Source organism: Aptenodytes patagonicus, chromosome 4, assembly GCF_965638725.1.
Source record: "Aptenodytes patagonicus chromosome 4, bAptPat1.pri.cur, whole genome shotgun sequence".
NCBI lineage: Eukaryota > Metazoa > Chordata > Aves > Sphenisciformes > Spheniscidae > Aptenodytes > Aptenodytes patagonicus.
The window spans coordinates 11079749-11151837 of record NC_134952.1 but is presented as its reverse complement, the minus strand read 5'-3'; the positions used below and the strand labels follow the sequence as shown (position 1 = coordinate 11151837).

Sequence of the window (72089 nt, the reverse complement as noted above, 5' to 3'; positions counted from 1 at the left end):
CATTCAGCATTGTCTGAGTTGGCGAAGCCTTTTCAAAATCCTCAGTGTCGAGCTACTTTCCAAGACAATATGGTTTTAATTTCTTACACATATTTTGGGCTTAGTGGAGCTGTTAGAATTTGTCTTTGTCTACCTGGTGAAGACAACCTGTAATTTCTTTACTCCAAATTAGATCTTGACTTCTCGTGGCATTTTGCACATGGGAACATCTCCCTACTATTACTGTCTGATATTTAAATAGTATGCATTTTCTCACAGGAAGGGCTCATTGGGAACATTGAAACTTTCCGAACATGCACGACTTTCTCTCCTCAAAGTTGAAGTCCACCCACTCATAGAGTGGGAGCCTCATAACACAGGTAATTGGAGCATCAAGTGCCACAGAACCGGGAGGAGGAATGCTTGGATGACGGTACTGGGTCATGCCAATGCCATGGCACCCTCATGAAGAGCAGTGGGCTCACGTCTTATTCACAGTGCTGTGAATATTCACTGTATGGTCAAACTTCTCGCATATTAGTTATGTGGATTTGGACTGTATCTGAACTGGACGTTCACGTTTTTGTATTATCTTTTCTTAATGGGGGAAGGGAAGAAGTGGCTAACTGACTAGTGAGCTGACAGGTCCCACTTTTGTGTAGTAAGTCCACATAAATCATGTTTCAAGCAGATCCCATTTGCTTGCTATAAGTTGACTGAGTTTCTGTGGAAGTGTGCTCTTTTTTTTTTTTTTTTACTTTAGTGAGAGAAGAACAGTTCTCGCAATCTCTGTTTCTCATCTCTTACGCAGTGTGTTAACATTCATAAACAACAAACTGCAACAGGCTCTTCACCAGACTTCTCTTTTTTATATTTAATTTATTACTCCTACAGCAAAGAAGCTGTAGGACTTCATCATGATGCAAATGTCAGTTAGATGCTTTTATTTTTCATTCAAAATACTCCAAGGACGTTCATGAATAGTTGAAATACTAGACAGAGAAGCAGATCTTTTGGAGCTTGTATTTATATCAACTCCAGATCTTGCTATGAGAGCAATGCATAAATACATCTAAATATGTTGCAAAATAATGTAATCCTTAAAGCATTCTCTTGGAAGGAATAAAAAGAACAAGAACAGGCAGCATTTTTACTTTTTATTGCATCGCTGCCCATTAGAGGTTAAGAGAAAAGCAGGATAATGTGCAGCTTTTCAATATTTCATATGCAATTTTCACATTTAGGCAATTTTAAGGTGCTGGCTAACTGTGATGGAGGAAAGGTGTCACTGAGCTTTTTTTTAAATGTACTTGATTTGATCTGGAGTAAACTATGGCTTTATTTTATGATGGTTTTTGCTTTTTACTACAGAGGCAGTGATTACTGAGCATACAGAATATTCAGAACTTCTTTGTATTATGTGCGGTGACTCAGCTTGTGGTTTTCAATATGCCAATATCCAGAACATAGATTGGCTTTGAGGATTGCCATATAATAATCCGGAAGGGATACCGCTATACCCATGTACACTTTTATTAAAGATGCTCCAAGTCTATATTGGGTTAGCCAGAACTTTTCTATACAGTATTCTTTCAGCCTTCTCTTTGCAAAATACTCATACCTCCGATGTTAATAATGTCTTTAATATTTTCTAAAATATGCTCAGGTTACAGGTGTTCAGCTTTTGCTACAATATCGAATGTTATTTGAAGCATGTACTTCAGTGGTTCACACCCCTCTGAACCCCTTTGTGGACAACAAATACCCCTAAAAGTCTCCAGGCCCAACAACTTATTGCACTTTCTTTCATAGCCCAAAATTTCAGGCAGACCTGAAAAGGGGCAATGAGTAAGGTCTCTCTTTACCCTGGGGCCAGTTCTGTCCTCCCTTTGACAGCCTTCTAGTTAATGTAGTCGTTTCTCTGGCTGAAATGACAGCTGTCTCTGCTGACATTTTTCTGAGTTAAAAAAAAAAAAAGACTGAAAAAGCAATTTTCTTATGTCTTCTTTAAAAGAAAGCCTAGGAAATTATAATAAAACAGCAAGCATAGAAGTTGCTCATGCCACTTGAATTTTTCCTGAACTATGGATACACTGTGGTATTTGATGGGGTTGCATGATCATGTATTTTCTCCATGCAGCCCTGATCCCATCTGGTACGTGACGTGACGTAGGCACAGAACAGAAAAGAATTAATGCAACAGGGATCACTGCAACTTCCTTGTTTTCAAATATTTAGCCTGCAACCTGCGCAAGGCTACTTTGACAGAGGAGTTTACTTGTTATATATGATTTAATATTTTTGAAAGCTGTCCCTTACCTTTACTTAAGTGAGGGAAAGGCCTTACATAGCACAGCTAACAGTCAGGATGACTGATACTACTCATTGCAACAAAGTCAGACTGACTTTAACAGAGTGACTATCAACTAGATATCATCTGTAGAGATATGGTCAAGCTGGACTTGAGGAATGAACCCTGAATAGATCTGAATAGTGATTTTTTTTTATAGTTCCCTGTGCTGGTAGAGATGCTGAGGGATAAAAGAAGGTTGTTTTTCAAGTCTGCTGTATTTGCTGAATACAGAAAGACAGATATGGTATTAATTTTAATCTTAGCTGTTGGTTTACTGATTTCTGGTGGTTGTAATTCTCTGCCTTATTTTATCTGTTGAAAGTGAGATTAAAGAAGCATTCAATTGAGAGGGGTCTGTAAATTCTGGTGGTACCAGCTGTACCATTAGACTGTTGGGAAGTACTATTCTTTACCTGAGAAACCTAATCAATTTTAGAGTATAAGTAGTTTTCCAGCTAAATTATTGTGGGTGGAGATATTCTGCGTGTACTGCTGTGTAACAGCATGCCCACCTATTAACTACTACAACCTGAATCTCCCAAACAGTGCTTGTAACAACAGTGTTTTTGTGAAAGCCATTTTTCATTACTATAAGCTATTTATACTACCCCATATACCAGCTAGAAGTAATTACACAGGCTTAGCACGGTATAATTAGAAACTTTATTATGCCAGATGGAGGAATATTTTATATTAACATCAACAATTTTTCTGAGAGTAGTGCTATGAAAAACAAAATGAGAACATGAATGTATACTAAATCTATCAGCTAAACATTTTTCAATATAAAGTCACCTTTCTAACATCTTATTTATATTAATACATCAGATCTGGCTCCAGAAACTTCCTAGCAGTACTGCTTGCCTCAACAATGAAACACTGCTATGAAAACAGCTTAATACAGTAATTTGGGGATTTAATGGCTTACAATAATCTATGAAGATGCAACTAAATGTTTATTTAATATGCTAACTTTAAGACTGTCCAATTTGTCAAAGTACTGAGTGAATTTAATTATGTATTTGTTATGTTTATATTTCTTAAAAATAAAGAAATAGTGTCATATCCAGCATTGCTTAGTGCCCAGGTAGAATTAACCAATTTATTATTCACCCAGAGATGGCCTCTTAATGTTTAACGTGGATATATCACTGGTTAGAATTTTTTTTTTTTTTTAATAGACCTCTATGCTGCAGCCAGCCATCATACTATTTGAGTGATATATTATCGCCAGAGGCAACATCAGCATGGAAAGAAAGGTGTTCTGCCTGCATGACACTCATCTAGAGTGGCATTACTCAACACCTTGCATGCGGTGTGGGATGCCGGAGAGCTTGAAAAGATGTTCTCACAGTACCTCGTGGTAATGGAGCAGAAAGGAGTGAAATTATTTTGTTGAATCCTATATTTGCAAATGTGGGTGGAATTCTCTGAATAATTTTGGCTGAAATGAAGCCTTTGCTCAGTTTCCTCCCCTGCCTGGGGGAAGCAAACCCACACCCCCATTGGGAATACTTCAGTCAGAAGGCTACCACTTCTTCTGGGGTAGCGTTCCCTCATGCCCCGGTTTGCATGAAATAATGACATTATTTCAATGATCAGCAATTAAGTTGGCTGGGGAGAATCAGAATGGGAGTGGATCCACAGCCCAGAGATTAGGGCACTCATCTGGGAAACATTTAGCCAACTTTTCTCTAAAACAGGCAGAGAATGGAGTTGAACTGAGGGCTGCCTTTTATTCACCTGACCTCAGAACTGAAGCACATCGGGTGACATCCACTCTGGTACCTGGAAGTTACCATGGAAGAATAACAGTGCATGACAGATAGCACAAAATCAGATTGGCATTGCTTCTAAAATTATTTCACCAATTCTTTCACAGAAGGGTCTGATTTTCAGTTTGATAGGAGATAGTATTATCTGAAAAAACCCAAACCCCTTGCTATACCAAATTTTGCTTCAAATATGTTATTATTGATCATTTTAGCATAGATTTCCAAAAAAGTTCATGATGTTGAACCCTGTCTCAGACATAAGTGCAACAGTGCGTGTTACAGGATTCATGCAACCAATCTGAGAGCCATCATTTCTGTAGCGAATAATATGGAAAAGAAAAAAATGCCTTGTTAAAAATATGTGGGCCAACATACTATGGCTATAAAGCATCCTGAAAATTTTTTGCTTTATCACACAGAACATCATAAAAATAGATTGTCTGTCCAGATGCTCAGATCAGGCCTATTTGAAAAGAAATAATATTATCTAGATTTCCGTACTGCATAGACTGAAACCAAACTTGAATTTTATGGATTATGATACAATGTTAGATAAATATCTGGGATGAATGATTTTTTTTTCCTTAAAAATTTAATTGAATAACGTTAATGCTGCTTGCAAAATCTTACTTCAAAAAGTATTTTTATGTACAACTTACCAGCCAAATGCTGTAGCTATCTCTTGAGTTTTATACAGTGGCTTTCATAGTGTTGCAGACTCTACAAGCTCAAAAATACTGAGTCATATCATATTTTCCGTTACAAAGAATAACAATCATGCCATTGTCTTAAAAATCATGGCATGTAATTATTTATTTGGATGGGTGGAAATTACCTCCTGATTTTTGAAGCTTTCTAGGGAGGTGGCTGGACTCTAAAATATGGGCAAAAGAACTGAAGGATCAAAATCCATATACAAACAGGCATGCATGAACTGCCCTCTTTTTTGGCTCATTAGGGGAGTTATTCTGTGCGTGGCATAGAAGATTGGGGACCAGCCCTTCAACCTCTGTCTGTCACCTCCATCAATGTTGGCTGTGCTCATGTTGGCTTGTATTCCTCTTCAGGTGTATGCTCTTTTAGATCCTTTATCTGTTAATCTCCTCAGGCCTTATATATCAGAAGGGTCCCCCTATATCAAAGGGCCTTTATATCAGGCTCTTTGACATCTTCCTCCCCAAGCAAGGGGCAGAGTCCCTCTCCTCCCTACCCACCACACACCCTCCAGTCTCTTCACTAGAGGTTTGAAGCTCTGTGCCTTAACCACAACTTGGCTACCCCACAGAGTGACAGTAATTTCCCTTCTGCTGATGTCTGGCTATAGTCCTGGGATCCACAATTCACATTTTTAGCATCTCTTCTCAAGACATCTTGCTACAGCATGTGAAACAATATTTCATTTGCTACCATTTGTGAAGCATTAGTAGATGGTCTGTCTGTGAAACATCCTGGAACCTCTCACAGAAATCAGAGATATTTGTTTCTCCGGCCCTGGTACTGCTAAATTACAAGCTCTTAAAAATTGAACACATTTATTGCAAGACTGATTGCTTGAATAAACTAGCTCTTACTGCTTTGAAGCAATCAATTGGCTTTCTAGGATTCTGCTCTAACTTTAGATTAAACATAGCCTGAACCAGTAAAGTTCCCTCATACTGTGGTTATTTTTTCTAGTGCTAAATGGGTAAAGAATAATCTCTTGTTACATTAAGGTTTAGTAAACAGATGCAGTCCATTGATTTTAATGGCATTTTGTCTACTCAGTGGCTCAGAGCTTGCCCTGACATATAATCTAGTTTGCCATAGCAGTGAGGGCTCTGCTGGAGTACACAAGGCTAGTATTATCTGGATGAAGCAGTTAAACCTGTCAAAGGTGAGCCCTTAGTTCCCATACCTGAAGTAGGAAACAGACCTGTGTGCTCACACTTAACCTTTCTAATGCTTTTGCACCTGATTTGCCTCTGCATGAAGCTGGTACAAAACTGAGGTCAGTGGATTTACCCAACTCCAACCTTGATACCAAAGAAAATGACTGATCCCTTATTTTGTCATTTTACTGGCTTTCCTTCCCCTCAGGTCTTCTTGGTTAGTTTTGAGAGTCTGGTAGAACCAGAGTGGCTTCAGAGACAGGCAGGTGAGTTTTTTGGTGGGAAGGAGAGGAGCTTGTTTTTGGAAAAGGCTGTGATATCCCTGTCTTGCTGTCAGCTTTTCTGACTTTTTTTTGGGGGGGGGGGGTTGAGAAAAATATCTGAAGTTGCATGAACCCAGGGGATTGTTACATGCTGCTGCTGCTGGGAAATAATATTCTGGCACTTTCATCCCTCAAGTTTCCTGTAAATCTCTGTGCATGTGAGCTTAGATATCTCCTGGGTTTCCACTTAACGCAACCTGACATTTTCATCTCAATGGGAGGAAGATAAAAAGCATACAGTCTTCTCCATGACAGTCCTCTCCACAAGGCTTGACTTTATGGTTTTCTAAATGTCTTATATGAAAAATAAAGTGTATTTGGCACTTACCACCTGCTTAATTGTCATCTTTCCAAATCAGGCTGAAAAATCCGTGCTTTAGTTGCGGCACTTTTGTTTCTATACTATTCTAGAAAAGTATAGTATTTCTTTATTCTATGAAGAATATGCAGCTCTGGTGGCAAAGTGATGGACTGAACATCACTAAGGATTCCTCCCTGCCATCCTCAGAAATAATTTGAAGCTATCAACTCAACCTTAGCTTACTAAGCAGCAGACAGACTGCAAAAGACTTCATTTCTCACTTCTGTGATCTCCTTTCACATGTTTGTTTGGTTTTTTTAAGCATAAAGTAATACTTGCAAGATCCAAAATCTTGGTACTGTGAAATGGAATGATAAAGCTCCGATTGATTTTACTGAGCTGAGGCTTTTCAGCCAGACTTTTTAATGTGTTGCACCTAGTCTGTTCACATCATTGATGTGCAGTCTTCTTGGAGGTACTAAATATCCACTAAAATTTGTAACAGTGGCAAAAGCACGTGAATGATAAATTTAAATCTGCAGAAAACAAGTCTGCTTTTCTCAGTTGCTCTTTCAAAATGTTATAGACCATAAATTGAAAACTAGTTGTCAATATTATCTTCCATGCCTGTTGCGTTTTAGGCTGCAACAGTCAAATGATGCAATTCGAAAAAGACAGGCAAAACATAACGGGAAGCTAGCCTCCAATCCTAAGAAAAATAATCCTTAAAACATTTTATACTGTTTGCTCTGCTCTGATTTTGAAGTGGAAGTTTATTTCCTGATGTGGTGAAATGCTAAATGCTCATGTTGAATGAAAATAGAAAAATTAGTAAGAAATATTCAGCTCTAACAGTGGAGAATAAAATTATATAAAGGTGATAGAAGAAATGCAAATCAAGAACCTTCTGTTCACTAATCATTAAAATCTTCATTTTGTCTAATCACAGTGATGCAGTATTATATTAATAAGTAAGTAATAAAACTGAGCCAAAACCCAGGCACTTGGACCATAAATCTTAGCTATAGTCGTAAGAAAATTAATATTTGAGTGATGCTGGTTTGCTTCATGACTTCAGAGCCATTCATTAACAAAGTAGTAGGCTTGTAGTTTTTAGCCATGTGTCAGGATGAGAAGCCAGTGCCAAATTTATAAACAAGGATTTAATATGTTGTTCTGGAGGTATTGTAGTGATGGCTTTGCTGACAGGAGACTACTGAATGAAAATTTAATCTTGATATTAAAACCTCAGGTTTAACAAAACGACCAAGACAATAAAGATGTTCATAGATTTATTTGTAAAGTTGATGCAGATAACTCATTCCTGAAGAAGTCTGAAATAAAAATAAGCATGCAATAGCCTGGAACAAAGCCAGAGATAACTAATAATGGAACGATATCAATGCAGAAGATCTGAAAAGGCAAAAATACAACCTCCATATTTACTAATTCACAGGGAAAACTACATATCTAAAGCAACTGAACCAGCATAAAGGTAGTTAACTCTGCTCTAGCCCCGTGGAAATGCATGATTTTGTGTGTTTCTCTTCTCCCTCCGGTGCACATTTCCTTTATCTTGCTGTGAAATTACTGGGATGTAGACTGGCTTTGGTTGTGTGCACTATCCAGGTGACTTTACAGTGGAGCTCAATTCCTACTTATGACATTTGATGCTTTATAGCACAATTAATAATTTCAGAAGACTAAAAGGAAAAACATTTTGTATGCAAAATGCCCTCAAGCAAGAATCCCCAAACACTTTGCAGTTCTAATTAATTAAGCCTCACAGCCCCTTAAGAAGCAGGCAAACATCACGGCCCCTGTTTTCCAGCTGAATGAACTGAGGAACAGAGTAATTATTACATGTTTCTGCCTTTACAGCTGCAAGTAACCCTGCCACAAGTCACTTATTTCAGTGATTCCTCCAATCCTCCCAGTGTTTGCAGGATATTGGTCAGTCAATGACGATACAGGACAGCTGTGAATCCAGGAGGCCCAGCTCACCAACTTGCATTCAAGTGTCAAGCCTGCTTAGCCCAGATGTTACAATGATTGAGTTGCTTTAAGTTTTAGACACCTCAGTGCTTATATTATTAGCAAAACAACAAAATTTCATGCTGTAAAAGATTCAGACATTGCTTGGCAAACTGCAATTTATTTTATCATAAACTTGAGGCTAGAAGAGCTATGAAAAATAAATATTTTGAAGATTTAAATCGGTTTCACAAGGAATTTTATAATAAAGAGGAAAATGTGTTGCCTTTAGTAGATTTGTTGATAAATTACACCAAGGCAACAGTAGAGAATCTATGTTCTTGTTCCTCTCTGAAGGAAGATTTCCCTATCTTGTGGGAAATGTTCCCATATGATAGTAATGCACAGATATATAGGATATATAAGCACATGAGTTTGGCCTTGCTGCAGTGAAGCTCATGGTAGTTTTCACACAGACTGCAGAAAGAAGAGGCTCGGGCTTCAAAGGCTGGAACCTGACGCAGAGTGGTAGAAGTTTGTCTTGATTTGTGTTATGTGGCAAAGGTCAATGCCATGGATCAATTTGCAAGTGCATGCCCTTGTCAGTAGGTAAAATCTTAATTTTTGAATTCAATGCACTGTTCTATCAGAAGCTAATGCTAAGCTAATGCTATCTGATAGAAGAGGCTAGTACTAAGTTATAAACATTAATTGCATACACAAAGTCTGGGCAGAAAAATCCTACTTGGAAGGACACATAGCAGAGATCAGGTATCAGCAAAAGATTTCACCTGGAGAGGAATAGCTTCAAAATTAGTCATTACTATTTCTGGTTATCCCTGGGATTGATCAGTTAGCTTTTGTGGGTGGTGTATCAATGAACGCAAAAGGTAGTGAGAGCTGCTAAAAAATGAGACCATTTTGATGAACATTTTTCCTAAATTGCTTTCTTGAGTGTCGAAACTTTTTTTTTGGTGGGGGAATGAGTGTTTTGGCCCACATAGTTTTGTTTCAGCAAAGGCGAAATAAGAATTCCAGTTTCTGGATTTGTGGATCCCCTGATGTTTTACTGCTTCTCAGGTTCTGTTTCCCTATAAAAGAGAGATGGTACTTGTTTCCCTGATTTCCCTGGGGCTATTTTGTGTATTACTGATGTTGCATACAGTATAATGATATGCAAATGTAAGGCAAAATCATAGAATCATAGAATAGGTTGGAAAAGACCTTTAAGATCATTGAGTCCCACCGTTAACCTAGCACTGCCAAGTCCACCGCTAAACCATGTCCCTAAACGCCACGTCTACACATCTTTTAAATACCTCCAGGGATGGTGACTCAACCACTTCCCTGGGCAGCCTGTTCCAATGCTTGACAACCCTTTTGGTGAAGAAATATTTCCTAATATCCAATCTAAACCTCCCCTGGCACAACTTGAGGCCATTTCCTCTCGTCGTATTGCTTGTGACTTGGGAGAAGAGACCGACACTCACCTGGCTACAACCTCCCTTCAGGTAGTTGTAGAGAGCGATGAGGTCTCCCCTCAGCCTCCTTTTCTCCAGGCTAAACAACCCCAGTTCCCTCAGCCGCTCCTCATAAGACTTGTTCTCCAGACCCTTTGCCAGCTTTGTTGCCCTTCTCTGGACACGCTCCAGCACCTCAATGTCCTTCTTGTAGTGAGGGGCCCAAAACTGAACACAGTATTCGAGGTGCGGCCTCACCAGTGCCGAGTACAGGGGCACCATCACTTCCCTACTCCTGCTGCCCACACTATTTTCTGATACAGGCCAGGATGCCATTGGCCTTCTTGGCCGCCTGGGCACACTGCCGGCTCATGTTCAGCCAGCTGTTGACCAACAGGTCCTTCTCTGCTGGGCAGCTTTCCAGCCACTCTTCCCCAAGCCTGTAGCGCTGCATGGGGTTGTTGTGACCCAAGTGCAGGACCCGGCACTTGGCCTTGTTGAATCTCATGCAATTGGCCTCAGCCCATTGATCCAGCCTGTCCAGGTCCCTTTGCAGAGCCTTCCTACCCTCAAGCAGATCAACACTCCTGCCCAACTTGGTGTTGTCTGCAAACTTACTGAGGGTGCACTCGATCCCCTCATCCAGATCATTGATAAAGATATTGAACAAGACCGGCCCCAAAACTGAGCCCTGGGGAACACCGCTCATGACCGGCCACCAACTGGATTTAACTCCATTCACAAGTCTTTGGGCCCGGCCATCCAGCTAGTTTTTTACCCAGCGAAGAGTACACCTGTCCAAGCCATGAGCAGCTAGTTTCTCCAGGAGAATGCTGTGGGAAACAGTGTCAAAGGCTTTAGTAAAGTCTAGGTAGACCACATTCACAGCCTTTCCCTCATCCACTAAGCAGGTCACCTTGTCATAGAAGGAGATCAGGTTAGTCAAGCAGGACCTGCCTTTCATAAACCCATGCTGACTCGGCCTGATCACCTGGTTGTCCTGTAAATGTCTTGTAAAGTACATGTTTTACATACACATACGTAGGAAAAGCTTCTATTGGGTGGTATCGGAAGTCTTCAGCTGTGAAAGAAAAAGGACACTGAAAGACCAAATTTTGCCAGCTTCACAGTAAAGAGGCTGTTGGACCAGAAATGTACCTAGCTCCCAGCACTGGTGTTACAGTAAATGCCTTTGTAACACCAGCCATTCAGTTCAGTGTGCCACAGAAATCTCTCCCTCCATTTCTGTCTTCAGCAGACTTAATTCAAATTTTCACCAATCTTAACAGGAAAAGGATCAGGCCCCAGGTCTTGCATAGCCACCAAACAAGCATCCTTGTTTTGGTTGTTCAGTGTACTGAGCTGGTGGGAGTGTTTCCCTTGTTAGTCTCTCCTTTTCCTTGTCTGTCTACCTTCCTCCCCTTCACTCACTCCCTCCAATTGACAAAGCCTGTATGTAAAATAAAACAAACTTTTAAACTCTCAGCTTCCACACAGAATACCAGGGAGCAGCAAGCATAATACAAAATGAATAGCAGGAATCACAAAAACATGTCCCCAAACCAGAAACCCTAAATTAAATTTGTCAATTTACCTAAGGACTAAAAGCTTTCTCCGAATGCTGCACTGCAACTTAAAGATTGAATTAACCACTTCCATCACGATGTTTTTGTACCACTAAAGTCAATCCGACTTCACAAAAAGAAAGTCACAATCAATACAAAAGTGCAATTTCTTAGAGTTTGATTAAGTATGTTACCAAGTTGGTGGAAATAATCACAAATTACAGTCCATAAATTCTTTGAAAGCAAGGCCAGCATCCTTCAGTGAGGACTGAGAGCTTCACTTGATTCCATTAGGACATAAACATAAGTAGTAGTATCCTTCCCAGGGGTGCTTTCAGGGCCTTTTTGTGCTTGACCATACAGTGAAGTGCTGTTTAAACTAAGGTGCCCTTAATATCTTTTATCTCCTGAAGTCAAGTGATCCAATTTTATCATCTCACCCAGCACTTAGGTTTTAAAGGTGACATTAAGAATTACTCAAACTGCAGGAGGCAAATTGCTTGATATCTTCCTGACCCTCCCCAAAAGACCAAATGTTTTGAATTATTTGAAGATTTCAGATGGGATCTGAACCAAATCATCTCAACTGCTACTCATTGCTAGAGCCATGGGATGAAAGGAATGAGATAGTAACGGAAACCCATAAGCTGATAGAAAGGAAAGTTTAATTTCGAATTACACTCTGGCTTTCCTAAGATTTTGGTCTTTCAGAAATGTTAAAAGCATCACACGGACTTTTACCTAGTGCTTTTAAATACTGAGAGGACCTCATTAATCATCCTGGGTAGGTTAGACAATCTCTTGCTGACCAGTCCCATCTCTTTCCCCTTATGATTCACAAAAGCCTATAATCTGCTATCTGATTTCAGGCCCTTTTGTGAAAGAAACTGTCAGGTTTTCAGCCTTGCTGTGTAAAGCCTTCCAGTTTCAATCTCAAATGTGCTTAAGACCATTTGAATAATTTTCCAAGCCTTGGGTATCAGAACAATTTCTCAGAGTGACAGTAGTATGGATGAGATTCTGGTTTAATGGGCTTATGCCTGTTATTAGGGGTCTAAACCTTGGCTATGTAGCAGTGAGAGAAGTCTGACCTTGTAGAAAGAAAATTGCCCCTTTACATAATCAGGGTAAGACGTAAAACAGAAAGCAGATATTTCCTAGTAGATGAGAAAATTACAGAGGAGGTAAAAGGACATTGAGAAAACGTATGAAAGAATACTCACCAGGTACCTTGTCATCAAACCACTGCTCCCTTTCATCCCTGCTGCTCACATCCAGCAGCAGCCCCCTTGTAATGGCTGCTGCAATCTCTTCTTATTTCTTTGTGGTGGTTTCTGAAGTGGAGAAAAGATGCTCTTTATGCACTGTCCCTTTCTCTCTTTTCACAACTTCAGTGCTACAGAAGTTTGGATTTCTCCTCTTCGTACATGCTTGCATTCCTCTGTCCTTAATAGAAAGCATTTAGTGCCATTTTGTCGTACAGAAGCCACTGCATGTTTATCTGACAATACACTTTTTTCCTTTGAGCTGTCATCTTGGTGAATGACTGTGAAGGCTTAAGTGAAACTAGCTCTTAGCAGCCTCCTGCAGTTGTATGTTTGACATAAAAGGTCACAAGAAAGACATGATAGAAAGCGTTTATATCTTTATTTCCAAAAGCAATTGATTTGATTTCTAACCCTTTTTCTAAGCAATGGACACAGATCATCTTTTACATGCACAGTTCAATATGGTCATCTCCTCCTACTCAGAAAGACCAACCATTTCCCTTCTTTGGAAAGCTTTAAAAATACTGGACAAACTCATCCCAAAGCCAGATATATTTCTCAACAGTTATTAAGCAGAGCCCTTTTGCATTGGGGCATCCTCATTCAGCTGCACCTCTAAATCTAGGTTATGCTTTTTTTCAATTTCAGAGCATTTACATCTATGACATGTACAACACAAAGTGAACTCTAAGAATTTTCCTGTCTAATAGAGAGGATAGAGAAATTAGAATCTGAGTTTCATAGATTACATAATTGGATGGCCATGGGTTCAACTTTACAAATCTCCACAGAAGATCAAAAGAAAAATCTTTCATGATATTTCTTCTTTGCCTCCATCTTCTTTATGTGTATGTGCCCTTACCTTGGTTTCATTGCTATTTTATATAGGTTTAGTGTAATTAGTATTGGAAGCATAATTTTGTTTATCAGATACTGATGATTTAGAAAAATAATAGTCCAGTGCAAAGGTCATCTGTCTTAGAAAAAATGAGGTTTGAACATTGCAATAAGCTGGAATCTCCCTCAGTAAAGAATTTGGATCAGTTTTTTAGTAAGGCATGGTTCATGATGATTCTTCCTTTGGGCTGAGGAGTGTAGTAGGTGGGTTCTTTAAGATCCCTTCCTTACCTTAGATGACTTAAAAGATTGCTTCTCAGATGAATTATAGAAAGTTGTAGCTGAACTGGGATCGAGGAACATACTGAAACCTCCCTGAGGACAGCATGTTTAATTTCTGTGCACACAGCACTGCTGCCTAACTAGTTTAAAGAGTTTCGATTTTTATATTTTTAACTTCTCTTATGAAATGTTCCAAGACATTTATGAAAGGAAGTTTTTTTGACTGCTTTGTTTCTTCTTAAACCTATAACGTGAAGAACACCATTCCCATTGCTCCCATGGGAGGTAAGAGAGAACGCAGGGAAAAGTCTCTGACACAAAGGCTCTAAAGCTGCTTATGCCACCCACATGTGCCCTTAGCCATGATGAAATCTTATACGCATAGATTACTACGGACAGTAAAGGCCATTATGATAATCTAGTCTGACTCCACTGCACAACACAGACCAAAGAGCTTCACCAATCATTTCTGCATCAAGGCTGTAACACTAAGCTATAATCTGTCTTTTAAAAAAGCACTCTAACTTGATTAGAAGAGCTATCACATCCCTTAATAGGTTGTTCCAACAGCTAGTTATCCTCACTTAAAATTTGTATATTCAAGTACATTATGCTTCAGCCTCTAAAATTTGAATCTCTCTATTCTGCATTGAAGAGTCATAATTCTTCCACAATTAAATACTACTTGATTGTGATCTTAGTCTTTTAACCTTCTTTTGAATAGGCTAAATAGACTGTTATTCATTATGCTGTCATGTTAAAGCTCGTTTTTCAGAGCTCAGATCATTCTTGTAACACTTTTCTAAGCTCTTTTCTATTTGCCTTTTCTTTGAACTCCTGATCCTAGACAAGAGGACCATTATTGCACACCTATGGTAATGTCCAACAGCCTATAAATAAGCTTACATTAAGCAAATTGGGTATGGTTTAAGGTTAGAAATAACTGATGTGATTAAACCTATGTATTAATCCTGGTAACTTTATCCCTTAGACATCCAGTAGTCCTAGTACCAAGGACAATGAATAATGAGTATGGTGCTTTGTAGTTGTGTATTTGCCATGCTAGAATATGTACCATGTAAATACATGATAGTTTGAACTTTTAGCTAGATTTCATAAAGTAGAGCCTGGATTGTTACACTACCATCAACTGACAAAGTATATAATTAGGTAATCCAAGAAGGACCTTTGTTTTGAGCTGTGATGCTATAGCTTCCTGTGCTTACAGAAGAATGTGTAATGCTAATGATAACTAAGGTTTCCTTAGATGTCCCATCTGTGCTCCACATCCTCGTGTAGGTTACGGTGAAATTAACCACAGAGATCTCACCTGAAGCAAAGTACTGTATTAAATATTTTTCAGCCTTTTATAGCTTAAAATTAGAATTCTTACCAGTCTACAAAACTCCAATATATAATGTTTCTCGTTCATTTGACAACTTAAGACATTTTCTTTGATAAAAGCCCTGGTTTCTTCTTGGGTTTTCCTTAGTTACAGCACCCTAAAGATTATCTAGAGTATAAGATGTCACATTACCAGTGTTACTATTCCTTTTAATAATGTCAGTTTGAAAGGCATCAGATATATCACATTGTGTTGTGGAGCCCTTGCATTCAGATCTGATAGCTGTGGGTGCAGTTTAACAACGTGGTGAGAGATGGAAACATATCCTTACTGTATCAGATTAGTATTACAAGGAAGAGGAGAGATAAACCCATACTAGTGATAACTACCACTTCATGTCAGCTGCATGGATTTCCTGATGCAGCTCAGATAAACTCCAGTACACCTCATTTCATATTACTCTCTTCTCCTATCCAGACTCTCCAAGTCTTGATCAATTTTCTAGATTTTATGACATCAAAAGTTATAAATTTAAGGCACAGCCTTAGTGGAATAAACATTCCATAAATACACAGGTAGCATTTCAGCCCTGATACATATATAATTGGTAGGTCAGATAAAAGATGGGGAAAAGGAAATAGCTGGTTTAAAATAAATGCAGGGAATGGAGGTACAGTTATCATTTAAAAAGATAATGGTTCTGATGGAGTGCCAAGAAATGAACAGAGAGCTCCTGGTTTCCATTCAATGATAAGAAAATATTACTTCCCCTAGAAATTAGAGATGAGGTTGGGGAATGAGTGCGTCAACAAGGAAGAGTGGATTCAGAAAGGCTGGGGGTAGTGCCAAAGCAGGACTGGCAGGACCACCTGTCTTTGATCCTTACTAAACCATTTTCAGGACTCTTGCTTCTGAATGATTCCATTTTTGTGGTGGACAAAATAACATTTTTCCATTACTTCATTTTCAGAAATGACTAAAATACATTGGTTTGTATTTTCTAAAAATATTTCAGTATACATGCACTATAGAAATTGTGTATCCCAAAAGCTGAAGGTTAGCAATGTCATAAGCAACTGAAAACAGGAATTTATAATCCAAGATGTTGGGAAACCTCAAAAAAGTGGTGTTACCAAGCCTACCTGTAATATGATCTAAGGGAAAAAATCTACTAGAGATGAGAAGAGGAGTGTCTGCCCTTCAAAGATAAAATGCCTTGAAATTCAGAAGCTGGTTGTAGAAGTGATGGCAAGTAAAAAATTTTAAAATGCAATAGCATGCAGAAATGCTGGTGAAGCAATCTTGAGAATCAAAAAGGCATAGTGACTCCTGTAGTTCATCCCAGCTTCAAAATACTTAAAAATAATCTTTTACAAGCACTGAGTGCAATGATTCTATGGTGGGTTTGCCTTGGTCAGCTGTCAGACACCCACCCAGCCACTCTTTCACTCTCCCTCCTCAACAGGGAAGAGGGGGAACATAAGACAAGAAAGCTCATGGGTCAAGATAAAAAGAGAGAGATCACTCACCAATTACCATCATGGACAAAACAGACTTGACTTGTGGAAAATTAATTTAGAATCATAGAATCATAGAATCGCTTAGGTTGGAAAAGACCTTTAAGATCATCAAGTCCAACCATTAACCTAGCACTGCCAAGTCCACCACTAAACCATGTCCCTGAGCACCACATCTACACGTCTTTTAAATACCTCCAGGGATGGTGACTCAACCACTTCCCTGGGCAGCCTGTTCTTGACAAGGGCTTGACAACCCTTTTGGTGAAGAAATTTTTCCTAATATCCAATCTAAACCTCCCCTGGCGCAACTTGAGGCCGTTTCCTCTTGTTCTATCGCTTGTTACTTGGGAGAAGAGACCGACACCCACCTGGCTACATTTGATTTAAATAGATTTGGATAGTGAGAAACAAAGAAAAAATTAAAACAACTTTCCCCGCATCCCTTCTTTTTCCCAGGGTCAGCTTCACTCCTTCATTCCCGACTCCTCTAATTCCTCTTCTGCAATCAGCAGAGGGGGATGGGGAATGGGGACTTATGGTCAGTCCATAACAGTTCCTCTCTGCCGCTCCTTCCTACTCACACTTTTCCCCTGCTCCAAGTGTAGGTTCTCCACGGGCAGCAGCTTCCTTTAGGGCATATACCCCTGATCCGGTGTGGGGTCCTCTACGGACTGCAGTGTGGATATCTGCTCTGACATGCTCCTCCACGGGCTGCAGGGGAGTCTCTGCTCTGGCACCTGGAGCACCTCCTCTCCCTCCTTCTCCACTGATCTTGGTGCCTGCAGGACTGTTTCTCACATTTTTTTCCTCGTTCCTCTCTCCACCGCGTGGCAACTTGCCCTTTCTTAAATACGTTTTCCCAGAGGCACCACCAGCTTGGCTGATGGGCTCAACTGTGTCCTGCAGTGGGTCCATCGGAGCTGGCTGGAGCTGACTGTGTCCAGCACAGGGCAGCCCCTGGCCTCTTCTCACAGAGGCCATCCCTGCAGCATCCCGCTGCCAACACCTTGCCACAGACACCCAATACAGATTCACTCCAGGTTTGTAGCTGCTTTACAAAAAACTGAATGAGTCCTGATCGAGAAATGAAGGATTATTGCTATGTATACGGTGGTTGAGTCAAAAAATGGAAAGAATGAGTTACTGCCTCATCTGAAGCCATCGTGCCTCCTGGAGCATCTTAAAGAGGATGCATGTGCTCTCCTTTGGCACAGGCGTTCTCTACCTGGCTGTCTTCCATCACCTACAGAGCTGGATGCAGAAGCAGCAATCCGCACACCGCATGGCATCCATAGTCTTGGAAGAAAAAGCAGACATGCTAGTGGAGTGATTTTCATGAAAACCCGGAGATTCCTTAGTCCTGTGTACATCAGGCCCTTTACGCTCTGATGTATAAGGTTGAACACAGGGAAGGATCTGATAATTTCAGAACCTAGCCACTAAAAAAGAAGTACTAAATTGTTTGAAAGGGAAGGTTACATTATGAGAATTACAATGCAATGCAAAGCAGAATCTCTTTGTGGTTGTTGGAATTTTGTAATCAAATTCCATTTCAGTGTGAATCACTTTCACTCACAGATCATCTGCCTCAGTGCACATATTCAAAGGCTCAACAAAAGGCATAAGAAACTCGACCAGATGCGTCCAAACATCTGTTCGATCCTCCCTGTGAGGTGGCTTGAACAAACCATGGCATGCCAGCTCACCCACTTCTGCTCTTTTTCTTTCACATGGTGGCATTGACCTTCACCCCCAAGGTGACCTGATGAGCAGGGGTTAAAGAGATGCAGGAGATGCTGTAGGGAGATGCAAGGTTGCATTTTACAGGCTTTGCACAGCAAATGTGCAATGTGGGGCATATTCTGGGGTGGAATAGCTGCAGCACAGTGTGATTTTATTTCATTATTTATGTCATTGCAGGCTGTGTTTCAAGGAAGCAGCAGGGCAGGTGCCTGACGTGGGATATCCAGGTTGCGTTTTGGTTTGTTTGTTTGTTTTGGTGTTGTTTTTTTCAAACTTTGAAATCTTATTTACAAATTAGACTAGATTGTAACTCTTGCAAGGTCTCAAAATCATCAGCCAGCAACAGGCCAGCTTCCCATTGAAAAGAGAAACAATGAATCAGAGAGATTTCTTAGATGACCATGTGTGTTTATGTGAAATGTTTACCAGTCCTGGCTGTTTGAACAGAAAGAGAATAGAGATCAATTGTTTTACATGACCGCCGGGAGGAACAAAGAGAAATTGGTTTAATTTGGAAGAGAGAAGATTCTGCCTGGATGTTAGGAAAAACTTTGTAACTGACAGGGAGGCAAGAGCCCAACTCAGGACAATGTGTCATTGAGGGCTTTCAAGAAGAGGTTGGGCAAGCATCTGCGAGGGCTGATGCAGGAGCAGCTATTCTGCACCAGTCCAGGGATGTGGCCTAAACGATCTTTTGAAGTTTTTGTCTTTGGTTTTATAGTTTACTCTGTGCAAACTATAAATAGCTAGTGTTTAATCTTATTGTACTGTTTTTTCCTGGTGTGAATTCAATTAAATATTTCAAAGAAAAAACAACAAAATTAACCTTCCAAACCAAAGCCCGTTCAACAAGAGGACAGCACTGACTTTGACAAGCAATTCAGTTTCGGGCACTCTTATGTCCTGGATTGGCTACAGGACTTTTGAGCTGAGAAAAGTTATTCTTTACATCGATCTAAAGCAGGAAATGCTCTACAGCCTGTCAGGTTTTAAGGGCTGCTTCTTAGACAGAAGTACTTGTGATGATACCTGGTGCTGTGATACCAAGTTGCAGGTGGAGCTGTGAGTTTCTCTTTTTCCCTTTTCCTCAGCAATCTCCCCATTTTTTCAGTCCCGCTTGCAGCACTTTTGTGCCTACCTCCAGGATTTGAATTTCAGTGCTACAATTCCCCAAAAGCATTACAACACACAGAATTTCTGTCTTGGTAGATCTATTGTGGCAATGCCAGCGACATGCCCAAGCCCCCTAGATTTCTCTGTAGTAGGATTTTCTTTCAGATGACTGCAGAATATCATCTTTCTTAACCAATTGATAAAACAAGTAAGACAATTCATTGGCAAAGCCAACTGGTGTGTATAATCAAGGAAACCCGAGAACTTTTTCTTCCAAGTAGATCTGGCAATTTTCAAACCAATTTTGTTAATCAAACAAAACCAGGTGCAGGAGCTAAAAATAGAGCTCTAACCTTAAATATATTTTGTTCTGATAAAAATTTTGTCTCACTTTTCTTTCTTGCAGCAGAATTTTAAGAACACCATAAGTTGAATTAGAGAATTGCAAGATTCTGCACAAATGTGAACTAGAAACTTTCTGTGTAACAAGAATGAGTTTTGTAGCTAGTAGCAAAAAAATGTACACTTGGAAAAGCATTAAAATCTGCATTATGACAGCCAAAAAGATGTTTGTTCAAGTACCTTATGTTTAGACCTGGGTGAACTAGTCATAGGAAAGACTATTTTTATTGCTATTTATGTTTAATGTGATAGAAACAAGAGGCTTCTGTATAATTGGGACCTCATTGTTAGGCATGATACAAATAGAAAATTTTGCTAACAAAAAGAGGCTAGAAAGAGAGTTAAAAGTATGTATTCACACACATAAGGATAGAATAAGGTGATTAGAGTAACTGCCTGAAAGATTTCAGCACAAAGAGGCTTTTGTAATACATTATTAAAAAAGACCTATCAGGCGTCTGAGTGTGTCCCTCCATGTGGGACTGTCTATAAAAGTACAGCCTCTAAATACCAGAATTATAGAATGACATGAGGATTACTTTCCTCTCTGCTAGCAAATAACTGGAGAGCATTGCTGAGGCCTGACTCACACCCTTGTTAATGAGGGGCAACTCTGTAGGCTTCTGTAGAATAATGCTTTGTGAAAGGTGAATAAGAGGTCCTTGACTTGTAACACCTAAGTTCATCAGGTGTTTAACTCCACTGGCCCTCAAGTACAGCCAATAAACCAGACGCTCACTCTGAGAAGTCTAATTTTTCTAGCAGAATGCAGCTGCTGTGATATATCAGAGGAAGCTGAGTATAAGCATCACCAATGACTGAATTTGGGTTTTTTGTTATCGTATTTTACTTCATGAATTTTGGTTTAGAACAACAAAGATTAAGCCCTTTTGCAATATTTGCTTTTGTATGCTACAGTATGAATGCAAGAGATTTTACTTTCTCCTGAATGCTTACACAGATGTACACACAAGGTAAAGTTTTACTTCTCAAGTATAAATGGTTACAAGAGGAGGAGGAGAACATAAGGCTTAGAACAATAAGCGTGATAATGAGCAATCTGGATGCTGACCGTACTCACTGCCAACTGCTTTTATGAGCATTAACAAATCAAAGGGAAAATGTGCTAAGGGGAATAAGGATGAATCAATGCATGGAAAACTGAGGGCAGCGTAACACATACTTTGATCCTATGGCAACGGAATTATTTAGATTTAAGATTGGAAAATGATCTGTCTGCATAATTTCACTAGCAATCTCAAAACCAAAGAACATTTCATTTCCTTACTTCATTACCTCAGTCAATGGATGGAAACAGTAACAATAGGACTATAAAGAATGATTTTTTTTTTTTCTTATTATTAGTTAATAAGGTTTCTCTTAATGTACACAGCTAATCCTGTTCTGGAGGTGGGAGCAAAATATAGGGATGGAACTGGTATTAGAGGTTAATATTCCCTGTGATACAGAGGGATTATTTATTAAAACAGTAGTGGAACAAATCCTTCATAAAGGGCCTCTTGGACGTGCCACCAGACCGCTGGTGAAATCCTGTGTGTGCACAGTCTGTTTGGACAAACAAGCTTTGCATGTGAAGACTCTGCCGTAAGCATTTGCAGATGTCAGGTTTCACCTCCTGTGCCTACAAGACCTGAAAGCAGCGTGAGGCTGAGGCCCCTCAGCAGATGTGCCCTTGCGTGATCTCACCTAATATATGCAGGAATTAATGTATTGCGAGATTTTTTGCTTATCCTCCTTGCAAGGTTTTCACATGGAAGTTCCCCGAGCACCTGTGTTTCTCTTTGTTCTCTGCCACGACCTGGGCTGAGCCGCAGGAGCGCTTTGCTGGGACTCACAAAGTGGCCGTTCCTCATTCTCCCTTTATGGCAAATTCAATCCAGCCAGAACTGGGGCCACAGCTACTACTCACACAAAAGCATACGGGAATATATTAATATCTCCCTTCTCCTACCCGCTTTTCAGGGCTGTGGAAGATTTCTTTTCCAGCCCTCGAGCTGACTTGCTGCCCAGCCTGACAGCCTTGCTACAAGCTCTGTGCCTGTGTGTGCCTGCATGCTTCTCACTCGGTTTTGTCAAAACTGTTCCCTGCTAAATATAATTACATATTTGCTGGATCACAGAAACTGTGATTTTCTTCCTGCTTCAGACTGAGCATTAGAGTTCAGGACTGAAGCTCAGGTCTTCCCTTTCTTTTCATGAATGCTGTAAGACTTAAGCTCCTGGGCTACACTTTACTCTGGGCAAAATGATATTTAAATTATTCTCTGTATGGAGGGTGAATGTGAATGAGAGTGGCTCTCCCCTGCCAGATTACCCTGCAAAGTTGTGGTTAGAGGAAAGCCATAAGAAATAAGGTTCAAATTTCTTCTGCAGAGAGCTTGAGTTACAGGGTAAGAAAGCACAATTTCTACCCCAAATTTACCTCATGGTATTCCTGTAAATACCAAGAAAAGAGAGGTACACTCCTGAAGCCCAATTAGCTGCCTGACACCCTGAGAAAATATCTCTGCACCCCGCCCCACCAAGATTTTTCCAGCAGCAATGTGCTTAGCATGCATTTTTTGCAGACACTGATTCATACTCTCCCGCTCTCATTACATGAGATTTCTGCCCTCATACAATGTAAAGGGGAGAAAATATCTTAATTTGAGAGTTTATGAATCACCAGAGTTCAGCACAGGGCACAAATTTGAGCACTGTGATACCCAAGTCCCTTCAGAGAGCTAGCTGTAAATGAACGATGCCACCTGGCTATATCCGTGAGTGTTACCACTGTATCATATACAAATTTCCTGGTTTAAAGTTTAAATCCATAAGTTTATTTGTCCATAGGATTATTTTGCTTACAGCCTTATATCTAAAGTGTGATTGAAGGATTTACTGAGATGACATATATGTCAGCATAAAAATAAATATTACTAAGGACCGTTTTAAACACACCAGAAGTGTATCCTTAATTGAGCCTTGCTTAGTGGCCTGGGAATACATCTTACGTAGGGTTGATTATGCACTCCTGAGCTAGCAGGAAACATGCATGCAAGAGCATATGACATAAACAAAGCTCTGATGCAAAAAGGTTCAGAATAGAGCTCTTAACAGAGATGTTTCCTACAGGCAGCTCTTGGCATTGGCTTTGTTTAGAAAGGTCTCGTACAGAAAAAGAATTTAGCTCCTAAGCATTTGCTGTGTTTAGAAATGCAAATATCTTTGTCTCCAGCATTTCTGATGGCTTGTCAGATTTAGGTTGCAGTAAGTGTGTGAAAAAATATTCAGAGAAACGACCTCCTTTTCCTTTTGTTAATATGATATCCCCAAATTCTCTCTCCCATTCTAGTTTCCATTTCCTTTTGAGTCAAGACCAATTACCCCTGCAGCTTATCCACGCAACAATATTTCAGGGTACTGCTCACCTATTCACACACTGCAGTGCTCTGAAGAACAAATGCACACACCTCTCATCTGTCAATCAACAGTTCTTTAATAACTACGGTACACAAAGAAATTTTGCAGTCATATTCTACAGGATCTGTCTAAACCTGCACTGAACCCTCTTCATGCCCTCTTGACCCTCAGAAAGCTAAAGCAGATTTTGATCCACTAGTTGGGAAGGGGGTAATTTTGTCTTCAGTATATCCTTGTACTATTTGTCAAATGTTAAAAAATTCTCTCCAGAACGTCTCTGACTAGGAAAGCAGGTAGGATTGCAAACTGTCTCTTCTTTCATTGCCACTAGCTACTCAAACCGTATTTTTTACAGTGACATAGTTGGCACCACACCTGTTCCTACCAGCATAAGTACAATGTGTCCCAATATAAGAAGCAATGTCCCCAAAGTGGTTCAGCCTGTGAATTATGATTAAGGACACGTTTGCCCCATGCTGTGGAACATGGTATGGAGATTCCTGAGGTGCCACTGGCATCCAGTGTCCCAGTTAGCCTTTTTTCTGTGATTTTTGTCCCTTTTCACAGACCAACTTACCTTGTTGAGCAACTGTCTCTTAATACAACCGTTGTGGCCAGTAAACTGAAGGATGCTGCAGGGTCCCTCCTGGTGCCTGTCCTCTTACTGTGGCAAGTGATGACACAAGGAGATGCAAAGCAATATGTCCTTCTTCGGTCAGGCTAGGGAGCCTGTCTCCTTCAAAAGGCTTTGCTTTGCTTTGCGACCCCAGGCCACCATCCCCTTTCCAGTAGCTCTCCTTTGTAGCTTAGGGGAGAAGTGATGGATGCTGTGGCTTGCTAGGTTGGTATTGGGGTTTGGTCAGGGTATCGATGTTGGTTATTTTCATAAAGGTTTTACAGGCTACCACAAAACGATGTAGGGAAATTTAAGATACTGCCGTGAAAGTGCAATTTACTAGGCAAAATTTGTTACTAGTGTAGCTCCATGGAAATATCCCAGCAGGGAATTTGGCTCAGAGCCTTTTTTAAATACAAGAGTTTTCAGAAGCTTCTGGTGACAGGGAAAAGACAGTTAAAGGCAACAATTAAATAATAGCTGTCCTAAAGCCAACTGGAAATTGCCTTTGATATCAGAATCCATCTGTGCCAATAAGTGAAGCCCACTGGGGAGAAGATGAAACAAAAAGAAATAAAAGTGTTATGACTACTGGTGGACAAGTAGATGAAATTCAATTAACTTAGCTTGAAACATGCATTCACCATTGTAAATGAAGTTTAACTTTTCCCCCTTGATACCAGAAAGGAAACTGTTCTACGCATCCTGCCCTGAGAACCAAACTTCTCTGGGTTTTTTTTGGACTTCCCCCCAAAAGCTAATATATTATTATTACAGCTTGCAATCTCATTTCTATATACTGAGAAACAGTTTCCATACCTATCAGGGGAAAATGAAAGTGTTTGCATCATGTGGTATATGTATATACTTACTCTATCTGAGCAATAGTACTCATTATTCACTATACAGAACACAGGAAATCTATAAATGCCAATTCTGTAGAAGTTTCTAAACGAAATTTCTGAATCTGTGCCCTCTTGAATGTTTTCTCCTCATCATCTAGCTCTGAATTTTGTGCCCTGAAACGATTGCTGTAGTATTATGTAACAGGCATTCCCTCTTGAAGCCAATAAAAAAATGCCTCACTAGCTGTTACTGCCACAACTTCTTTTGAAAAATGACGTTCTCTTCTTAATAATGATCTTCTCAGCTGCATTTTAGAAGATAAAAATATAAAGCAATCTCTGCTTAAGTAATAATGATCTACTACTTTTTCATAACTACTTTTTAGTAAAATACTTTCACCCATGCATATGATTAAAAAATCAGCTTGCTGATCAGTTGGCTTTAGAACTGTCACAAAGTTTTCATCAAGAAATGTACAGTAGATGAGCCTGAATAGAATTTACACTGACTGAATGATAGTAAATGCTTTATTGATAGAACATATTATGAAAACAAAAAGTATTGATGGCAGGGACTGGATAATAAAAGGTATTGTTTTATGAGAACAAAAGATTCCCTGAAATGATTTTCAAAAGCTGCTAAATCATAACAATAGCAATTGGTTAGAATCCAAGCAGAGATTAAATGTAGGGCTCTTTGCTTGGGATCAGATGCAAGGAACCAAGATTTTCAAAACCCATTGTCTAAAGGTACTGTCTTTCATCCAGACTGAAGATATCTAAATTCCAAACTTGAGGTTTTGCCATGCTAATGGAGCAGCTCTTTCTGAAAACAACCAATGCCCATTGTCTGAGCCCGTGACTGCTAGTTTGTAGCCATGTGTTTGGGTAGTCTTTCCTTCGGAGCATTGTGGTTTGTTTAGTTAACATTGGTGAAATCCAGCTTGTGACAAAAGCATTACAAAATTTACTCTTAGTAGGGAATAAAACCAAAGGCAGAAATATGCCTATCGTGCACTCACATTATCACCTCTGAGCTCAAATGGAAAACACTAGTTTAGAAACCCTGCTATGTCAAACAAAAATGCCAACAAATGACACTAGTCATCAGAATTTTTCATTCCAGTCTTCCTACTGTGTGTTTAGTTTGGATTTTAAGAACTTTTTCAAGAAAAAAATAGTCTGAAATTCTTAATTTTTTGCAGGTGTGGATTTTTACTTTTCTCCATACTTCCGTAGCAAAATAGGAAAAAAGGTACAAGTAGGAAGACAGGTGTAGAGGAATAAAAATATAGAAAAGGGGGCTTTAGGTCATATGGTTTGGGAGAGTTTTTCGTTGGTGTTTTCCATTTGAAAAAAAATAGGAAATATTAAAACACTGTGAAAAACATTGTCAAAATGGGAAAATAATGTTGAAAGCTAGCTCTAGTTCTCCTGCTGGGTAGCCAGTGGTACAAAAAAGGGTTTCATTTTTGTTAATTAGGGTTTTTTTCGTTAAAATGCCTTTGAAAACTGAATACAACCTGTGGGGTGGCGTAGAGGAAAATCTTCCCCATTTGCTAGCATTACAGATATATGTAAACAAGCCATTACTAGGACAGTAAACACATCATAACTTGGGGAGATACAGCGTAAGAATCCCTATACAAACAGGAGTGAAAGACTCCCATCCTCAGTGACTTTAGTGGTAGCTTGTTTCTTTCCTTTCCATCCACTGATCAGATGGTCCTTCTAGTAACACCTCCACCCACCTCTCAAACCTGCTCACAATATCCAGGTGTTTCAGTAGACGTCTGTTTCCCATCTCAAGGGACTTTCTTGCTTGGTCCTGCCAGGCAGTATCACCAGCTAACCTGGCTCAGAGGTGTAGTTTGATTCAAGTGGGCAGCCCACTCAGTTCAGTTCCTGTCCTTTGCAACGTCTTTTGGTGTCCTTGAAATCTGCTGCTACCTATCACAAAGGTCTGTGCACTCTCTTCCAGCAAAACCCTCTATCAGCTTTGTCATACAGTTCTCCTGCAGAGAAGGCATCAGCTATTAAGGCTGTTGAACACATTAGTAGGTGTGTAAAAATAAACTCTACCTTTATAAGGTAAGAGCTCCTTCCCTTTGCCCCCTCTGAGCCCCAGAATCCGAGTTCAAGTATAATGATGGATCATTTCTAGAGGAATTATGAGTTGGCCCATGCAAAATAAATGCTCTGTGGCAGCGTATTTCCATTTCATGAATGAATGATACTTTCTCCTCTACAGTCTCTTCATAGGATTTACTAATCAATACCATGAGGCTATGCTGCAGAAAAGAAGGCTGGAGCTACAAATTCTTCAGTATTACTCTACCTGATTTTGGAAGAACCAGTAATACAAGAATTGTATTTTGTGGTCACATATGCTGAATCTATTTGTTTCTACTGGACAATATATATTGCAATCATCACTCCAGCAAAGCCATAACCATAGTTATGGTTTTAATAGCCCAGTTGACCCAAGCCCTAGTTTTCTCAATTATTTTAGGGGTTGAAATGTCACATACTGGTTTCCAGCACAGAACTGAAGCTTTTCTAAAGGCTAGCAGAAAACCCAAATAATCTGCACTGGAACATTTCATCACTGATAAAATAATGCCTGTTTCATGGGTTAGTTTCTCCTAGGCCCCATTTGGAAGCTGATATTGATGGACTAGTAGCCATCTGTAGCTGGTGCACACTGCAGAACTGGTATCCTCTGTGTTCTTTTTTATGTATTACTCAAATTTATCTCCAGATACGCTTACCCAAAGAAAGAATTATTTTTCAGTATTATAGGTCTCTTGATCTAAATGATTACAAGAAGGCAGCAGCAACTGAGAGGGGCAGTTGTGAATGGTAGGAGTGAGCCTGCTTGTGTTTCTGAGCTCTAACATCAGTTAATTCAATTGCAGTGCAGGAGTCTTCTATCTGAAATGAATAGGAGTCTGTAAATGCCAGCTTACAGTCATTTTGCTGCTTTGTTTTCTTGCACTAGCTGCACTTTTGCAGGGTGTGAAACAGGGAAGAAACAAGAAACATGAAGGAAGAAAAAGAGAAAGAGACATTAAAGAAAGTAAAAAGGTAATTAATGGGTATTAAAGGGGAGCAGTCAGGGGCCTATGAAACCAATATCCCATTATTAAGGAAGGTAATTCAGTTATAGAGTCAGTGCACAGACAATTACATTCTTGCCAAGGAACCCTGAGGCTATTCATGGAATTATTTACCTGAATGTGCGTGTGTGTGTGTGTGATTGCTCCTTAAAAAAGAATAAAAGTGGAACTTGAAGACAAAACAAACTTTTAAAAGCACATGACAAATTTACATATATGTTAAATCAATCTAAAGGGGGCAATTTACAGCTTTTACAGTACAAAATAAAAATATATAGTTATCCTGATCTGTACTGTGTTTATCCACGATGCAATTATTTATTTTAATTGTTTGAGTTGAATATTCAGCTAGCATATAAAGAAAGTGCTCATCATTTATTTTGAGCGTCAAAGCTTTAAAAATGGCTTCTTTCTGATATTTTAATGTTGGGACATATGTAGTTCTCATTGTAGGATGTGCAATTGCTTGGGAAATAGCTATAAAAATAACTTCAAAGAACAGAAACAGAGCACACTGATTTAGAAGCCTCATGGGTCCAGTTTTTTGGATATATGTAGACAAAACATTGACATTTATCATTCCAGAGTTTTTTCCACATTCAGACAATTTGTCATTATTTGTATCCTGAGCAGGAATCATGCTTCTAGGTATTCAACTTGCACATAAGAAACCCCAAAACAGGAACTGCCTCAGAAACATCAAAGTCTCAATGCAAGGACTGTTCCCAGAATCACATCTCCCACAGAGATTAATGCCTCCTTCCCAATGCTGTACCGCAGACAGTGAGAAGTTTTGCACTGAATATTTGCAAATAATATGAACTTAAGCTAAGCAGGAAAATATAAGGCAAAAGTTTTCCTCTAAAAATCGTTCTGGCCTTTAGCTATAATCATAGAATCATAGAATCATTTAGGTTGGAAAAGACCCTTAAGGTCATCGAGTCCAACTGTAAACCTTAAACTTGGCACCACCTTTAGTGGTGCCAAGTCCACCACTAAACCATGTCCCTAAGCGCCTCATCTACACGTCTTTTAAGTACCTCCAGGGATGGTGACTCAACCACTTCCCTGGGCAGCCTGTTCCAATGCTTGACAACCCTTTCGGTGAAGAAATTTTTCCTAATATCCAATCTAAACCTCCCCTGGTGCAACTTGAGGCCATTTCCTCTCGCCCTGCCACTTGTTACCTGGGAGAAGAGACCGACATCCACTGATAAATCATCAGTTCTGTAATGTCTTCTGTAGATACACCAAATAGCAAACTCAAAGTTTTTACAACTACTTCAGTGTACAGGAGTTTGGGAAAGCTACAAAAGTTAGATATAAAAGTAGACATTGATGATGCATATTGCAACCCTCAAATTTCAAGTCATTTAAAGCAAAACCAGAGGACAGATGAACCCCTTAACAAGTAGTATCTCAAGTTTTTATTGTATGTTTTTCTAACAATAATGATGTAGCACTTTTTGCTCATAACTTTCAAAAATATTTATGAATGAAGTAATATTATGCATATGCTATCATGAAACAAAGAGGCAAGAGATAGAAATGACAGGTTCAAAGCACATAGCGCGCTGGGCTAGAGGCCAGCAATGGAACTAGATACAAATCCTTGTCCAAGCCTCAATAATGTCTCTGTTTGCTGTTAACTTGTTATAAAACAGAACTTTAAAATTTTAAAAGTTTTGGGCCCAAAACTAGCACTTTTACTCCATCTGAATAGTACCAAACACTAAATAAAACTGCTGGCATTTTAAAGAGTTTTTGGAGTCCCCATCATGACAGAAGAGGGCCTGAAAGAGTTTTCTGAAGTTTTTGAAGCTGAGTGGGACTGTGAATGGTACCAAGCACCTCTGGAGCTTCATAAAAGACGGTGGAGGTGGGCAGCAAGAAAGGATTTGGTTTAATAACTAAACAGAACAGCATATTTATCAGTATCCTGTTGATCCCATGAACAAGTTTAGTGAGGAACAAATATAGCCCGTGGCTTCATGATGCTGTTGATTCACCACTCCCTCACCAGGCAGGCTTCAGCTGCCTCAGCAGTGTCCGCAGACCGGAGACTCCAGCAAGCAGCTGCAGACTGGTTCTGCTCACGCCTTGCTGCAGGTTTGGCCCCAGGAATATTGTTTCTTTCTTGAGTGGACACAGAGAAGAAATAGATACTTTATGTTGTACTTGTGCAAGCTACATCAAGGATTATAACCGTGTGTTAAGAGCATTTTCTAGCCCTGTGATATATTTAGTGGCAACCAACTAACAAACCTTATAACTTACATGGAATATACAACTGTACTGCCATGTCCTACAATAGCATCTGCATCGTAACTGCAGAGAAACATTACTGACATTTTGAAAGGAAGAAAAGGATTTGCAATTCCAGATGTGACAACATATTCATGAATTCATCAGCTAGCACCTGATTCTCTGAAAAGCCACTTCTACAGAAGGGTCAGGCACCTTCCATGCAAAAATGAACGAGGAATGAAGCACCATGTGTCATGGTCCGATACTCCCATTGCTTAGGCTTTAACTAAAGTCTTCAGCTGTGTATAGAAACATACTCATTTCCTTGTTATTTTTATCCCACTCATGACAGCTATGGTATAAATCATGACTTGGTGCTTTGTGATCTATATTCTTCACTACTTCAGAATCAGCAGGTCATGAAGACACATTTGACTTGCTGGACATAAACATAGTCTGTTTTATTTGGGAAAAAAAATCAAATCCAATATTTTGGCTGAAGTCCTAAAGAAAATGCCTGTAAAATATTTGTATGTGTATGTGCTTCTACTGTGTTAAGGACTAGGAGGGGGAGGGGGTTGGCAGGAGAAGGGAACATGCTGTAGGGGTCTCTAGTTACTAAACTAATTCTAAACAAAGAAAAGGTTTGTGCCCTGGACCCAGCCAAATGTGTGTTAGACAGAATTTGCATACAGCAGATAGACAGAAAAGTTTTAGAGATCTAGAGATCCAAATGGCCTCAGGAAGAGATGAGTAAAGTTTGCCCACCTATAGCAATATATATGCATCTTTCTATAGACTATTATTTTGATGCTATCCAATTATTAGGACTTTCCTCTTGTTTATTATTAGGAGGAAACAGGTCTTAGAGTCATAGGCTAATTCAGGTTGGAAGGGACCTCAGGATGTCTCTAGTCCAGTCTCCTGCTCAAAGCAGGGTCAGCTATGAGGCCAAACCAGGTTACTCAGGGCATTATCCAGTCGGGTCTCAAAAACCTCTAATGACAGATAGCACAGCCTTTCTGGGCAACCGAGATATTTTATTACATGACATATAAAACCTCAGGGATAAGTAAGTGTATTGAGTTAATTGAGTTGTGCTTGTTTAATCAGAGAATGAAATGGTTAATTTGCATCCAAAAGTCCTAATGACTCTTTTTAATATGTTTATTCCTAACATTTATTTTTGCATTACCAAAATAGAAAAGGAACAGCTATTCTTGTAGTCCTGTAAAATATCTTTTCCATTTGTTTGTTTCTCCTCTGAAAGAAAGGGAAGGGAAAAATGTAATTTCTGTCATTAATTAATAGTGACTGTTACCACAACAAAAATCTAGTTAACACACAAAAAAGTTATGACACTTTTTGAAGAGTAACCTGTAACCTGAGGGCAGCCTCAACCTATATGACTCTCAGTTATCCCAAGTTGAAGATGGCAGAAGTAGGTAAGAATAAACTGCTGCTGAACTCCTTCTCCAGGAACAGACAGGTTCCTTCTCCTTCCATATTTACTATGCATGACTACTTTTTAAAATTACTTCTACCTACTTTTTTCCTTTAATACCATATTTGGGGACAATCCCTTCCCTTAGTTATGACAAGTATGAGTTTGATAGACATTGACTGGCATTTCTGAAGGTGGTAAATACTGTCAGGAAGCCTCCTCTGTATAAAACGTTCACCTGGCATTCAAGTTCCCTCTATGGTCATCACTTTGCCTGAAAAATATACACAGAGTTGCTCAATAGCCCAAAATGCTTGTTCCCAACAGGCGTATTGCCAGTTAGGGAGTCCATCATGCCCAACGTTGGCATCATGTATGTTATTTCTTGACTATAACATTTATTTTTCATTGGGTTTCCAGGTAATTTCTGGATTATTGAAGACATAGCTTCAGTAATCTCAAGGGAGGTGACCTTCAAAGTGTGAGAAAAGAATGATCTAGTGATCCTCATTGTATCCTGAGACACTTTGCAGGCACTAAAAGAAATGGGAGGTATGAAAGATCCCTGGGTTTATACCTGTTTTTCTGCCTGAATTTGAGCCTTGACCCATAAATGAGGTGGGCTATTTCAGTGACTAGTTTTTGGGGACCTTGGGTCAAAATTTTTTTTTTTGGTAGTGCTTCTGATTTCTGTACTTTGCCAGGAGTACAGCAAAAGCCCACCCCTTTGGGGTCTAAATCATAGGTCAGAGTTATGCCCTGAAGGTACTTGTTCAATACATGGAAAAAACAGGCAACTAGAAATGGGAGTGTGAATCCAACACTGGTGACTAAAAATATGAACACAGTCCTTAAACAAACGCTAGCAATGCCAGTGCCTCCTCACAAACTGGAGGTAGTGCCTTACTTTTTTCTTATTCTGCAAAACCCAAACTGCATGTCCTACCTACCAGATGGAGACAAGCAAAGGAGAGAAACATTTAGTTTGTGTGTCCTGATAGGATTCACGTGCAAGTTCTGTGGACATGCAACATTCACAGAGCCAGAAGCAGAACTTTAAAGCACAGGAAGAACTTTATACGTTGGAGCTTAGCAGGGGTCTGAGAATCAATAGTGGATTTGCAACTGGAAGAATCCACATAAAGTAGAAGCTTGTTAAGATTTACCTACCTAAATGCCATTAATCTTTTGGTTTCTTACCAGCAAAAAGGGCATGGTAGTGCCTCCTTAATGCATAAAGACATTGACGAAGTATAACAAAGGTTATGATGCATTTAGATACTGTGATAATGGAGCTCAGAGCTGAGTGCCCATAAACCCAGGGGCCTGAGCTGCCCAGGATCCAGGAGCCTGGAAGTCTCGGCTTTCTGGCACCTGATCCAGCAGCCTGCCCAGGAGCCAGCCAGACAAGCCAGTAAGCAGTCAGGCCAGCAGAAGCTGATTAAAGGTCTCCTGATTTCCATCATATACGGGGCAAAACAGACACATTCTTTAAGGAAAGATCAGATTTCATCAAAGTGGCATTTTTCTGGAAGAAAAACATGCCATCCAGGAATCTTTAATCACTTCTATTGCTAATTGTGTTGTTAAAACAATGCATCATGTTCCTCTGATATACTGTGCGGCAAACCAAAACTAGCAGTCCGATGGACTAAAAGTCTCCCTTTAATCACTGACAGAAGTTGCTGCTGATGTAAACAAACCAGTGCCAACCTTAGTGAATGCACATTCAAAACTCTGCACGCAAGCATTTATTGGTGATAAAACAGTATGGCTTGGAGTGAGTCAAGAACTTTCAGCATCACTCCTGTTACTCCACTAGAGGTACTTACATATAGCACAACCCAGCATCGAAGCACCTCACAGGTAGTCTTCTGGGGAATCCTCCCAGCACACCTGGGAGGAGAGAAGTGCTATCTACCCTTTGTAGATCAGACACTGAGGCATACAAGGTAAAGGCACAGCAAGCGTGTGCTGTGTATTGTACTCAGATTGCAAGCAGGGAGTGCAAAAAGGGAACAGAAAGACAAAGAGAGAGAGTCTGCTATAATGTGAAGTGATTCAATAGGTACATATTTTCATACTCTAATCTTTGCTGGGCACTTGAAATTACTCCTCTCAGTACAGCTGCAAGGGCCCCAGCTGAACAGCTCCACACACTGTTTGCACCAAAATCTGATGAGACGCATCTGAGTAGGTGGTCTCAGATAGGGCATCCCCACCACAGACAAGGTTAAGCCTTTTCCTTAGTTCAGCTGTGGCCTTTTCTTTTAAAATTTAGCTGGAGTGGCTGGGGGTTTTCAGGATTTCTCGTATTCTTCCCAGTATTTGACATGTGTTACTTTCCAGATGGAGAATGTCCTTGTGGAATGAGAGTGTTAGTCTACCGAGAGACAAAAAGCTAGATCAACTGAAACATTTATGTGGCTAAAGGAAAGGCATTTTAGTTGCATCACCTTTATAAATAGTCTATTGGTGAAAGTACTCAGTGAGGAAGTGGGAGACCTCAGTATTAATTACTCCAACAGACTAGGTTGAAAGGGATGCTGTGCTGAAAGTGTTCCACTACAGAGGAAATAATTTGAAATGTTGGGTCAAAGGCATAGAGAACAAAACCAAGAGAAACATGTCCCTGTGGCTTAGGGTTAGCCTCTCTATTAAATGTACCGTACATCTCAGAACCAGTCAGGTTGTTATTTCTTTGACTCATGTCACTTACTAGACATCACACCAAAAGACCTACTCCTAGTGGCCTGCTTTTTAATTTATTAGAGGAGACTTAACAGAGTTAATGGAGAGAAATACGAATCCTCATTTTTTTCCTGTTGTCAACAGGGTGTACCACTTTCTCTATCAGCAGAGAGCTATCAGGAAAGAGTATCATACAAAATGAATGACTGCTGTTCACAAAAATGCTGAAACACAACTAATTGATTTTGATGAAGTAGGCAGCTATATTTGATTTGTGTACTTTACATTCAGGACCTTTAATAAAGCATTTTTGTTAAGTGAGTTACATATAGACAAATTGAATTAAGTGCTGGTTTACTTTTCATTAGATTTTTCAGAGAAGTATAGTAAAGAAAATTGCTATACAGCAGAATGCCATTTATTGACAGAAAAGCTCTTTTTTCTAGTGTAAACAGTATCACCCGTGTAGTCTATTAAAAATAAGCTTCTGCAATTTTGCATGAATTTCTATTTTCCAAAAGAAAAAAAAAAGGAAGGGGGGGGAAGGAAGACCAGTATCCCAGTAAGATGTTAGGCTAGGACTAAGACACCAGGTTTCAATTCCTGACATTTTCCATGCCTCCGTTTCTTTTTTTCTGTAAGATACTGGCAATCTTTCCCTACCTTATCAACTGTTGTGCAGTTGAATTAAAAAATATTTGGGAGTGTAGTGAAGGACATGTGCCAGAGGAGAGATAAACTACTTAAAATGTCTTCCGTCGTACTCCAAGGGCTGCCGCTTCAAACAAAGGCAATGTACCAACTGTAGGTATCACCTAAATTCAGACCAAGCATGATAGTCACTGTGAGTGGAAGATACCCCAGCCGATCCCACTAAACCAGTAGTAGAGTTATCCAACCACTGGAGGTCTGGGCATCTGGTATAACCATCAGAATGCTGACTCTCTGAGCAATTTGCCACTTTTTACTTCCTTGAGAAGCAGTATTTCTACTGTTTCCATGTTACATACCTCCCTAAGTCTTTCTTAGGAGTTCAAAGTGATTGGGAAGCCACAAAATTAAAGCCAGCTCAGTTATCAGAATGGGATCTAGGGCAATTTCACAATTCACCCATGACCCTTCAAACTGCTGATTACTCCTTTCTCACATGCCTTAAGTGTCAGACTCTCCCATTTCTGTCCTGAAACTGAGATGTGCAGGGTGTATAATATGAACTGATGCTTTTGGCCAAAACTAGTCTATATTCAGTGTAGCATCAATAATGCTACATGGTCTTTTGCGTCCAAGTGCCAAACTGTATTTTTGGCTTAATTTCAAGGAAAAAGGACAAACTTAATCTTAGTGTTGAACACTGAAGTGAGCAATCCCTTATCCCTGCCTTCTCCTGTGTCATCTTTTGTATGGCCTAGTTGACCCACAGATCTGGAAGGCAAATTAATATTTGCTATTGTGCAATGAAAAAGGCAAATTCCTGCACTGTACTTGTCTACAGTGCAAAGAAGGTAAGTAAATATTAATTCCTCCAGTGTTGTGGGTAGTCATTTCCGCACACACCGTTGCCCCTCCAAATTAGAGCTTTTTCTCTGAAGCATCTAGTTGCCTTCTGCTCACCAACAAGGTCACAATGAGCAAGCATGAAAACAAACTCACAGATAGCATCTGGCCTTCATTTTGCACAGCTTGTAGGTATTCTCTCCTTCTTGACTGTAGTCATAGTTTAAGGTTAGAACATTCTCCTGAACTGCATGTTGTTACTTTCATTTCCTTCAAAATCCTTACACTTCTCAGATGCTGTTCTAACCAATAGCAACTTCCATAGAGCAAGAAAGAGACCAACAGTTTTCTTCTCCAAAAAACAGATGCAGTCAGATAATGCTTTTCACACAGCTTGTACTGAAAATATACAGTAGGGTTTGTTGCTCTGGTTATATAGTCAAAAACCCCTTGACCCACACCTTCTATGGGTTTGAACAGTAGTCAAAGTTAAGCAGAGAGGACTCCTTTCTTTCAGTTCTTGTACATTTACGCACAAATGTTTGCTTACATTCCTCAGGCACATTTACTGAAAAAGAGGCAACGTCTAAGGAAGCTCCTAACATCCTTGCCCACACTGAGTAGTTCCTTCACCCACAAGTAAACTCCACTGAAGTTTTCTGGGTTTACTCACAAAGGGTGATACAGCTCAATGCGAGCAAAGCTGCTCACAACCATCTCAGGTCTACTTCTCAGAAATTGCCAGTGCTCTTGGAACAACATGGCTCTTCTGAACAGAGAGCACACAGAACAACAAGGGCCTGATTCTTACTTTAGACAATGATTTAAAGCTGTGATCCTGTCAAATCTCCTATATATAAGGCCCCTTCCATCTGTCCCAAGCCCTGAAGAGGCTGATTCTGCAGTTCTCACTCATGCAAAACTCCCACAGAAGAGGGCTGAAGGACAGCAGCACTGAATTCCCATCCTAGCAAAGTTGTACTGTTCGATATTTCAATAACCAACCAATAGTGGTACTGTTCAGAAAATTGGTTTCAAAAATAAAACATTAACTTCTCATTTTAGACTGACAGAAATTTTTCTTCATGGTGAAATGAGCAAATGAACAGTTAAAGATCAGGTGCTTGTTGTTAAAATCAATATGGCTTCACAGTAACATTTCATTCTTCCACAACAGTAAAGAGTGTTTCAACGAGCTCATCAGATGTGATCAAAGACACAACTGGACACATTCGAAACATAAAATATCGTTTCCCTTTTTCTTAAGCAAAAGCTGCATTGACTGTTTTTTTCCTGTATATGCTATTAGCCAACTTACAGTGGAAGCACAACCAGAGTGTGAGTAGCAGAGCTGATAACTTTTTATGAAAAGTTAACACCACACAATATGTTACAAACAAATTCCAGTCTTCAGCTATTACAAGTATAAGAGAACACTGTAATTAAAAAAATAAATCAGCCCCATTTTACTTCCTTGAAGCATATTCAGTAGTTACATTAAAAACAATTTTTATAGAAATCCTCTGTATTCACTAATTTAAAGGGAAATGCACTTAAAAGGGGTGTATACTGCACATCTTTATTGATGAATATTACTTTTTATCTAGCTCAGAAGAAATAAGATCCTCTTGAGGCATTGAATCAGATGAGTAACTGTGATGAGAAATAAATTAAAACCACAGAAAATGCCGTGTTTTTAAGTATGCTGCTGCACATAGATGTTCAGTATCTGCATCAATCCCTTTTAGACATTTGAAAATGCAAAACAATAATAGAAGCATTATCTCCTTTATGTTTATAATGACCACAGAATAATTTTATAGCGAAGAAATTACTTTTAAGGCACATCAGTCATTCCATATGTACTTCATTTTCACTAAAATCTGACTATCAATTAAATTTCATTTCCATAGACTCCTTGAATTCTACAAGGAAAAACAAAGGGGAAGGATTGTGTTTACAGGCAACAAATCTCATTTCAAAAGCAGTGCAACAGTGAAACTGCTGTGTGTCTGCAGACTGGGAAACCACTCAAAAACAAGCATTAAGTGACAAAAGCAGACCTTTATCTTGGTAGGAATGGGTATCTCTAATGAAGCCGTCCAGTAGCTCAGAGGTAGTAGCTATGTACCATATATTGCTTTGGTTGCTCTGGCAATTATATAGTTTCTTCAGATTAAACAAACCTGAACTTTTTAGCTACATCGTTACCTACAAATAATATCATCTCGTTTCAGCTTTTATTGATACAACTTTAAAAAGAATTCTCCATTTTGCAAAAGAGAAAATGGCTTGTAATTTCCTCCTCTCGGTTGCTATTTTTTCTCATATTTATCTGTCTCAGGTACATACTTGAACCAAACCACTTTTATTTACAAAGGGATTCTCCTGAAAATAAGTCTTAACATCCTTTCTTAAAGTGCAAATGTTTAAACAAAGCTCAAATCTTTTCACAATTCCAAGTCTTATTTCAAGAAAGGATCCAATAAGTTACGACTTAAGACTTTGAAAATGTCTCGGTTGTATCTTTAGTGAAATCAAGCAAACTTCTAATGCATTTGGTGCAATCATCTAATCCTTACTTTGGCAGAACTCCCACTTGAGTTGGCCCTGAAGTTAAATTGTCTATTGAATTACCACCAGAATCTTAGCCACCAACAACCTCCTTTTCCAGGGTTAAGTGAACCAAAAGCTTATTATGAAAAACTGGTGAAACAAGTGACTGCTTTATCATTTCTCCTTATGCCATAGAGATTTCAAGAGAAGAGAGGCTATAGACACCTTTCAGACAGAATAGAGGAAGGGGATATTTAATGATTCTCAGGTATAGATTCAATTTAGCTGTTTCAAGAAGCCTGCCGTGTAAGAATAGATTTTGTTCTATTTTCCAAAGAGCTGTTTACTATGGAAAGGTTCATTTGAGGCAGATGCCAAATCCTGCTGCCTATGGAAGGAGCAATACACATAAAATGGAGCAGTATTTACCCCGCAAACAGAATACACACCTTGCAGCAGCACAGCTGGAGAAGGAATGTAAATGCTCAGCTGAGTCTTACACTAGGTATGCATTCAGTGGCGAATGTACAGACAGCAGTCCCTGTCTCTCATTCTCTTCATTACAGTTTATGACATTTTATAAACCCATGGGAAATACAGTTTGCTTTAATAACTACTCAAACTCTTCTCCCCTCTTCCCCCCCCAATAAAATCCTCTGAAATCATAAACTAGAAATGCAAACAGGAAAAGGGAAAGAAAGCAACATTAATATTAAAAGTTTGGAACAACTGCAGCTTCTTTTGAGATTTGTTCACATACACCACTGACAATCTGCAATGTACGCTTCTCATTAAAAAAATAAATATAAAGGATTTAGTTGCTCTAAGACTGTAAATACGAAGGATTTAAAGACCTTAGTGGTGCGGTGATTGCTCTTCCTTTGAAAATCTGCATAGCAGACTGCATCCAACTGCCTGCCTGAGAATGAGAGCAGCACGCATCCAGCCCCTGAGATAAGCCTTTTGAGGGGGACCTAAAAAGAGGGGGGAGAAATTTCCCCAGGGCACATGCAAGTTGAGCTGGTTGGAAATTTGATTTTTTTTTCAACTCAGAAAATGTTAGGCGAGTTCACCAAAATGATTTTTTTTTTTCACTACCTGCTCCAGGACAGCAAGGTGCTCAGGCCACTGATCTGAGAGGGACGGAGCAGGAATTTACTGCCTGGCGATCCAACAGGGGGAAATAAGCTCATGGGGTGCACGTGCTCATTTTTGTATTTCATGAAAACATGCGGGACTCCCAGGTTTGTCCCACTGATGAATCAGAAATTAAGGGAAGATAGGAAAAATATTTCCCATCCAGCTCTATATGCAGAGACCCCTTGAAAGAAAAAGAAAACCCCATGCTTTCTGTTTGACTTAAGTCCTGTGTAAAATCATCATTCAGAAGGTTTTAACAGTACAAAGGTTTATTTAGAAAAGAGTTTGGATTGTTCTTTAGGGTTTTTTTTTGGCAAACATTTAAATCCTTTCGTAACTCAAAAGACTGTCAGTGCCTGGTACTTTGCACTTTCTTTCCCCACATAAGCAGTGAAAGCCAATTTCTTACTGGGACGAGCCCACCACAGGCCCCAGCTGCTCTATTTATAAATACTCAAATCTCCACCACCACTGCCACTTAATCCTTTCCTCTTGATGTCTCTGCTTATTTTCCCCCAAAATTCCAGAGCCCATAAAAGCTCACTGCCTCCCAAACTCAGTGTCTTAGCCTATTTTCCTCCACGGACTCCCCATGCACTCCGTCAGGGTTCAAAGACAACCACTCCCCTCCCCGTTTACCCATCTGCACTCCAGCACCGCTCCTCCAGCACCATGTCGCCATTCTGTACCACGGTGAATGCCCTCAGCCTCCCTGACACTATCCCCATGCCCCACAGCATCACTCTGCTCCACTGAGGGGGCAAGCCCTCTTCCTTCTCTCTAAGCCCAAACCCCATGTTCTCTTTCCTCCCTTCTTTTTCAGCATAGAGCCTTCTCCTTCTCTTTTAACTCTACTCCTGCTCAAGGCAAATCCATCCCTCCAGCTCAATGCCGGAAGTTCTTCTTCTTCTTCTTAAAGAGAATGTGTTTAAAGGACCTGCGGAAGTCCTGGTTGAAGATGGTGTAGATAACTGGGTTGAGGGAGCTATTGCAATACCCAATCCAGAAGAAGAACTTGAAGAGCGTCTCAGGGACCTCACATGCCTCCCGGCAAATACCATAGAGGCTGTAGCTGAAGAAGAAAGGGAACCAGCAAACTACAAAGACCCCCATGACCACGGCCAGCACAAAAGTGAAGCGTTTCTCCCGGGCCTGGGTGACTTTCTTACGGCAGATGCTGCTACGCTTCCGGCGACGGCGATATGAGAAGAACTGCATGGAGCGATTGCTAGAGCGGGACAGACGGCTACTAGAATGCTTGGAGGAATACGAGTAGGAGAAGGACTGGCTCTTGCTGCTTTTGCGGGGATGCTCCTCCCGGCTCCGCCTCCGTCTACTCTCTGAGGTGCTGCTCTCCTCCAGCTCAATGTCCTCCAGCTCAGAGGCTTTGCGCCAGTGGTGCACTGAATAATGTCCATTCTCTCCCAGCTGCATCCTCAGGGATGTGCAGCCGCCAGCAGCGCGGCTCAAGCCATTCTCAGTCTGGGAGGACCCCTCTGGCATTGTACGCTTCTCAGAGAGGGTCCTGGTCCTTAGCTTGGCCACGCGGTAGATACGGATATAGACCAACACCATGATGAGGCAGGGGGCAAAGAAAGAGCCAATACAAGAAGAAAGGATGTACCATGTCTCATCATTGAGCTTGCACTGGGGAAAGCCATCTTCTTCAGGGTCCCGGTACATGGAGATCAATGGCGGGAAGGAGATGACAGCTGAAATGAGCCAGACAGTGAGGATGATGGCCTTGATCCGCCGGGGGGTCCGTTTGAGGTTGTACTCCACCGCCTGTGTGACTGACCAATACCTGTCGAGGCTGATGGCGCACAGGTGGACGATGGAGGAGGTGCAGAAGAGCACATCCAGCGCCAGGTAAATGTTACACCAAGCTTTGCCGAAGTACCAGTAATTCATAAGTTCGTTGGCTAAGGAGAAAGGCATGACCAGGGTAGCCACCAGGATGTCCGCGCTGGCCAGAGACACCAGGAAGAGGTTCTGGGGGGCTCTCAGCGCCCGGCTGGTGAGCACAGCTATCACCACCAGCACGTTGCCCACGATGGTGAAGACGATGAGGAAGCCCACCACCGCCGCCAGGCTGGCCACGGCCGCCGGGGAGTAGGGGGAGGGCGGCTGCAGGAGGGCAGAGGAGGACGGAGAGGAGGGGGGCAGCGCCAGGGACTCGTTGGGGGAGCCCAGGCTCGTGTTCACCACCACCAGCAGATCCATGGTGGGTGTGCGGGGCGCCGGCGTCCTAGAGAGCCCCGCGGAGCCCCCGCCCCGTCCCGCCGCCCCGCCGCCGCCGCCCCGCCGCCCTCATCGCCCCCCGCCAACGGTCCAACGGCCGCCCCGCCGCGCGGCTCCCAACGGCTAAGCCGCCCGCCTCTCCCCCTCGGCCCCTCAGGGCAGGGCCGGGCAGCGCCGCCCCGGCGCGGCAGGGAGCGCGGCAGCGCTGCCTCCGCCCGACCCCCGGCGAGGGGGCAGCGGGGCACGTCTGGCCCCCGCCGCCCGCCCAGTCATGCCCGGCTCAAGGCAGCCCGCGGCTCCGGGGAAGACACCGCCCGGCCAACGGGAGTCCCCGGCAGGAGCTGGATCCTCGCAGGGAGCAGGGTCCGAGGCAGCAGCGGCGGCATCAAATCCCATGGAGAGCGGCTCCCGGCGCCCCCGCTCCAGCGGCGCGGCAGCGCGCTCTCGGCGAAGTCGCGGCTGCCCGGCGGCTCCGTCCTAGTCTTGCATCGCGCTCCCAATCGGCGGCGTGCCCCGCCGCCGCGCGCATGCTCAGTCCCGCCAGGTGAAGCCGCCGCGCCCGCCTCGGCGGAACACCCCAGCGGGCGGAAAAACGCCCCGAGCGCCGCCGCTGCCGCCGGTTCTCCCGCGCCGGGAGCCGCGGAGCCGCGCGGCCGAGCTGCCCTCTCCTCTCTTCCCCGCGGCGGCGCTGTCCCGCGCCGAGCGGCGGCGGCCTCCGGGAGGGGCGGTGGCGCGGTGCCGCCGCGCTCCCCGCCGCGCTCCCCGCCGCCCGGCGCAGCCTCCGGCCCCACTCGGCGGCCGGGCAGGTGTTTCTCCTCGCCGCGGCGCGGCTCTGAGGGAAAACGGCCCTCGCGGAGGCCGCCTCGGGGGGGTAGAAGTTGTCGGTCCCATGAGAAGCGGCGCCGAGTCCACCTCCCGGCAGTGCGGCGGTGGGGTGGTCGCCGCCTGCGGTGCCGGCCTCGCGCGCTAGGGGGCGGCCTTGGCCGTCCGCGCGAGGCGGGCAGCCGTTACCGGCCGGCGGCGCCGCGCCGCCCTGAGGGGACCGCGAAGGGCGGGTGCTCCTCGGCTTGTTTTGGGGATACATAGTGATGTTTAAGCACAGGTTTAGTGTAAGTGCTCGCCCGGATAAAGCCTGCTTCTCCGCCACACGCTTCTCCGCTGGAAACTGGTGCGAGCCCGCACCGGGCGAGTGCTGGCCTGGGAGGGAAGCTTGGGGTGTTACGGGAAAGAAAGCACTGAGGAAACTCTACGGTAGTATTCCCACTGCTTGGACTTTCTCTGGAATATATGAGAGGTTGATTCTACCAGTAGCCAGAAGTAACCGGTGCAGGAGGAGTATGGCTGGCTCAACTCTGCTCCTTCCCAGCAGAGGCAGGCAGATGGGGAGTGGAGCCGTGGGCTTGCCTCGTCCTCACCCGTCTTACGTGCCTGCTGTGAGGGGTCTGAGCGACGCATCTTCAGACCTCCTTTGCTGACAGCCCTGTGACTTACATTACATTCCTTTGGAAAGGAAATCAGAACTGACAATAAAAATGAAGTCAGGGCCACTTTAATGCCTCTTTCTTTAGCTGAACCTGCCCAACAGAGGGTAGAAGAAGGTAGTTCAGTGTAGCCTGGGTCTGTGGTGGTATGTGGTCCTGAGAAAAGCCACTGCTCTGTGCTGGAGAGTATGTTCTCTCTTCCCAATCCCCTTCCTCCACCTGCTCTCCCTACATCCCCCAGCCCTCAGGTCCTCCTCCGAAGATGGCCTGTGGGACACTGTGAGATTAGAGAACAGCCATATACGCAGCACGCCTCTTCTGGGAGCCCATCCGGGTGCCTGGATTTTGGATCGCAAGTTCTTCAAAGCAAGGACTGTCCCACTGCTCTCTTTGCTGCTGCACTTGCTTTTCTTGTGCCACGCTGCAAAGAGCCTGTGCTTATAAAATACTGACAACGGTAGCGTAACTCTTAACCGCAGGATTAGCTGTGTTCATTTCAGGTGAGCCAGAATATGAATTCATCCACAGCCAGTTAATTTGCTTTTAATCCAGAATAATGTATTCCTTTTATGCTGTGTGGCAACGTTACCAGCTTGCGTGGGATGGGTGCTTTCTCCCATTGTGGCACTGTAAAAGATTCAGTAGAAGAGGTAGATATTTATGGCAGGACTCACAGGGCACAGCAGTGCTGAAAACCACAACCTGACTGGATTCCATGGCTAGTACCTAGTTTTGGAGCTGCCTAAACCCCTTCATCATCATCCTGCTGACTTCTAAAGATAGGAACCTGATGTTTTGCCTAGGGTATTCCCAGAGCAGCTGGTTTATGCCTCCCTCCTGTGCCCCATCTGGACCCAGAAATGCAGTGTCCCTAGGTCTTGGGAGGGTCGCAGTCTGGTACACACATTCTGCTTACTACTGCCAGGATCATATTCTTTGTAATGCAAAACTGTGAGTAGTGAAGGCACATATATCCAAGAGAACTTCTCTTTCACTGTATAACATTTAAAATAATAAAATACTTGATATTATAATGGTCCACTAGTTGAAATAGAACAGCCTGGGGCTTTGGGGAGTGATAAGGGACACTCTGATTCCAGTTACCTTTTTGGTGCAACCAGCGCTGCTCCTCTGTTCTCTGTCTGTTTGCGTAGGTGCATGGACTGGATTATGAAGGGTTGGAAGTGAGTATGCTTAGCTCTGATAGGAAGGAAAATTACTCTGGAGATTATGATCTAATTAATCTATTTTGTAAGCAATTTACTCTGAAGTTTTTTTCATTTGAAAACTAATTAACAAACATGTTGTGACTGCATCTAAAAGAGAAAGAACATAATGTTGAAACTAAACTTTGTCAGGTAACAAACTCTAGTAAGGCTGAAATGCAGAAGCAGTAATCACCTAAACAACCAAAGCGTAACATATAGAACAAAATGCAATAGAAATCTGATGCCCCCTCAAGTCCTTCTAAATAGACAAGCAATCTGATAAGGAGGGCTCTTTAAAAAAGCTTGCAAAGCCACAGGAAGATTAAATGAATGGAGGTTGAGGTTAGTAAAGGTCAAACAGGAAGTAAATGGCACTTTTTTAACGTGAAACCTGAATAACCACTGAAGCAGCTTCCTAATATTTGTGCTCCGTTCTTCATATTTGAAAGTTTCATAATGGTATCTATGAACTGAGAGGACAAGGCGCAGGAATTTAAAGTCTAACCTTTGATGTGACTGGTGTTAGGCAGAAAGTTAGAATGTGTGATCTAACTGGTTCCATCTGGGTTTAAAATATAGTAAATACAAATGCAAAATCACATGAACATTTGGGATTCAAGAACTAACTGTCAAAAAAGGGGTATATAAGCCCCACAATATTCAATCCCCTTACTAGGCAATTAAGAAGTCAGGCTGACCAAGTATGTCTTGAACTTGTATGAACTGGAACTTGAAATAAACCTTCAGCTAATGATTTGAGGCTTTAGATTAAGAGTTGAAGCTTTTCAAGACTTATCTTTGCTCAAAATAAGTCAATGCAGAAGTTTCATAACAAAAGGAATGAGACAAGCAAACGTCTGAGCACATATTTAGCATTTCTAATGAGGAGATGCTAACTGGGATATGGAAAAAATTAAAAATAAATAGGGAGCAAAATATCCATGTTGTGTTGTGGTTTCTTTAGCACTAAAGTTGTACTGTGATGCTGAAACAATTTAGTATATAACTCCACTGAAGCCAGGGAAGTAACGTTTGGGTTTTCATGTATGTAACTGAGATCCAGTTTGCCTAAATAGCACTATGTCACCCCAGCTCATGTATATAGAGGTGAATGAAGCGGGGGCACATAGATAGAAGAAATCTACCCTCATGAAAATCTGCTTAGTCTACTGAGAGACAAAGATAGGAGCAGGGTGAATGACAGCGGATAAAGCAAATTTAATTGTGCTTTTGGAAATCAGTGGTTTGGTATAAAACACAAAGGTTAAGAAACTTGGCAAGATAGGTAGGCACCTTGCTGCTTTTTTCCTTCCAAAAACCTGCATTTATGTTATGTTCACTCTCAAAACTGTCTTCCCAATAGTTATCAGCTCCTAACCATTGGCCTTCATGTGAGCTCATGCTTGGTAAGTGTTAACAGGCTCTCATGAAAAAAAAAAAAGCGGTTTAGAGGCTGGATGAGGCACTTCTAGGCAACAAACTGGGCCTGGCTTAAACTGATCCAAGCCCAGTCTTCCTGAAGTGATCCAGTAGATATTGTGCTATACCCATCCATCTGCTGTACACTGTCACTGCTGTTCTGGTTCCCTCATCCAGCATCCTACTACAAACCTCCCATCACAGCAGGCTGAGAAGATCCCGCAGGAGCAGAACTATTTCTTATTGCTTGTTGTCTCTAATTCTTGTTGGTTTTTACTTGGATTCTCAAGTTGGACTGACCGTCAGGTCAGTTTGAGCTACCAGAAGACTGTATTGGCCAAAGAGACGCACCACCTGCACCTGGGTTTAAGTCTTGGGAAATCCAAAAGCTGTCGCTGGGAAACTGGCCGGTGGTGGCCTCAACAACTCAAGTCCAAACTCAGGGACGATTACCAAAGGTGACATCAACCCAGCCACTGAAGTTGGTGGAAAGGTTCCTGCTGACACCCAAACCTTTAGGCTTCTGTTAGGCTGTATAAGAACATTTGCTTTGAATAGTGCTGTCACAAGTACACACTGTGCTTGCACACAGATAGATTTAAGAGAAAAAAGTGTTCTAGCTGGTTTGCACTTCCAAACATGTTTTGCCTCTTCTGTTCAAGACCTGAAGAAAAACTTGTGTGCCCAAAAGCTTGTCTCTTTTTTTCCTTCCAAACGTATCAGGTGAGTTAGTGGACAAACCTGCCTCTTTATATTCTATATCTTTAAGTCATCACGATTGTAACCATGCTATTAAATGCTCTTCAGTGCATTTGTTTTTAAATAATCTCTCCCTCCCCAGAAGAACAACGTTATCATTTATAGAGGAAATATGTCAGCTTTCTTAATAAAGGAGGTGATATTTGATTTTCAGTGGGAACTGGGTTCCTTACTTCCCCCTTGTGACTTTGAAAATGTGTCTTAGATAAACAAAAAGGTTTATAGGACAGCCTGATTTACTAAACATCTGGAAGTGCTCACTAATCTCTCAAACTAAGCTTTATATCAATAGGCAAAATTATGCAGTTGATATGAATGCTTGGGAAAAATAATGCCACGGGAATTTTTATTTATTTGTGAATATTTGAAATATTTCATCAGAAATATGGGAATCTAAATGGTTTTCAGAAGCCACTTTTTTTTTGTTTTTGAAAGCAACTTTTGGACTTGAATATTTTTTTCAGTTTTTGGGTTTTTAGTACAATGTCCAGAGAAGGAGAAAGTTTTGATTGAAATGAGTCTGTCTGAAACTTGCTCTTCTGTATGAAAGAATATTTCATTGACAATTAAGTGATCAAGACCAAATCAAAACCAGTTTATTCGTTATTTTTTTCCTTGATGTGGAACTAAAACTTAAGCGCCATGTTGACATTAGTATTATGCTTGAGCTAAAATTGAATGGAGAAGTTTATTGGTTCAGCTCCCTAATGCAGTTTTTCGCCTCTCGTATATTTGTAACCCTTTTTCATGCTCTTACTAAACAGTGTCATTGTTGTTGGTAAGACCGTAAACCAGAAGTCAAATAATGTTAGTCAGCCATATCCTGTCTGGCTCGTTTCTGTAAGTCTTTTTCACTTTTGTAGCAGGGTCACGTCAGCCATAGCTGTGTTGCAGAGTGCCATTGATTCAGCCAAACCTGGGGCTCCCGCAGAAGTATTTGTTTGATTCTCCCTATTACTGGGGAGTCAGGAAAAATAGATCTATGTCCCCTCTCTTCCTTTTTACTATTTGTACTGTTTCCATTATCTGTACTCATTTTAAGGCTTCTTCATTTCTTATTTATTTAGTCAGTACTTTAAATAGCCTTCACAGACACCTGTACTGATAGCTGTGCCATTTGCACAGGATGAGTCCATTATTTTTCTAGGATTCTGCACTGTATTTGAGGGCTCTTCCCCTTGATTTCCATGTTTTTTTTAATCCTGCAAGACTTCTGCACAGTAATATGTGTGGGGAGTACTTAGTTTATTGTTCTGAACTTATATCAAGCATGCATTTATTTGCATTTTGAATGAGGTTATGCAAGTTTGTAAAAGCTTCGGCTTCTAAATAGAGAAAGTTCTGTGTAGATAATTTATCATCTGTGACAATTAATATCTCTAATTTATTAATTGTAGGGCCTGTTTGGCATAAGTGTAAGACAGCCTTCTTCATGACATATTTTCAACTGATTTAGTAAGGAGACAGGTTTTGGCTACAAACCCTTACATCTCTGCTCTCTTCATTTATATTGAAATACCCATTTCCACAGTAATGATCAAGTAACAGAATCCGTTCCAATGGATTTTAGTGCAGGCGGGGGAGGAGAAGACGCAGTCTTTGTCACCAAGGTTCATCGCCTCCCAGCTGCATCTACTTCATGGCATGCTTCTGCTTAATATTTTGAATCGCCATCCGAGGGATTTCAAAGGGTGGTACTACTTGCTATGACAATCCATTATTAAATCAAGCCCCATGCACTTCAGGACAGGAGGCATCTACCATCTTGTACATTGTTCTATGATGCTTTGCAGGAGGAAGATCTTGTGTGCACAAGATCAATTAGAGCAAATGTTGCCATGTTTCCTGTGTCTGCTATGAGTGGCAACTTGAAAGCAGTATAGTTGACTACACTGAAGACTTTCCATAGGAACAAGAGCAGATTGTATTATTTCTGCTTCACATTAAACCTTAGGGACACGTCCAAATATCGTGTTGTCCTTTTCATTTCCTCATATCTATGCTATAGTGATTTGAATTTTATTTGTTAATTTAGCATTCTTCCATCTTTCAGAGTCTTTAAACTCATGAAGATGTAATTTCTTCAAGACAGGCATCAAGTAGTTCCGCCATCTTTCACCAACAAAATAAAGTGTTTTTTCTTGCACTGTTTGGGAAGGTGTTCTGCCTTTCTGTTCTTTTGTTCCTCTAAAATAAGGCACGGTTTGTTTTTTCCGGTCATTACTCCTCACTGCGCTTTCCTTGTTGTGGCTTAGTATCTCCAGGAAGTCTTTAAACAGTTTGACAAAACGTTCTCATGTCTCCCTTCATTGCTGCCATTTCTGCTTTCAGTGCCTGTCTATCAACACAGCCTCTTTTATCCTTTTTTGCCTGATCTTTTTACTCCTTTATCTTTATCCCTATATTCCTTTTTTCTTTGTTTACTTTTCTAGCCTTAATGTATTGAGTAGATTTAACTTATCCTGCCTTTTTTTCTGTAATAGCATCCCATGTGGCATTGCTAAACCACTCTTCTTTCCTAGTTTTGATAAAGAACAATCTCTGCTGTATTAATATAAAATTTACAAATGGCTTCCCATTCTTTTTGTATAAAGTCAAATACAGTTTCTGCCATATCTGAAAGCTTCTTTGAATGTTACAATTGAAAATCATTCCTTATGTGTTCATCCTTCATTTTAGAGCTATTAATCTTTCTTGCAATATTTTTCTGATTTTTTTTTCATTTTCATGGTGGTTATGTATAATTGATGTTCATATGCCCCCAGTGTCTGTGAATTTCATCATATACAGAAAAGAGCAACCTGATTTCTAGTAACGCTACGAAAGGAGATCCAGCATTTCTTCATGTGTTTAATTTTGAGGGAATAGTGTCCCTCCACCAAAAAGGACAATTCAATCAAGAAGCCTTTTCACTATTGTCGAGTGAGCCTTGACTGTGTATACACTGTATCTGTATCTGTCAAGTCAACACATCATTGATGTCACACTGGACCTTGCTGGTAAGGACCAGTAAAAGCCCTGTAAAGAATATTACTCTTTTCCTTATCATATTCATTTGTTCCAGCTTGATATTAGGTGGCAGTCATTTTCACACATGCACTTAAAATATTGCCAGGAATTCTGGTACTCTGTTTGTGTTGTAATATTTCATTTCTTTGATGACTTGAGACTATTTCCAGCCTGTATTACAAGTTGTATAGTCCAGAAAGGAGCTCAAAATTGGGAATGAGTTGGGAGCAGTGACTTCTAGCAGGCATTACCTCCCTGCTATAGCAGTATCTCTCGGTACACTTTACGCAATTCACTGGAGAATCACCTGCAGGTCAAAGAGATGCGCTTGACATTTTACTGTCTATTTTGGATTTGGACTCAAGCATGTAATTCAAATTATGCATGTCCTTCTGTGTTTTGATGAATGGGGCCTTATATTGAAAAATGTCAATTCAGTAAATATCAGTAAATAACTCAGTGTCCGCAAAGTTTTTAAGTTAAAATGGCTCATTAGAAGCATCTTACAAAGCAGAAAAGGTGTCATAAAATTAATTCTTAATTCACATAACTCATTCTTACTCATGTTTGCCAGTAAGAAAGATGAAGCAAGGAAGGAGAGAGGAAGCAAGGGAGGGAGAGAGGGATGAAACCGCTACTTTCATCCCTTCTTCACTTCACAAAACATCTGAGGAGTATGGACTCATGTGCTGTGGTTTTTCTGATATTACCCATTTTTTCAACATCTGCAGTGTGCAGTAGTTTATACTCTACGTTTGTATCTAGGCTAATGGCAATCATCAAGAATATTAGGTAAAACATGTCAAAAATTGCAGCGTACCTTTAGGAACAAATTACCTACTGAATGTGGTGAACATAGGCTTTTCCAAATAAGAATAGTTTAACTCACAAAAGATGCACAGCAGGAGTAGCAGCAAGTACTGTAGCCTGCTATTATCTGTCATGCAAAGGAAATGTTGATTTCAAGTTCACAGAAAGTTCAGGAGATCAAAAAGGTATAACTCACTGAAATCATTGATTAGCAGTAGGAAGACCATAATCAATCAGAAACCTATGGTATCTGTTACCAGTCCTTGATCATTTAAGTTACTGCAGCTATTGGAAATGGAAGCCGGTTTCGCACAATATTTAACATTTCCTTATTTGTATTCTACTTGCTTGTCGTAGCTGTATCAGATTCAGCTAACTCTAACAATCTTTCAGTCTTGAAAATGAAAGCACAGAAGCCATACAAATTAACTATAGGTCGTACAAAGGAAAAATTCATACTGAAGAAGTTTTATTAATACTATGCAGAATCAAAATTTAACTCAAACTCTTGAATTGACATCAGTACTTAAGAATCATTAATGTCTGGTTCAGAGCTCAGTGCAGAAAAGGCCCCTACTTAGATGTGAATGTTTACTTAAAATGTACCAGCATAAACATTAAATACCAACACACATGCACTGTTATTATAAACAGACTAAATACCTGTAACATCTGTCAGCCGTTCCTCCTCTCAAACAGATTCAGTTTCCTGTTAAAACACATTTTGGTGTCCCTTGCAGAGGGACGTGTGAGACGTATCTGTCTCTTAGCATTGCCCTCCTAGAGCTAGCCTCCCTGTAGGAGCACTCCTGAGCTCTCAGGGGAAGACGCAGCCATAAGTAATGATGTTGCAGTGTACCAGGGTCAAGTGTAAGGACTCAGAGTGTCAGTGTGGATCACATAGATACACATTCTTACTGCACCTATTCACGATCAATTATTCTTCAATAGTTAAATTATTTAAGTGAGTAAATACTTTGCATAGCAAAGTAGGCAATGCTTGACAGTGCAGGGAGTATCCTGCAAGGAAATACCAATGCAGCATAGAGGTGGTTTTGTGGGTTGGTGTCTTTTTTTTTTTGTTGTTTTTTTATTTGCCCTGCCCCCCCCCCCCCCCCCGATCTTTAATCATGAGCACCCCAGTCAGATGTTCTGGTTCATGCTATTTATATTAAGCAATTCCAGCAGGTGCAAATCTTGGCTCATATCCACCACAATTACAGTTAGGTTTTAAGTAAAGAGTTTACAAGTAAGGCATTTTTGAAGCACCTGTGAAAACACATTTAATCATTTATATAAGCATTTGTTGCTTACCATTACACATTTAACTATTTGCCTGTATTATCATTCTCCATTAATTAAGTCATTGACAAGTTCGCAATCTTGTTCCTTCTGGTACTTTGATCACTTTGTTTTGACACCTTTGAGCAGAGGCAATTTGGATTCTCTTCTGTCTCTGAAAAATGGAGTGAGACATATAACAGCTACTTTACTGATGTTAATTATCAGGATTCCTTTAGAACATGTGTTAAGAGGGTGGGTAAAGGGTTCAGAGCTCCCCCAACCAGTGAAGGCCCCATTACCTGGCATCAAAGAAACATCTAATGAATGACAGGTTGGGACAGGTGAGGTTCCTTCCTTATATAGAACATATATGTCCTTAAAGGTGGCCTCAGCATTAGCCAATCTAGCTTAATGAGTAAAGACTAAGAAATAAATTTTAAAATATCTAAGAAAGGGCTGAATTTCTAAAAGAGTACAGAGGATAATTTCTCATGTGCGAAGTCATGCAAAATTGCTCTGTAAATCTGTGACAAAACCAGCTGCTTTGCTGATGAACTCATTTAAGATTTAAAGTATTCCTCCTTTTGAGTGGCTACTTTCTGCTTTCAGTTTTTAGTCAGCTTCTCTCAGGAAGGCATTTGCAGCAAACTTAGCAGTCTGACAGAGCAGCCTCCAGGTAAACAGTCACTCACGTAAGCTGATAGTTTGGCTTTCATTTAAATCAAATGCTGTCCTGGTTTTGGCTGGTATAGAGTTAATTTTCTTCCTAGTAGCTGGCATAGTGCTGTGTTTTGGATTTAGCATGAGAATATTGTGATAACACACTGATGTTTTAGTTGTTGCTAAGCAGTGTTTATACTAAGTCAAGGACTTTTCAGCTTCCCATACTCTGCCAGCGAGGAGGTGCACAAGAAGCTGGGAGGGGGCACAGCCAGGACAGCTGACCCAAACTGGCCAAAGGGACATTCCATACCATGGGACGTCATGCTCAGTACATAAACTGGGGGGAGGTGGCCGGGGGGCAGTGACTGCTGCTTGGGGACTGACTGGACATCGGTCGGCAGGTGGTGAGCAGTTGCATCACTTGTTTTTCCTGAGTTTTGTTCCTCTCTCTCTCTTTTGTTGTTTCCTTTTCATTATAATTTATTATTATTATATTTTATTTCAATTATTAAATTGTTCTTATCTCAACCCATGAGTTTTCTTACTTTTACTCTTCCGATTCTCTCCTCCACCAGGGCGGGGGGAGTGAGCGAGCGGCTGTGTGGTGCTCAGTTGCCAACTGGGATTAAATCACGACAAATGGTTTTGGGCAGAAGGCCTGAGCAGCCTGCCCTCCCTCCTGCAGAGCACTCTCTGCTGTTCGCTCCAGAGGCAGCCTCAATAACAGGACTGCACTGATGCTCTCTACTAAACTCATAGCTTATGCAGCTCCACACAGAAAACAAGCCTGTAATTAAATTGTTCAAAATTTGAAGATCAGTGTGTTTTGCCATCCCTTCAGACCTAATTACTTGCCAAAACACACTGTGTGCAGGGTGGGAATTAATATTAATCAGGAATCTTCTTGAACTGCAGATTACAACCATTATAGACAGCGGAAATGATTGAGATTTATGCAACTCACATCTTTAAAAAAAAAGTAATTACAACAACAAAGCCCTGTCTCTCAGTATACATAAAGAGGCTAGATATAGACATTTGTTCCAGGTTAATGTCAGCCTAAATTGACTACGTTCCACAGGATTCATCCTGGTTTATACTACAGCAAGTGACAGGAGAGGAAAGCCCTTTGTGTGCTTCCATGTAGTGACAAACTGGTCAGTAATGTTGCCCGTGGTGATTTTCTGCTGAGAACACCTTGGGCCATTCTGGTGTGCTGTCTGATGTGCCTCTCCTATCACCCAACTCCTGCTCCCCCAGGTGTGTATAGACATGCCAGATATCCCTTCCAAGACAGGAGGCATAGCAGGGCCATGGCACCCTGCTTTTTGTCAGATGAGCTAGAGAGTATGTTTAAGGCAGTTTCCTGATCCCTAAGCAGCAGCAGAGTCCCCGTTATACTGCTGCGTGGTGGGGAACTCAGCCTGGGGCTTGGGGGTCTGGAGAAGGTAATGCCTCTTTTCTTGTCTGGAGTGTGAAGGTCCAAGCTTTTGCTCCATAAGCAGAAAGCATTACTGAACAACAGAGCAGCAAACATTTCTCCTTAGCGTAATGCTAGAGGTCAGTAGTCTAGACTGTATTTGGAAGACCTAAATACCACCCCGTTTACTATTGACTAAATAAGAAGAAAGCCTCCAGAGACACGTAACCACATGGAAACACAAGGCTCAGGAAATACAACGGAATTTTGGTAGAATGTGAGACACTTTTATTTTAAAAGACACAAGGAGAGCACTGAAGAGACAGAAAAAAAATCTGGAAAAATCAGCCGGCTGTACTTTGTTTTATAATTCCCAGAAAAGAACAGGATGATGGGGTGTGCACTGACTTGTCCAATGTTGGAGACTGTCCCTTAATGATTGCAGGTTACAACAGAAAACATTTTTAATTCAGGCTTTCCAATAACAGTACCAGTGACTGCCAAGAATATTTAATGGACCATATGTATATGAAAAAGACGTGGCCTCTGCTGTGATTTCCTGTAGACTGTGTGATTAAAAAAGTCTTGTGAACAATCAGTTACTGATAAAATATATACTGGATTGTTACCTTCTTTTTTAGCTTTGAGACTTAAAGGAACAAATTCAAGAGCAGACTAAAATACCAGATTGTGTGACTGGTCATGCACCTTTATGGAAAATATTTTGAAGAACAATATTAATAGTATTGCAGTCCTAATTTATTTTGAAAGCAAATACAAAAGAAATATAAAAAAATATATTGAACTGGAATATGAAAAGCATCATTCACTGCACTTGAGGTTCTCAGCTCTTGGGAAAGTGGCGATGTTTGTTTGCAAATGCTAATGATCCATGTCTGTATATTTATAAATTTATTGCTACTGAAATGAACAAGACTTACTCGTGTTTTACATTCATTGTTAAAAGCAAGTATCAGATTGCCATTTTTGTTGCCGTATCTCCTTTTATTTCTAATATACCTTTTTTATTGCAGGTAGTGCTGTGTTATTCTTGGCATACTGTCTTAAAGTAATGTATCTCAAATGCTTCTCACTGATGACCAATATGCAAGGATCTATATCCACCATTAAAAGGAATAGGAAGAAATATTTTAGAATAGCCATGATAAGCCAGTTAAGTGTATTAGTATGCATGGTTCAAGAAGCTGACAGTGAATTTTAGTTGAGTGTGTCCCATTCTGTCTTATTTTGAAAGTCGCAAGGAGGACACTGAATGAACAAAACAGTGAAAATGTCAGCAGGCTGTGCTTTACTTTATGATTTCAATACCTTGAAGAGAATAGAATGATATTCAAATATCTTCAGTATTTGATCCTGGTAACAAAAGGTGAGGCAAACATTTGTTTTATGAGTTTGCAGTACTCCTGGATTTGAAAACTCTATGATGTTTGTAGAATTCATCAAATAATAAAATCTGAAGTTTCAGGAGAACGAATATTGACCAATGAAGAACGCAATGCATTTCTAATGTGAATAAATCTAATCAATGTTGTAGAGGAATCCTATATTCATCAACCTCTTTTACATGAAGCTGTGAGTTATCACAAAATATAGCATCTCAAAATTGGTACTAGGTATAAATAAGCACAAATAAGCTGTTCCTGGAGCTCTGGTGTTTCTTGGGGTAAAAAAAAAAATAATCCTTTTTATGGATCTCCTGCATTCATTTTGAAAATGAAGGATAAAAGGAACAACTCTCCTGAATGTATTGGAAAATAAATTTAAAATACTTTGAAGATAGAAAGCAGCAAGCCTTATGAGCCATTTTCATTTAAAATTCCTATTCCTGCAGTGTTTAATTATTGACATTTTAATGTCCCCTGCAATCTGCAGTAAGCCCCTTGATGCTTGCATTTACTGGAAAAGATGTTCTAAACTTGGAGTCATTAAGAAGAAAGATTTCTTTAAAATAATCTGGGCAGTTTAGTTCTTCAGGAGAAAGAAAAAACATCACAGCCAAGACAAGTGGATGCAGATATAATCAGGTAATGTCTTTACAGAATGTATGATAATAAGAGAGATTTTCCTACTGTAAACATATGTATTTAGTCTGGTCCTTACTGTCCAAGTATCTTACTCAAAGAATACGGTTATGATTAATCTGTAATTTTACAATATTGTGGGTCTCAGCTGGCTATAGTAAAAAAGCAGTCACCTTACTATGGAAAGTACTTACTTTCTACAGTTGAGTTAAAATTTTGAACATTGATCGTATAGGATATTTTTCAATTGTTGATTTCACCCTCAAAGGGGACAAGACAAAAGGGCTTGGTTCAGTTGTCTAAACCTAGATGTCTAGTGCCAATGGAGATGCTACAGCAAATCCTGCTTAACCTTCAGGTACTGCACCAGCACTATGTTTAGGTCTATGTTGCCAAAATTTAGGCAAATGAATCAAGCCTCAAGTCCAGAACTTATATATCTTCTTGGAAATATTAAAATGTATTTGTTTTAGTCATACGAAGATGTTTTATTTTAATGATTCCTTTCAGAAAAAGCTATGGAAATCAATGCAAAACACAATAGTATTGTTGATTTTCTATCAGAAATATTTGTCTAACTCTGCTTACCTATAAATGATGGTGGGGTATTGCCATTAGTTAGAATCAGTGATTATTCTATCAATTTATTTCTAGCTGTTCTTTGAGGTTTCGAGGTATGTGGTCGATTCTCTGGCAGAGACTTTTTTTTTTTTTTGTCTTAGGCAGATACTTTTATGTCAGATTAGTAACCATTTTGTTGCCTGTCATCTGGAGAATAAGGTGCTATTTTGAGTTCTGTTCCCTGCCTCAAAGACTTTTTATGGGGTTTTTTAATGCAATGATCCTTAGTGTAAGAAGGGGCATCCGGACTTCTTCCCCTTTGGCCTCCCCAAATATTGCTTAGATCTGTTTACTTGCCTTTAGTCACCTGCCCAAGCTACTTTTTTCTCTCAAACAGAAGATTTGCAACAGGGGAGCTGAAAATCCCCTTCCTTCTCCTTGCTCATGGGTTTTGCCAGGTAGTGGTCTGTCCAGCGAGAGAGGAGCGGTGGGCTGGAACCCCCCACAGGCAGAGGAAGAAAATGGGCTTTAGCAGCAAGGAATTCCCAACGTCCTTACCTTTCCAAAGTGGAAAAAAAAATACCAAACCAAAAACCTAGGCTGTGTGCAACTGGGTGTGAATGTGTGAATGCACATGCACTCGCAGGAAGAAGGAGGAATGATATCATCAGTGGAGGAATATGTAGAAATAAAATGCAGCAGTTTCCTGATTCTGACTGAAGGTGCCTGAAAAACTGGAGGGATTTTCTATTTTATTTTGTTTACCAAAATGTATCCAAAAAGCCTTTCAAAGAACATTTTAGTAGTTAAAATGAGTTAAAACCCTTAAATTAGACCACACATATAAAGCATCTCAGAAATCATGGCTATTTCAGCAGGTATTACAGTGGAAAATACAACGATTTTGTCTTTGCACCTAAAATGGAGGCATGTTCACTAAATCCAGATATAAATTATGGTAATTTTTTGGTAAATATTTGATTTTTTAATAATGATCCTCTAACAATGCATACTTAAGTCAACCTTTTAATCTGCAGAAGCCATTGCAAAAAAAATGCCACTTCCTCAGTACATTGTCATCTTAATATCTTACATAAAAACTGGTTTTTGCCATACATAGGATAAATTGAAAGAACTATGTGTTTGCACTAAGTCTGTTGACCAATGACTCGAAGTAGAAACAGAGTACTGACATAAGGGTCTAGATTACCACTTCCTATTACTGTCATCCAGATTCTCCCCTGAAAGTAGTTTTATTTAATCATGTGGAAGGCATAAAGATGAATAAATATATGAGGCAAATTGTATTTAATATTTTAATGTGTCTCAGTTGATTTTCATTCCAGCATTTCTCTGAATAGTGTGCTAACATTATTCAGAGAGAAATGAGATGTATTAAACTAAATATTTATCCTCATATAGAATCATAGAATCATAGAACAGTTTGGGTTGGAAGGGACCTCTAAAGGTCATCTAGTCCAACCCCCCTGCCGTAGGCAGGGACGTCTTCAACTAGATCAGGTTGCTCAGAGCCCCGTCCAACCTGACCTGGAATGTTTCCAGGGAGGGGGCATCCACCACCTCTCTGGGCAACCTGTGCCAGTGCTTCACCACCCTCAGCATAAAAAATTTCTTCCTCCTATCTAGTCTCAATCTACCCCCCTTTAGTTTCAAGCCATTCCCCCTTGCCCTGTCACAACAGGCCCTGCTAAAAAGTCTGTCTCCATCTTTCTTATAAGCCCCCTTTAAGTACTGATAGGCTGCAGTAAGGTCTCCCCAAAGCCTTCTCTTCTCTAGGCTGAACAACCCCAACTCTCTCAGCTTTTCTTCATAGGAGAGGTGTTCCATGCCCCTGATCATTTTCATGGCCCTCTTCTGGACCCACTCCAACAGGTCCGTGTCTTTCTTATGCTGAGGGCTCCAGAGCTCCAGAGCTCCCTCCAGTACTCCAGGTGGGGTCTCAGCAGAGCAGAGTAGAGGGGCAGAATCACCTCCCTCGACCTGCTGGCCACGCTTCTTTTGATGCAGCCCAGGATACGACTGGCCTTCTGGGCTGTGAGTGCACATTGCTGGCTCATGTCCATCTTTTCATCCACCAGTACCCCCAAGTCCTTCTCGGCAGGGCTGCTCTCAATCCCTTCATCCCCCAGCCTGTATTGATACCGGGGGTTGCCCCGACCCCGGTGCAGGACCTTGCGCTTGGCCTTGTTAAACCTCATGAGGTTCACACAGGCCCACTTCTCGAGCTTGTCCAGGTCCCTCTGGATGGCATCCCGTCCCTCTGGCGTGTTGTCCACACCATTCAGCTTGGTGTGATCTGCAAACTTGCTGAGGGTGCACTCGATCCCACTGTCTAGGTCATTGATGAAGATATTAAACAGTACTGGTCCCAATACGGACCCCTGCAGGATGCCACTTGTCACCAGTCTCCATCTGGACATTGAGCCGTTGACTACTACCCTCTGGATGCGACCATCTCACCAATTCCTCACCCACCGGACAGTCCACCCATCAAATCCATAGCTCTCCAGTGTAGAGAGAAGGATGTTGTGGGGGACCGTGTCAAAGGCCTTACAGGGGTCCAGAGAGAGGACATCTGTAGCCCTTCCCGTGTCCACTGATGTAGTCACTCCATCATAGAAGGCCACTAGGTTAGTCAGGCAGGACTTGCCTTTGGTGAAGCCATGCTGGCTGTCTCGAATCACCTCCCTGTCCTCCATGTGCCTTAGCTTAGCTTCCAGGAGGATCTGGTTCACGATCTTCCCAGGCACAGAGGTGAGACTGACTGGCCTGTAGTTTCCCGGGTCTTCCTTTTTTCCCTTTTTAACAATAGGGGTTGTGTTTCCCTTTTTCCAGTCAGCGGGAACTTCACCGGACTGCCACGACTTCTCAAATACAATGGATAGTGGCTTAGCAACTTCATCCGCCAGTTCCTTCAGGACCTGCGGATGGATCTCATCGGGTCCCATGGACTTGTGCACCTTCAGGTGCCTTAGATGGTCTCGAACCTGATGTTCTCCTGCAGTGGGCAGCTCTTCGTTCTCCCAGTCCCTGCCTTTGCCTTCGTCTTCTGCGGCTTGGGCGGTGAGGCTCAAGCACTTGCCGGTGAAGACCGAGGCAAAAAAGTCATTAAGTACCTCCGCCTTCTCCATGTCCCAGGTAGCCAGGTCTCCCATTTCGTTCCGGAGAGGGCCCACATTTTCCCTCGTCTTCCTTTTATCCCCGATGTACCTATAGAATCTTTTCTTGTTGCCCTTGACGTCCCTGGCCAGATTTAATTCTCTCAGGGCTTTAGCTTTCCTAACCTCATCCCTGGCTGCTCGGACAATTTCTCTGTATTCCTCTCAGGCTGCCTGTCCTTGCTTCCACCCTCTATAGGTTTCCTTCTTGTGTTTGAGTTTGTCCAGGAGCTCCTTGTTCATCCATGCAGGCCTCCTGGCGTTCTTGCCTGACTTCCTCTTTGTTGGGATGCATCGCTCCTGAGCTTGGAGGAGGTGATCCTTGAATATTACCCAGCTTTCTTGGGCCCCTCTTCCCTCCAGGGCTTTGTCCCATGGCACTCCGCCAAGCAGATCCCTGAAGAGGCCAAAGTCTGCTCTCCTGAACTCCAAGGGAGTGAGCTTGCTGTGTGCCCTCCTCGGTGCCCTCAGGATCTTGAACTCCAGCATTTCATGGTCACTGCAGCCCAGGCTGCCCTTGAGCTTCACATTCCCCACCAGCCCCTCCTTGTTGGTGAGAACAAGGTCCAGCGTAGCACCTGTTCTGGTTGGCTCCCCTACCACTTGGAGAAGGAGGTTATCATTGACGCATTCCAGGAACCTCCCGGATTGCTTATGCCCTGTTGTGTTGTCCCTCCAACAGATGTCGGGGTGGTTGAAGTCCCCCATGAGGACCAGGGCTTGTGAGTGTGAGGCTGCTCCGATCTGTCTATAGAGGGCCTCATCCGCTTAGTCTTCCTGGTCAGGTGGCCTGTAGCAGACCCCCACCGTAATGTCACCTGTCCCTGCCTTCCCTTTAATTCTGACCCATACGCTTTTGGTCGGCTCCTCATCCATCCCCAGGCAGAGCTCCATGCACTCCAGCTGGTCATTGACATAGAGGGTGACACCCCCTCCTCATCTTCCCTGCCTGTCCTTCCTAAAGAGCCTGTATCCCTCCATCCCAACACTCCAATCATAGGAGCCATCCCACCACGTCTCCGTGATGCCAGTAAGGTCGTAGCCCTGCAGGCATGCGCACGTCTCTAACTCCTCTTATTTATTCCCCATGCTACGTGCGTTTGCATAGAGGCGTTTAAGTTGGGCCCCCGGTGAAGCTGTCTTACTGGCTGGAGTTCCTTTGCGCTGCTCTTATATATGTTGTTTTTTTCTGCTAGAAGAGAGCTAGAGCTTTTACTGTTCCTCAGTCTATAAAGATTTATTAAGTAATTTTTAAAGCACGAAGATCGGAAAAATATTAATCTGCTTCATTGAGGAAGGTAGTGAGAGGCAGTGAACTTGTTCTTTTAATCCTTCTCAGTGGTCAAGCATTAAACATACAATTAAAGAGAATAATTCTAGCAAAGAGCTCCCGTAAAAGCAAAGGTTGATAGGTTTGATCTATTGGAGTACTAAAACAGTTGAGAACAGAATATATTGCATCTGGCTTGATGATGAAGGGAACAGCCAATCCCTCCTCCATTAAAGAACTGTTCTTAGTCCTCCCGCACTCTTTCACTCTCTGTCTGAACCACTGCATAGTTTAACTCCAATGCTTTATTAGCAACCTTTGCTGCAATTCCCACCAGGGACGAGGCGGGAATTGCAACTCACAACTGTAGGGGCCAGCTCCAGTGTAGAATGATGCCAGCTGTGGCAGCCATGGTGTAGGTGTAGGATGCACTTGCACTGTGGAACGTGCACATGATCCTCTTTTTTCCCATGGGGGTGCAAGGCTAGCCTCTATTCCCAGAGGATCTGACTAGCATTTTCCTCAGAGGAAAAACAATGTGCTGCTTGACAAAAGCTTTCAGAGGGCTTCCACTAGGCCATGTTGCTGTAGGCATGATTATTGAAGTCAGTGAGAAACTTTTCCATCTCAGTACCACTGATTCAGGCCTTTGCAATCTTACACTCACTACAAACCCTAGAAGCCACAGCTTTCTTGTGCTTTAAAATGTTTGCAGGTGAGCTGGAAATAAATTAATACAGAATCATAGAATCAGAATAGTTTGGGTTGGAAGGGACCTCTAAAGGTCACCTAGTCCAACCCCCCTGCCATGGGCAGGGACATCTTCAACTAGATCAGGTTGCTCAGAGCCCCGTCCAACCTGACCTTGAACGTTTCCAGGGATGGGGCATCCACCACCTCTCTGGGCAACCTGTGCCAGTGTTTCACCACCCTCAGCATAAAAAATTTCTTCCTCCTATCTAGTCTCAATCTACCCCCCTTTAGTTTCAAGCCATTCCCCCTTGCCCTGTCACAACAGGCCCTGCTAAAAAGTCTGTCTCCATCTTTCTTATAAGCCCCTTTTAAGTACTGATAGGCTGCAATCAGGTCTCCCCAAAGCCTTCTCTTCTCCAGGCTGAACAACCCCAACTCTCTCAGCTTTTCTTCATAGGAGAGGTGTTCCATCCCCCTGATCATTTTCGTGGCCCTCTTCTGGACCCACTCCAACAGGTCCGTGTCTTTCTTATGCTGAGGGCTCCAGAGCTGGACGCAGTACTCCAGGTGGGGTCTCACCAGAGCAGAGTAGAGGGGCAGAATCACCTCCCTCCACCTGCTGGCCACGCTGCTTTTGATGCAGCCCAGGATACGACTGGCCTTCTGGGCTGCGAGCGCGCATTGCTGGCTCATGTCCAGCTTTTCATCCACCAGTCCCCCCAAATCCTTCTCGGCAGGGCTGCTCTCAATCCCTTCATCCCCCAGCCTGTATTGATACCGGGGGTTGCCCTGACCCAGGTGCAGGAAGTTGCTCAAGCACATCCATTAAGTTTAGGAAAGGAAAGTCCCTAAATGGTATTACCCCAGGTGAAAACCAGAGATACATAACACAAGCCATCATGCCAGACAACTACAATTCTCCACTCTCTTCATCAGGCATAGTCTTTTACCTGTATATAAATGGAATATGAATTGTCAGGGCAGAGACGAACAGTTTAGAGACTGAGAGAAAGGTCACTTTTCACTTCCGAGAAAAACTTATATAAGATGTTATAAATGGTAAAGAATATCACTCGTTTCATGAGAAAGACAGTTAAAAATGTAAACAGGTTATCTGCCAGCCTGTAGTCAACAGTACCTAATTTTTCAAATAATGAAATGAACCTTGAAATGTTACAGAAAGTTGCTTTAGCTAGTGGGAAATAAATTAAGCTGATTTCATGAACACAGACGAGATGATCAAACACACCAAATGCAGTGGAAGACCCTGCTGTAAGAGGGTATCGCTATCCATGGCTTGCATACTGACATGGTGCTGGCACTGGGAAATGAGGACAGTCAGTGTGGTTTTTTAAGAATTCATTGCAATCACAGTACGTTTCACTGGGATATCAAAGTGGTTCTTCTCTTTGTTTCTTTAATTATAAAGGATTCTGAAGTCACAATATTTGTAGAATAGTTTCTTTATCAATGGATTAGAAAAGAGAAATTAAAGTGGCAATGAAATAACTGCATAATAGCCCAAAGATGAAAAATATCATCCTTCTCTTGCAGTATGGAAGTTGACTGGGGAAGATCAGTAGTTGTTTTGCCAGCATTAAAGACCTTCCAGTCATTTGATGAGTATGAGAGATTTACTTAGTAATTATCACTTTTCTCTGATATCAGCTGTAACTCATAAAACTATGGGATTCAGCTTTCATACAGACATTTTCATTCCCTTTCAATCTGTGTCTTTTCAATTCTGTTTCTTATTTGTTTACTAAAATGATTTAGTTAAGATGTCAATTGGGAGTCAGATGGAATGTTTTCCGGATGGTGCATTTTTCAGTTCATTCAATTTGGCTATTTAAAATGTTACTTCATTTCAGCTTTGGATCTTAGATCTGCTAAAATTAAGATTTGCATCCTCTGTAGCATCATAAAATGTCTTTTTTTTTTCCTTAATCATTTTACCAGTCAGGCCCAGGATGTTCTTAACAAATGTTAATCTCTGGGTTAGCGTTTGGCTTTGATAAATGAATTCAGATGCAACAAAGAAGCAAGCAAACAACTCTTTCTGCAAGATCCAAGGAATCTGTGGTATGTTGTTCTACTTGAAGCACAGGCAGCCCACAAAGCAGACAGAAGTTGCAATGAGGTATGTAAATAACAGGACAGATCTTCCAAAAAGTTAAAATAACTTTTTCGGATACCAGTATTTCCTTCAAACCCATCATCTGAAGGACAGAGCAGTGAAAGTGGGAAAAGACGATAAGAAGGAAAAAAATGTCTGGGTTTTTAGAAGTAAACTAGAGGTAATCTGGTTGATTGGGAGACTGGAAGGAAAAACCCTAGTGAAAGAAGTTGAGAGAAGGAGAAATGGATGGTAAAGGGAAAAAATTGCTCTAAAGTGAAGGAATTACATTTGAAAATGGACTTATCTACAACTCCCTCCATCACAAATGAAGCTATACACATGAACATCCACACACCACACGCTCACACACCCAACTCTTTGGGAAGTTAGAATCAAATAACTTTAATATAGAAGTTATGGGAAGAAATAGAAAAAAAACAGCAGCAGGCACTGCACAGTCACTGCTCAGAGAAGAATCCTGCTGTCCTTTTCATTCCCTGTGCCTTCCTCTGGGTTCGCTTTGCGAGCAAACACTTTAATTCTGCTCCAAATAGATGTGCTGAGCAATGCTGAAATGCAAGCAGGAGACAAGCACAGCAAGCAGCTGCATAGCTCAAACCACATGGGCTGGGCTACTGCAGCACCCAGCATCCTCACTCCGCTCAAGCGGTAAATAAAGGGGAAGGTTCTTTACTTTAAGGAAGCAGCTGTAGTTTTATGTCCATGAAGAAGGTGCTGGTTAAATATCTGTTTTTTAGTTTGCAGCTATTTTACCCTGAAGCCTTATAAAAAGCTCACAGAAATTAATGGAATCCTTTTTATTAATTTCACTGAATTTCTGATTGTGTTTTAAACACTGTTATTCCTGACCTGTTCACTGTTTCATGTGAGTAATGTGCTTTTATAGCTGTGGCTGGGTGTGCTTGGGCTTTTCTGAAAATGCACATCATTTTTTTGTCCTCTGACACTTTAATCCTTCTGCCTGCCATGGCCTTGTCCATCTCTAATAAACACACAATATTTTTTTTGTGTGTCACTAGTGTAGAATTTGCCATTGGTCAGAATAATGTGCATATAGACAAAGTGAATGAGATTCTAGACTTAACTGATACACAAACCAAAGCCCAGAAATCTTGAAGAATAATACAATGCTTTCAAAATAAGACTGATGAAGGTGCACAGGTATATTCTAAGATAACTGCAAAGAGTTTAGTGTCCTGATCATAACGTATGATAGAGACAGCTCTCATATTTTATCTAGATTCTGAAGATTGCTTAATGTGCTCTAATAATCTTAGTTTCCTTGCTGAGTATGGCTTCTGAAATTATGCACTTCCCAAATAAAAACAAACATGGAAGTATTTTCCATCTTTGTGACTGTGACAAATGATGCATTAACTATACTGATGCTGTATTAGCCTGGTCATTTAGCAAAAGCACTATGGTGCTTATTCATGCTTAGTGGTCCAGAATGAGGCCTGGGGAAACATATTTGCTCAGACTTTATTAAGTGTGCTGTGAATGAAAAGAATATGTCGGGCAGGTCTTTTTCTTTTAAGTTAAGAAGGGAATCAGTCATGTTTCCTGTTTAGTCTGTGACTTTATAAGCATAATTTAAAAAGTTATAATCAGATGCAGTTTTTAATGTCCTATCAGATAAAACAGGTCCCTCTCATCGTCATGTTTGTACAGAAAAAACAGGGAGGGAATTGGCATGCAAACCCCCAAACCTCCAGCACAGACTGTTAGGTCTAGGCAGCTGATGAGCACATATTAGTCACATCTACATGGTCTGAGGCAGACAGTCATACTAATTGTGCCTGGTCTCTTGAGTGTTTTTGAACTTTCTGTTCAAAGCCATTTAGATAAACTTATGATTGACCGTGCCCAACCAGTAAGTCTCAGTAGACTGGCGCTGGTTCATGCCTTCTAGCTCAGAGCTCATACGTCAACACCGCATGGGATTCAACATCTGGCTCTGTATATGATACAGACTGCTAGAGGCACCTCAGCAAAAAGGTCATTACTGATGACCTAAAAATTCCTACTATCCTCACCAGATGGCATCCCCCCAGTAAATCCTACTGCAGTTTATGGACAAAATTTTGATAGTGATTCTCTTTGGCAGCTCATATTGTCATATGTAAAGGTTTTTGTAGCGTCCATCACCTACACAGCTTGTCAGGAGGCATATTTCATCCAATAAATTCTAGGCAAAATTGATTTGCACTACAAGAAGATGTGAGCCAAGATCTGTAAATGTCTAACACTGGATTTCTTACTTTATTTTTTTTTTCATGAGGCATTTGGAGTTGGAGCTGAGTGAAATCTTCTTGGCTTCACAAGGTTCTGGATTGGGTTGGCAGCATTGGATTGAATTTCAATCTGTTAATTTAATTTAAATCAAAGCCACAGGTACCAGTTAATCTTGGTTAACAAAAATTCATCCATTGATTCCCCCATCTCAACTCTTATCCTTGCTGGAGACGTAATGTTTAGTCTTCTTTCTATGAACTAAGAATACCAACTCTTACTGATGCTGAGCAGCTAAAGATGTTCAGTAAGAGCAATGCGAATGCTGCAGAACATCCTGAGCACTAGAACATGTCTGTATATGTCTTAATTTTAAAAACACTTCTTCCTCTGAGCCTTTTTATATGCTTGAATATTTCTGTGGAACTTAGCATAAAAACTGTTGTGCATAAAGTTAGTCTCATGTGTGTTTGCAGGATCAGGGCCGTAGAGAATAACCCAAAACAGTGCATCATTTTTAATTATACTCTCTATATAAATAAGCCCTCGCTGGCCATCATTAATTTTAGATGAAGTAAAATATTATTTAAAGTAAAAATCTCAACTACGCTTGCTGCACTGGAGTTGTTTTTCAATTAAGGAAATATTTGAACCATTAAAGTGAATGCTAAATATGATATGGATATTATAAATGCACAGTATTAGACTCCAAAATACTTGCAGAAAATGAAAGCTCCCTTTCAACTCCAATGGTGTAAAAGATGTTGTATTATCAGCTTAGAAAACTCTTACTTGAAATTGACTATAAATTTCCTTCAAATGTAACTTAGGTTTGGGGTTTTTTTTCTGTTGTGGGAATTCAAATAGGTGTTGCAGTTGAAGATAGTGTATGTGCTCTTCTGTAAAAATAAAGCCATGCCCCAATCCTCTGATAAAATTCTTTCTTTCTGTTCAACCACCACTCCTGAACACACATGCATGTAATACAGCCATGACAATTTACAGCACTGCCTTCCATACCCAAATCTGTTTCTAGTGTGAGGGAGAGACATTATCACATATGACAGAGATACCTCTTCAAGCCATGCTGCTGCATATCCTACTGTATATATGCATTTCATATATATTCTTTGGACTGAATGTATCTACTGCCCTGCATTTCTCTATTGAACTCTTCTTTTCATTGAGGGCAAAACTGTCAGACCTGCAGAAGACCATCTCCATTTGGAAATCCATTCTCCATCTGGGAAGCCCAAGGCAGTTAAAAGGAACCTCACAGTATCCTTGGCAATTCAACTCATGTTGCTTCATACTTCCTCGTAGCTTTCTGAGAATCGGCCTTTTTCAACTGATCAAGCTACTACCAGAATTAAAATATTTAATCAGGTCCCTCATTACAAAGACTTAAAAAGGGCAGATTTGAAACCTACCAGGTTTAAGCTTTGTAAAGTCACAGATTGATATAGGTTGGAAGGAGCTTCTGGATACCACTTAGTTCAGCCTCCTGCTCAAAGCAAAGCCATCTTCAAAGATGGATCAGCTTGTCCAGCTAAATTTTGAAAGTCTCCAAGGATGGACATTCCCCATGGCAATTAAGGTCTATGGATACAAAGAACACAAGGTTTTAGAGAGAAATAATATCTTTCATTAGACCAGCAGATATAGCTGGAATAAACAGAAAAACTTTCAAATACATAGGCCTCTTCAGAACTATATGGATGAATTGGCATTTTGAGTCAGTCCAGCACTGATAATTACATCAAAGTCATCATTAGCAACAGCATCAACTTTAAAACTGACTGTTGCCTTGAAATGAAAATTAGCATTTCAAGGATCAAAGCAAGGTGCTGCATCATGCTCAGACCTTGAGAAGCTTGGCATACCACCAGAAGGAGGGTCATGAAAGGCTTTGGAGACCAGTATTTTCGATAGTTACATGATACAGAGGACTAGAGTTTCAGTACTGAGGGACTGCTATCTCTTGTTCTCCAGCAGTTTCCCTCTGAGGACAGTAAGTCTTCAGTACCCCTCCTGGGCACTTTCTTCTGTCAGTAAAGACTATCTTCTTAGTTGCCATCACATGGAGGGTTGTAGTCCAAAAGGAACCTCTTTGTAAAACTAACTGAATGATGGTCTATTGCATATGAGATCCCTGTGCACATACAAACAGGGTCTACATTCGCTGCAGCGCTCTGGCCTTGATCATTAGCATTCCAGTGATTATTCCTAAATCTTACTACTTAAATGCAATATTCTGCAGCATTACTATAATACTATAATGAGTCATGCTAAGAACCTACAGAATTTAGACTGTACTAAGCAGTGCAGAGCCCTGCAGCGAGGGAGCAGACTTTCTGAACTCCACTGAAGTCTATTGTCAGGCTGTCTTACTAACTTACTTCTTACTGGGAGTGCTCAAATACTAAATTGTAATTATAAATACCCCTCAAATGCTGTGATTTCTAAATTGAGTGTTTATTTTTCTGGAAAGGGAAGTTGCTGGTTTACAGAAGAGGGATTTGGAAAAATTAATCACTCAAAATTAAACCTGCTCCAAAGTACATATTAATATATGTCCAAGGCAGTTTAATCAAGAATGAAACAATTGGAAGATGTTCCTTAATAGAATGTGAATGCTGGCAAAATGACTCAGTAAGGGAGTCAGACTGATACAAGGCGGGGACTCTCATTCTGCCTTAAGAGTTCAGTTGCTCTGCAGAGGCAGTGGGATGGCTGGTGTGTAATGCTCTGACTACCCAAGGTTGCGGAGTGAGTTGTAATGTGAGATCCCATGCTAAAAGGAACATGATCAACACAGAGTATTCGCATGTTTAACATCTTTTGGGGATGTAGGAAGGATAATAATACTGTCTTTTTCCCATGCTTTGTTTTAACTTTTTGATTTATCTGTCAGACTGTGTGTGTAAAGGAGCCAGCTGGATCAGGGCTCCAAGCTGTAAACTCCTGAGGGCTTGCTTTCATTATGTATTTCCATGTGCCCAGATAAGAGCTTAGTTTCAGCCATTGCCTTTAAAAGTTAGCTGCATCTGATTAAGTGTAGATATCTGTGGACTTCCAAGCAGTCCTGGGCTCTTCTTTCAGTCAATGGGCAGAATCAGTTGCTCTTAGGGTATGATTTTCTCATCCTAAAATAGATACCTACATTTGGTCAGATAGATTTCCCTCTATTGGACAGAAATTGGACTTTAGGATGACACAGACATAGATGTCTATGTCATAGATGTCTTCAGAGAACTGAATCCCCCTTGAGTGTTTATGTTGTTATACACATATTAATGCAAATGATACCTAGTTTGCTTGTATCAGGACTAGAAGTCAGTGGAATTGTCTCAATGTAGAATAATTATAAGATCAAATTCAGGCTGATAGTGTCTACCTGAGCTAAGATACTTAAGAAAGCATGAAAAGAAGAAGAATCAAGCTTCTAATAAAATTCAAGGTTAAAGCTGCTATCTGCAAAATAAAAAAGACAAACTGATGCATGCCTTTCAAAACATATTTTAGGTCATATTTCAGGTAGAAAAAAATGACTTACTTTGATGCTGCTCCAGTGGATGAAGCAATACTCCTCCAGTGAAGATCGAACAGAATGGATTATTTGTTCCACATTTAATAATTTTGATTCAAGCTATCAGTGTTAAAAATGTTCACTAATACTGTCTTCTGTCAGAAACATAAAGTTCCTCAGAAGGAATTCAGATTAGGCACCTGAATCCAGAACTTCCAAGTGAGTCCCCTGATCCCAGGGCTCTGCTTATTATGTGACTAGCCTTTCTCATTTGATCAGGAGAAGTTATAAAACATGTTGTATTTCTTCTTCTTGGAAAACAATGAAGAAGTTTTGAAACCTGAATATTTCTGTTAAAACAAAGTATTGTTCCCAGCTAGCTCCAGTTTAAATTTCTTATATCTATTATTGTTATCATTTATTCATAACCCAACCTCAAAGACTGATGTCACGGAGAGCTGGCATTCTGTCATGCTCATCCTAGAATCAGACAGATTTATTTAGGTCAAGGTATTATTGCAAAACAGAGGATGTCTTCCAGATAATAACTTTTCCCAGATACTGCATGGAGATAGAAATTTCTAGTCCATTTAAAGGACACTAGTCTGGTTTCAGGCAGGGTCTGTATGGCACTTGCGACAGTGAACACTGCTTTGATCTTTCCTTTCTATCCTCTTTCCAATTCCATTCTCATGGCTTGATATTTGAAGATTTCTCACCTGCCTTCTCTACCTGGTATCCATCCCATGGCCAAACAATACCAGTGGCAATTATTATGAGCCAGCTTATTGTGTACTTTCCTGGAGGTTTATTAGTTGAGAAGTGGTTTCCCAAGGAATCCCCCCAAAATAATTTTCTATTACAGTTCAGGTCTGCACTTTCTGATGGCTGCTTCTAACCCCTATGGAAGTCTGTTGGCCACACCAATCTCAGGAGGTGGGAATGGTTATTGGATTGTTCATTTCACTATCTGTGCTTTGTACCAGCACCAAACACTGGCTCAGAGTGTGCACCACAGCTGCGATGATGATGATGATGATCAATATAGTAATTGTATATGTTATAATAACTGGAATTAATGTAGTGCAATCCACTGCACTAGACAGCATACTCACTGAAAAAAAAGGGCAGATCATGCCCCAGAGGGTTTATAAGTTTAGGATAAATCAGGAGATTGCAAATAGACAGGTGGGAAAAATAATGGAAAAATTTTACCCAGTGTGCTAGGTAATGGCTTCAGTACGTCAGCAGCCTAACTGTTCCCAAGTTGTCAAATTCTGGTTTTCATTAGCAAAATCAGGTGACTATAGATATCATAGAAAACAAGGGTGAAATATCAGCCTACAGAGATCATCTAGTCTATCCCCTGCCAAAGGCAGAACCCCCCCCATCTATACCATTCCTACTTATACCCAGGCATGTACACTATGTTGCATAACACTATAGTTAAGCAACCTACCCCAGAACTGTACTAACTTTACTACTGGGCACTTTTTCCTGATACTTAATCTGAACGTTTCTTGCCAGAATTCATCACAGAGCTGAAGAACAGATTCTTCCATTATTCTTGGCAGCAACTTTTTGCAAATCTGAAAATCATCGTCTTGTCTCCCCTCATTCTTTCCCAAGTTGTACAAGCCTCTGAAATCTCCTCATAGGTTGCATTTTTTAGGACTCCAGTTATGCCTGCAGCTCTCCTGTGAACTCTCTTCAATATCTCAACATATATATTGAAATACAGAGCCTAAAAGTGCATGCTCTGATCCTTATTGAAGAGGAAGGGCTCCCTCCTTTATCTTGCAGGCTGTGTTCTGAGTTAAATGCCCCAGCATAACACCATATGAAGTGGTGGCTCTCCTTCCTGTCCTGAAGAACCGCCTGTTCACCAAGTGAATCCCATCCTGTACTTCCACTGCTGATTATTCCTAAGTGTCAAAGTCTATCCTAGACCAAGAACAACACATTACAAAATCCCACTTGGTATGTCTGTTAGTTCCTGGAATGGGTCTTTGATAATTATTCCTCGAGAATGAGTACGTGACCAGCATTACATCCACCCTACAAGAGGGTAACCTAGCCCATGTCTCCCTACCTTTCATGTGAGAATATCGTGTGAGATGGTTCCAGAAATGAGTCAAGACATATGTGATTCAGTACTACTACTACTGTCTCATGACACCAATCATGCTATTACAAAAGAAAATTATAGCAGTCTGACATGATTTACCCATCTCCTTATTATCCTATGGCTTCTTACAGATAATTTTATTTTCATTCCAGAATTTTTTTAGAAGATTGAGCTATATTTGTCTTACAGTGTCTTACCCTTCCCCCACTAGAAGTTCTCAGAAATAATCCCAAATGGCTTTGACATTGCTTCAGTCATTTCATTAACTAACTTGAATGAAATCCATCAGGGCCAGCAGTTATGAAAAGGTTCAACTTGTCAAAGAGCAGTCTCACTTG

The 72089-nt window shown here is 41.1% G+C and overlaps 1 protein-coding gene across 1 annotated transcript; it reads right to left on the bottom strand.

Moving 5' to 3' along the window:
* Nucleotides 1-36255: 36255 nt before the first annotated feature.
* Nucleotides 36256-41935, bottom strand: ADRA2C (adrenoceptor alpha 2C). The gene has a single exon (XM_076335865.1). The coding sequence runs from the start codon at nt 41904-41906 to the stop codon at nt 40569-40571; it is 1338 nt and encodes a 445-aa protein (XP_076191980.1). The 5' UTR covers nt 41907-41935; the 3' UTR covers nt 36256-40568.
* Nucleotides 41936-72089: the final 30154 nt, after the last annotated feature.

Excerpts from the sequence above, each read along its gene's own strand:
- ADRA2C (XM_076335865.1), bottom strand. The coding sequence starts at position 41,906 with ATGGATCTGCTGGTGGTGGTGAACACGAGCCTGGGCTCCCCCAACGAG.